The 55,631-nt window shown below is 48.2% G+C and overlaps 2 protein-coding genes and 2 long non-coding RNA genes across 4 annotated transcripts; 2 read left to right on the forward strand and 2 right to left on the reverse strand.

The window, feature by feature from the left end:
* Positions 1–19,307: 19,307 nt before the first annotated feature.
* Serpina12 (serpin family A member 12) lies at positions 19,308–33,825 on the reverse strand. The gene is made up of 5 exons (XM_015495234.2): positions 33,671–33,825; positions 26,985–27,635; positions 24,938–25,208; positions 20,937–21,084; positions 19,308–19,528 (listed from the first exon to the last, which is right to left on the reverse strand). The coding sequence occupies exons 2-5, from the start codon at positions 27,616–27,618 to the stop codon at positions 19,337–19,339; spliced, it is 1,245 nt and encodes a 414-aa protein (XP_015350720.1). The 5' UTR covers positions 27,619–27,635; positions 33,671–33,825; the 3' UTR covers positions 19,308–19,336.
* Positions 33,826–41,861: 8,036 nt separating this feature from the next.
* On the forward strand, positions 41,862–43,841 carry LOC107150256 (holocytochrome c-type synthase-like). The gene has a single exon (XM_048799275.1). The coding sequence runs from the start codon at positions 41,946–41,948 to the stop codon at positions 42,759–42,761; it is 816 nt and encodes a 271-aa protein (XP_048655232.1). The 5' UTR covers positions 41,862–41,945; the 3' UTR covers positions 42,762–43,841.
* Positions 43,842–45,792: 1,951 nt separating this feature from the next.
* Positions 45,793–49,961, forward strand: LOC125615356. The gene is made up of 2 exons (XR_007345962.1): positions 45,793–49,385; positions 49,588–49,961. It is a non-coding gene; the product is annotated as an uncharacterized LOC125615356 (long non-coding RNA).
* Positions 49,962–51,102: 1,141 nt separating this feature from the next.
* Positions 51,103–52,385, reverse strand: LOC125615178. Its single transcript, XR_007345725.1, has 3 exons — positions 52,154–52,385; positions 51,625–51,836; positions 51,103–51,537 (listed from the first exon to the last, which is right to left on the reverse strand). It is a non-coding gene; the product is annotated as an uncharacterized LOC125615178 (long non-coding RNA).
* Between the last annotated feature and the right edge of the window lie 3,246 nt (positions 52,386–55,631).

Here is a 55,631-nt window from a genome sequence, read left to right on the forward strand (position 1 = left end):
AAAGTAAAAACTTTTTTGAAAGACTTAGCTTTATAAAGAGATTTCTGGGGTGACCTGGTCCCACAGAGCTGCCTAAGAAGTTGGTTTCCCACGATTAGTTTCACTGAGCTCAGCCGCCCAGGTACTCAAAGGCCACTGCAACCATGGTCCAAGGGGACATGGCTACTGCTTCTGCTAGTGGCAGTTCTTGGCCTCATCTGCATGGTGATGGTTTTACAGACATAAAGAATGCAAGAGAAGGGGCTGGGGTTGTGGCTCAGTGGAAGAGCATTTGCCTAGCATGTGTGAGGCACTGGGTTTGAGTCTCAGCACTGCATATAAGCAAATAAATAGAGATCCCTCAATAGCTAATACAAATATTAAAAAAAAAGAATGCAAGAGATACAGGGACACTGCCCCCCCCCCCCGCCAAGACTTTTTTCTCAAAAGTCTTTCCTGATTAAGAAGGTAATGTGCCCTAACTCACTCCAGCCATACATCCCTGTACTTAGGAGGAAAACCAAGAAAGACCCTCCTAAGCTCCCTGCCCTGAAAGTTTATTTCCAGAGATGGTCAAACAAGGTGTCCCACCCCCACGCCTTCTTGCAGTGCAACTTATCTTTCCATATCAAAAGTTGGAGTCTCTCTCTTTTCCTCTCAAATCTGGGCTTGGCCCTAAGACTTGTTTTGATGACTAGAATGTCATGAAAGTGACACCGTATAACCTCTGAAGTTAGTCTGAAGGGCATGGGGCTCCTGTTTTTGCCCATTTGGAACACTTCTTGGTGGAAGTCAGCCACCAGGTATGAGACCTGACTGCCTGGCTACCTCATGTCGCTGTGAGGAGCTCATATGAAGAAGTGAATATTAGGAGGAGCAAAGATGTGCCAGACATGGGGGAGCGTGCATCAGACTTTTGACTGCAGCCCACCCTCCACCCAGCTGAAAACAAATCCACATGGCAGCATGTGGACCAAAGAAGCCAACCAGTTGAGCCCTGCCCTGATTCCTGACCCAGTGTTTTGAAGCCACTATGTTTTGGGGGCATTTTAAGGCAACAATGCAGCAATAAATAACCAAAACAGAAATTGCTACCCCAAACTAGCATACTGTCAAAACAAAACCCAGGAGCTAGTAGAGGCCTACAGGAGTCTGATAGGGGTGGCTAGACAGGCAGTGAATGTTCTGTCTGGGTGGTTGGAAAAAAGGCAGTTCATATTATGTAGTTATGGGATTTGGGCAACATTGCCATCTTTGTAACTTGGAAGAAAGAAAATTACTGAGTTAATTTGTGAATCTAACCAATGAAATTCCCTGGTAGATCTCTGAAAGTGTGATTTACCTCTTTCATCTGTATTTGATTAAGTATGATATGAGAATAAAAGATTCCCAATGCAAGAAAGAGCTTGAGATCAAACATCAAACCCCAAACACAGTTTGTGAACTGTGTGCTCAGACTCAAAGTCAAGTTATGAATGTGGTCCCAAGACTTTGTTAAGATCTCACAAATAGGGCTGGGGATGTGGCTCAAGCGGTAGTGCGCTCCCCTGGCATGCATGTGGCCTGGGTTTGATCCTCAGCACCACATACAAATAACGATGTTGTGTCCGCAGAAAACTAAAAAATAAATAAATAAATATTAAAATTCTCTCTCTCTCTCTCTCTCTCTCTCTCTCTCTCTCTCTCTCTCCATCTCCCTCTCCCTCTCTCTTTTTTTAAAAAAAAGATCTCACAAATATTAAAAATGGAGCCTTCTGTATCTTCTCATATAGATAAAAGGACTCCTAATAATGTGATGGGTATTGTCCCATGACACCTTATTCACAACCTGAGAGGAATTTTCACAAAGATATTTGTAGGTATACCTTTTCTCTAATGAAATAGATTATTATTTGATACATAGAAAACACATACGGGTTTTAAAAGAGCTGTATCGGGACTAAAATGGACAGAGAAGTTTTAAAATGCAAAAGAGGTCTTTGGTTCTCCAATTCCCTATTGGCAGAAAGTGGAAAGAAGTATGATAAGCCACCTTAGGTGCAATATGGGCCATTTCTTATGGAGAAGAAAGGATGATATAGAAGGTGGAGCCATGAAGCACCACTTCTAGAGAGCAGAATGGGAGTCTGATCAGGAAGCTTTTCTTGTCCACAGATGAGAGGAAATTGAAGGTCTGTGCCTGGCTGGATTTCAGAATTGTGTGGATCAGGGACTACCAAATGCCTACAGGGTGGTTCGTTCCTTCCTTCCTCCCTTCCTTCCTCCCTCCCTCCCTTCCTTCCTTCCTTCCTTCCTTCCTTCCTTCCTTTCCACCTTGCAATCCAGTAGCTTATTTTTTATTTGTTATTTCTAGATACACATGACAGTAGAGTGTATTTTGACATAGTATACATACATGGAATATAACTTATTCTAATTAGGATCCCATTCCTGCAATTGTCCATGATGTGGAGCTTCACTGGTCAGGTGTTCATTTATGAACTTAGGAAAGTGATGTCCAATATATCCTACTTTCTTGTGTTCATATACGAATACAGTTTCTCTTTTTAAATGAGATATCTCTTGAGATATTCTGTCCCTGAGTCCCCATTGTGTGGGGGGGGTGGAGCAATAACTTATCTTCTTATTTTATAGGTCCTTGTACCCAAGAAAACACATCCAAGTGGCACCAGGTAAGTAATCACATCCAAAGAGCCTCATCTATACCTGGAACCAATTTACGTGTTAAAGTCCTTGACTTTGAGCTGATCCTGATGTTGTGATAGGATGAGACTTCTGGGGGTTGGTGAGCGTGTTTGGACATTTTATATATGAGAAGGATGTAACTGTTGTCAACACTAGTAAGACTAAAGGATGGTTAAAAAAAAGAAAGACTCTCTACTGATGAACTGATGGTGTGCAAGAGGCCTGGATTGGCTAGAAAGACTGTACTCAGGCCTCTGTCTTTGAACAGGCCATGGCCTGGTACCCTGGACTCAGGATTATGAATCCATTTTGTTTGGTTGGTTGGTTGTGTGGATGTTCTTTGAAGATTTTCCACCTGGCTTTAATTAGGTTAACCAAACCTGCCTTTAGAATATTGTCACTCACTTTGAGTGAAACATTCATACCAAGCTGTGATAGTCATTCTCAATATTCTGTCATAGGTTTATTTTGTTTTTCGTCTTGAAATCATGGATCACACTAATGGCCATGCTGTTTTTCCCTCTACACCATCTCTGTTTTCAGGAGCACGAGAGAGTCCTTTTACAAACCCTCCAACCAAAGCCCCAACCTCTGTGCTCCACTTCCTGTCCAACAGGGGACAACCTCACTGAAGTCCTCCCCACCGCTGGGGTTTTCCCTACCTTTTGCCTCCTGACCAAGCCTGCTGCTCCCACCAGCCCAGTGTGGGGTGGTGCGCACCAACCCCTTGGCATCCTACCATGCCTGATTAAAATGAAGTCCAAACCAAACGCAGATACATTTAAAACATGCGAACAACAAGTATCTCAAACAACAGAAAGCCGAGCCCTCCCCCAGCTGACAGAATCCCGGTTGTGACTATTCTAGCATCTTCTGACACACGTCTGGGAGACTTCTGAGAGCTACTAGAAAGGACTCTTTGTAAACAAAAGTGCCATCAGCCAGCTCTTCATAGCAGCCATTCCCTTCGCATGACTGTGGAACATGCTCCCTGCTCTTGGAACAACGGACCTGCACGGAGCCACAGCTGGGGACGCATTCCCCATCGCCTTTATAGAGCACCCAAGGGCAGAGCACCCAAGGGCAGAGCACCCAAGGGCAGAGCACTGGGGGGACAGAAGCTCAGCACAGGCAGCAGTAGGGAGGCCGCAGGGCCAGAGCCTCCAACACCTGGGCTTCGGTCCTGGGCTCCTTCTGCCCGGGAAGACCTCTGGGCCTGGGTCAGTTGTTTTCCCGCCTAGAGCCACTGCCCACCTAGGTGGAAAGCGCAGTGGGAGAATGGGGCGGGGACTCAGTGCCCCGGGAGCTCTGCCAGCTCCCAGCGTAACTCCCGTTCATTTCTTCCCACGAAGGAGAGTGTAGGAGAGCCCGCATGAGGTTCCCCAAGGGCACGTCCAACGTGGGAGACCCTGGAGTCCCCCGGAAGGGATGGGGGGGGGGCTCCTCTGGAGTTGCAGGAGGCACACCCCGCCCCCTGACGAGGGGGAGAGGCTGATGTCTGCAGAGGCCTCCCTGAAGACTTGCGGAGAGGATGGTGGAGACCACCCAGTGGGCTGCCCCTGCCGTGGTGCCACTGTGGCCCACATCATCACGTGTGACTCTGAGATGCAGAGAAAAGGAGCCGACTGACGTCACTTCAAACCAGCAGGGAGGAGGCTGAGCACCCAGAGGGCCGCGCGCACGTGTGCTTGTGCGCATGTGCCCAAGTGTGCACCTGCGCACCACGCCAGGGCAGCAGGGCGCCTGCCCCCGGGGAGGTCTTCGCCAGCCACCCACCAGCCCTGGCCATTCTCTGGCCTGAGGAGCCCAGCTGGCTTTCTGCAACCTGCCCCAGATCGCAGACCTCCTCCCTTGGCCAACGCGCCCCTCCTATACGATCCAACCTGGTTCAGCAGTGTCCTGCTTTCTCCCATTCCATCTGTGACAGACGAAGGCCGCGGGCCTCGCGTCACCCCCGTCTCACTCCTGACTCACAGCATTGCCCTCCTGTTTCTCGAGCTTTCCGGGAACACCTTCAGGCACTCCTCACAGGCTGCTATAATCCTGCTTATGATAGGCTCCATTCTACTGTTTTGGGGTGAACTGTCTCATTTAAGTCCAACCTTGCAGGAACCTTGCCAGTCTGATTGACTCCTAGCACACATTATCAATAATGTTTGCTGGACAAGTGAGGAAGGAATTCGTGCAGCCCCTGAAATGTCCCCAGATGACCACCCAGTGCTCTGAGTCAGCCCATGCATCATGTTTAGATCAGGACCCTGCAGCTCTGGAGCTCTGTTGCCACTGAATTCACATTTTAGGTTTATGGAATTTATTACTGTAATTCTGCAATAAAGGTGCCTGACCTATGTGCTCTCGTTCCCAGGAGCTCAGAGGGATGGAAATGGCAAGCAAGGCAATACTCCTTGGAGCTGGTTTCCAGGAGGACTCGTGGAAAGGGGCACTGTCCAGGGACACTGGGTTTGGTTCATCACCACGATCCGATTGTCAGTTTGATGCTGAGCCTCAGCACCCCTCCATGAACACAGCTCTGCTGGGGTCTGGTGGACCCTCAGAACAGGAGGCAGCAAATCTCAGTGACCCTCTAGGAGCATCAGGAAACATTTCCTGTGCATTCTCAGTGTGCAAGAAATCAACAGGGTATTTCCCACTGGGCTTTAGTGGTACTTTCAACTTTCTCTAGAGAGAGAATAGGGTCTGTGGCTTCGTTCATAATCACCAACAGGAAAGGCCTGTTGCAGGAGAAGACAGGATAAGAAGGGTCATCCCTCCACCAGAGCACAAGGTTGTTGGTGGTGGTTGCTTCTGCCTCTGTACCCTCCTCAATAGGCAGCCTTGTGAATGCCTGCCAAGAGGAAAACAAACTTAAGTGGCTCCCAGGGAGACCTGGTGACATGGCCTGGTATTGCCAAAGGTAGTGCTTTATTGGTCTTCTAGAAAGTTGGCTCTTGACCTGAGGTTCATGTGCTCCTAAGCTTCAGAGAGGCTGAGAATGCCCCCGGGTCATGGTCATGATTTTTCAGAGGTGCACTTAAGTGCTTCCCTTGGGAAAAGGCCTGTTATGCTGATCATATTCCAGAGGGAGCTCTCTGCTTTCCTTCCCTGGATACCAGTGACAAGCAACCCCTTCAGTGGCTCCAGGACCACTTTGGACCATTATAATCTATTCTTTAATTAAAATTTTATGTCAGATATCAGAAGGGCTGGCAGGTACCAAATGGGATGAGATTCCTGCAGGGATGGGGAGTGGTCCACCTGAGGGTGCCAACGGCCAAAGGGTCACACGTGGCTCAACCCCAGCCATGACCACTACATAGGGTTTTGGCTCACTGTTGCCACAGGGGAGTTGAGATAAGCGATTGCTATCAAGAAGTTTAGGAATCTGGGACTTTTATATCCAATACACTAGATCGATCTCTCTCTCTCTCTCTCTCTCTCTCTCTCTCTCTCTCTCTCTCCCCCAAAACTTTAGGCAAAGCACAATATTAAGAGTACAGATGGCTCATGGGCAGCCCCACTGTGACATCTGTGTGGGACCTAAACCACAGGGAGGAAGGAAGTTCAGACACCTGGGAGGCAGGCGCCTGCTCGTTCCAGCCAGTCTTGGGTCAATTTTCAAGGGGCTGGAGTTGAACCTTCTGAACATTCATTTGAAGAGGACAACAGGTGCCTGTGGTGAGGGGAATGGTGACCACATAGTCACAGATGTGGCAGCCATGAGACTTGGCCTTTCTCTGGCCATAGAGAAATCATTTCACATCTCAGCCTTCTGTTTCCCTGTCAGTGAAGAGGGGGCTCCGCTGGCTGGTCTCTGCAGCACTCCCAGCACGGACTTCTTAGAATAACCTCTCCAATCAACTTATTTTAGAAACCTCTCTTTGTAATTCCAGAAAAAAAATCAGTGTTTTTGTCAAGGATATCACAGACACCCATCTTCAGGAGGAGGCAGAAATGGAAAATTGGGGAATGAACACCTTTATCTACCTGTGGAGAAGGGACAGGGAAGGGTGAGGGCACAAGCCCATGCTGTCTCCATCTCTGCCTCTAGGTGGCAGTGCAGGAGACTCTTCTTCCTCCGGGAGCTGTTGGTTGTGGCTAAGGAGCTCCAACCAGCACAACCCCAAAATCACCAGGTTGCTCTGGAAGGAAGCCCCCAGCTAAGCAAGCCCAGCACTGAAGATAAGCAGAAAGATAAATGGACCCCTAATGAGGTAGGGAGCAGAGGTGAGAGGGCCCACAGGAGAGACTGTGGAAGGGACCAGCTAACGGGAGGCACCAGATGGTGATGGACACTCCTCTGCAACCTCTATCCAGAGGCCTCCCCAGGATCCCTGAGACAAGCCCTCCTACTCCCCTAGAGCAGCAAAGTCCAAAGAAATGTTTGGCAATGTGGGGAATATATATCTGTACCTGCACCATCCAATATGACCATGAGCCTCATGCAGCTACAGAGCACCTTGAAATGTGGCTAGTGCAAACGAGGAACTTTTAATTTTACTTGATTTTTATTAATTTAAACTTGAATAAGCACACAGGGCCACTGGCTACTGTATCAAACAGACCCTTAGAGTTTGGTGAGATGTGTTTTTCCCCCCTTTCTTGCACCAGTTACCCTGAATCAAGAGTAAAAAAAAAATCTTCATTTATTGAAGGTTTAGTATTGCCATCTATCCTAGATGGTGACCTAATTCTGGGTTCACAAAACCTGACTATCCCAGGAACTTAAGAAAACGTCAAAGAAAGCACACAAACATACAGAAGTACCTTTTTAATAATCTGGGGACAGCTCTGGAAACTTAGAGGTCTGTGTAAAGAGAGCAAGCCACTGGAATTCTTTATTCTTATATAGGGGACACACAAGGGGCAGTTCTGTGGGACAATCTATCCCTAAAAGGGCAAAAGGGTAGGATTACAATGGAACAGGTGGGTGTAACTCAACCCCAGCGGGTGACACCTACACCTGGAGCCATGCCTTATTATCCGAGCTGGGGTAACGCCCAAGTTACTGCGACCTGGCACTGCTGTGCTAGATGGAAGGCAATAATTGTTTAGAACCTGGTGCATCAGGACTTAAAGGTGTGTTCATCCAGGGCAGCTCCGGACAGTTCAGAATGTGCCAGGCATTGTCCCAGGCACTTTCAGCAATGATTCTCCCAATTTGAGATGGCAAGTCTTTTAAAAATTTTTTCTCAATGATCTTAAAATGCTCTTACTGTGAAATCTCCTTTGGTATTTTCCATATTATTGTTTATGATTTTAGTTTTACCATGAATTCAATCCCCCCAATTTTAGTCATCATCCTTTTTATCTATAGTCAATTCTTATTCAAGTTTACTAAAAACACATCCATTTCTTAATGCTGTATCTTCTGCATTTCAAAGAGGAGCACTTAAAGACTCCTTTAGCTAGTTTGATAGCATTCTGTGTTAGGAGTAATCTTCCCTTAGCATTCTGAAGATATTATTTATGTCTTCCGGGATCTACTGTTACTCAAGCTCTCTGAGGAACCAGTTAGCATTTCCTTGTAAATGTTTTCTATTTTTTTTTAATTTCTTTTAAGATTTTCTTCATAGTTTAGATATCGCATTGTTGTGCTGCAGCTGTAGCTCGGTGTGAATTTGTTTTTTGATTTATTTGGCCACTGCAGTCTGAAGGACTGGTCTAGGGTGTTACAGGTTAAGGGAAGAGAATACACTCAGGTGCATTACAGGTCGATGCTCTAATTAGCCAATGATATGACATTTACAGGAAGCCAGAAACCAGATCCAACCCGTGCCTCCGTAGGTAGGGCCATCGTGGTCCATTTCCGGTCAGGCCAGTGCTGGGGTGATTCCACACTCACTCGACACCCTTCTGATCCCTGGACTTGTTCTCTTCTAGGGTGACAAGGTACTGAAGAGACTGGAGAAAACACAGGCCCAGCCAATGGGAGGCACCAGGTGGTGATGGACACTCATCTGCAACCCCTACCCAGAGGCCCCTGGAGCATGGACCAGAGGCCCACTAACCCTCCAGTAGAGAGGTACGCTATGTCCCGGGAAGAAAGACCAGGACAGCATGGAGTTCTTGGGGCAGCAGTTATTTATCAAAGCTGTAGAATGACACCAACATTTAGGGCCACTTTACTGGCGTTCACTCCCTGAAAGATGGCGAGTCGTAGCTGTAGCATGCTGCCCGAAGGTCATGTGCTTAGTGATACAGAAACAAGCACGTGAGTGTTGGGGGGACACTTTTCAACCCTCAGTGACAAATATCCAGCAACCCCCATCTGGTGGACAGCTCCCTGCCCCTCTTCCCTGTCCCCTGGGCTGGCCTGGCGGTCGCCATCTTCTCTCATTTCCCCCTGCTGCTCTGGGCTCCCCTCCCCCAGCCCCCTGCTGCTCCTCTTCGCCCACCCCACCCTGGTGCCATCTCGGAGGGAGCCTCTGACACAGCCTGCGGCACCTCTCCACCTGTGGCTTCCCATCTTTACCTCTGTTCTTTCCTCCACCTGCGATGCCTTTCCACGTCTCTGTGTGTGCCTGTCTTCACCTGTGGCTCCAAAGCCACCACCTCCTCCTTGAAGCCATCTGCCATCCTAGATGAAGTGATCTCTCTGCTCCTTGGCATGTTACCTGCCCGCCCCTGGGACAGGGATCAGTATCTTTTTTGAAGGCTCTTCTTGCTGTTGTCACCCTTTGGATTGTTGAGAAGCCCCCCCCACCCCCCGCTGGGACATGCAGTCCCCGTGGGCCTGCTTCATGGGGAAGTGCTCTCCAGAGCTCCCCACACCTCTCCCCCTGCACCGTGGCTCATGTCTTAGCCTGCCCCGTGGGGTCACCTGACTTGGACAAACCTGAGCCAGGACCCCAGGGCTGGGGAGTTTTGTCTGTTAATTTGTTGTTGTCTTTTCCCCCCCAGCATCATGGGGCACCTGGGATTCCTGTTCCAGAAAGGACTTTTATCCTGGAGATCCTTCACCTAGCACAGGAGTCTGTGAATCTTTTGTTCCCATCATGGCAGAGAAAACGAGTCAAATCGTCAAGCAGCCCCGGGCAGAACCTTCCCTACACTGGATGGCGATGCTGCTCAGATGAGTGTCCAGCAGGCACTAAAATAGGCACCTGGGAGATCAATAGTATGAGGCCCACTTCACAGAAAGGAAAAGCTAAGGCAGCCATGTGACATGTCTAAAGTCACAAACTAACTAGAGGGCACAGCCGTGAACTCAACTTCTGTCCATCTGACTCTGGGTCCTCCTGTCCACCTTTACTCTGGTCCCTTGAAGCCCCTGTCAAAGTCCTTAAAATGAAGGGTCTCTACATAAAGCGTATCCTGGATTGGATCCTGGGAAGAAAGAATGCTAATGAAACCTTAGTGGGATCTGAGTCCACAGTTCAGCTACAGCAAGGTCCCGGCATCAGCTCCCAGGTTGTGACACGTGCCCCATCGTTATGGGATATGATAAATAAATATGAAATGTGAATATAAAACTGGGAGCTAGCGAAGGGTACGTGGAAACTGTTACCATCTTCACAACTTCCCTGCAAATCTAAAATGATTCCAAAATTCTAAAGGGGATTTAAAAATAAAGAAGAGACAAAAGCTGAAGCAGTCAAGCACATAAACCAGGAACACACCTGAACCTGGTGTAAGACCCGGGGCGGGGGGGGGCAGTGACCTCTCTGAGCTCACAGAGGAGCAATCTCAGGTGGTTTCTGAGCACAGCATGGAATCCCTGAGTGGCAAAGCCCTTCCTTTTCTAGTTTCTTTTGAACTTCCTGCTTTCCTCAAGGAGAAAGTCTCATCTGGGTGCCCGCCCGTCTTGGCCACCACCGCAGACTGGAAGGACAGGCTTCAGGTGTGGAGCCTGCTGCAAGCCGCAGTCTTGGTGGAATTCAACACCTGAATGATTCTGTTAGGTGTATTTTTACTTTGTATTTGTGATGAGTTAGGTTTTCTATGCGTGATTGTGATATTAATTGTTCTGTTTTTATTAAACTTATTAGTGCATATTAATTATACCAGATAATGGGTTTCATTGTGACAATTTCATACATGCATGTAATATAGTTTGATCAAATGCACCTCCCTATTTTCCTCTTTCCCCTCTCCCCCTGGTATCTATTCCCTTCCTTGGTCATCTCTCTTCTACTTTCATGTCATCTTTTGTTCCCCGAAATTCCACATATGAAAGGAAATGTGATACTTGTCTTTCTGTCTTATTTTGCTTAACATGTTGATCTGCAATTCCATCCATTTTCCTGAAAATGACATGATTTTGTTCTTCTTTATGGCTGAATAGTACTCCTGTGTGTGTGTGTGTGTGTGTGTGCGCGCAGATAGATTGAGACAGATGATAAATATTACATTTTCTTTATCCACGCATCGGCTGATGGGCATCAAGGTGGATCCCATAACTCAGCTACTGTGAATAGTGTTGCCATGATATGGCACACAGTATCTCTATAATATTCTGACTTATGATTCCTTTGGATATGTACCCGGGAGTGGCATGGCCACATTATCTGGTGGCTCTGATTTTAGTTTATTGAGGACTTCCCCACTGTTTTCAATAGGGCTTGTCCTTATTAACATTCCCACCAACAATACACAAGTGTGCCTTTTTCTCTGTATCCTCCCTATTTTATTTTATTTTTTGTTTTCTTGATAATAGCCATTCTGACTGCATGAGATGGAATCTCATTGTCGTTTCAATTTGTATTTCCCTGATCTCTAAAGATTATGAGCATTTTATATGTCTATCGCCCCTTTTGCTGCTTCTTTTTGAGAAGTGTCTGTTCTATTCATTTGCCCACTTATCAACTGGATTTCCTGTCTTTTTCCTGGGGTTACATAGTTTGGCTTCTTTATATTTTCTGGACGTTAATCCTTTGTCCGATGAAGAGTGGCAAGACTTTTCCCGTCCTGTAGGTTTCCTCCTCACTTTGGTGCCTATTTCCTTTCTCACACAGAAGCATCTAATTTGATGGAATCCCATTTGTCAATTTTTGCCGCTATTTCCTGCACTACTTGGGACACGCTCAGGACATCAGTTCCTATACCCATATCTTCAAGTGTTTCCCTTATGTTTTCCTTTAATAGTTTCAAATTTTTCCAGTCCTACTGAAGGTCTTCGATCTGTTTTGAGTTGATTTTTGTGCAGGGTGAGGGTTAGGGGCTGAGTTTCCATCTTCTACCAGTAGAAGCCCCATGTTCCCAGCACCGTGTGTTAAAGAGGCTCTCTTTTCTCTAAGACAAGAAGCAGATGGCTGAAGAGGCATGTGTTTATTCCGGGGTCATCTATGCTGCTCCATGGTCTCGTGTCTGTTTTTATGCCGGTGCCATGCTGCTTGTCACAGTGGCTCTGGACGATGTTTTGAAACCAGATACTGTGATGCTCCCAGCAGGGATCTTTTGCTCAGGATTGCTTTAGCAACTCAGGGCCACTCATATTTCCATGTGAATTTTAGGATGGCTTTTTCTAGTTTTGTGAAATAGGTCATTGCTATTTTTTTTTTATAAAGAGAGAGAGGGAGAGAGAGAATTTTTTTAATATTTATTTTTTTTTTAGTTTTCGGCAGACACAACATCTTTGTTTGTATGTGGTGCTGAGGATCGAACCCGGGCTGCACGCATGCCAGGCGAGCGCGCTACCGCTTGAGCCACATCCCCAGCCAGGTCATTGCTATTTTAATGGGAATTGCATTGAATCTGTAGATTGCTTTCAGAAGTATGGCACTTAATAATATTAGTTATCTTAACCCAGGAACATGGAATGTCTTACCATCTTTAAACATCTTCTCTAATTTATTTCTTCAGTGTTATAATTCTCATTGTAGAGGTCTTTCATTCCATATGTGTCTAGAAATCTGTCCGTTTCTTCTAGATCTTCAAACTTATTGGCATATAACTTTTGATAATATTCCTCAATGATCCTCTGGATTCCATATCTTATTTTTCACCTCTAGTTTTATTTATTTGGGTCTTTTCTCGCTCTTTTGATTAATTTGGCTGAGAGGTTGTCAATTTTCTTTATCTTTAAGTGTCAGTGATCCTTTGTATTACTGTTTTATTCTCTATTTCACTTATTTCTATTCTTATCTTTATTATTTCTTTCCTTCTCTTGATTTAGGGTTTAATTTGTTCTTGTTTTTCTAAGGACTTAAGATGCATCATTAAGTTATTTTGTTTGATTTCTCTGCTTTTCTAATGTAGATGTCATAGCTATGAACCTTCCTCTTGAACTGCTTTTGCTGTGTCCCACAGACTCTGTTGTATTTCAACCTTCCTTTAATTATAGAAATGTTTGATATCCCCCAATTTTTTGAATGACCCATTGCTTGTTCAAAAGTGTACTACTGTTCAGTCTACATGTGTTTGTATAAGTTCTGCAATTTTTTTTGCTGTTGATTTCTAATTTCATTCCATTATGTTCTAATAAGATGAAAGAAATTGTTTCAAGGATTTTTTTTATGTATTTGTTAAACTGTACTCTATAGCCTAAAGTGTGATCTATTGTAGAGAAAATTCGGTGTGCTGATGAAAATTATGTACCTTCTGTGTCCATTGGATAAAATATTCTATAGATCTGTTAAATTCATTTGATTTATATTGTAATTTAAATCATATTTCTTTGGTTTTGTTTTGGTTTGTCTGAAAGCTCCATCTATTATTGTATTGGGGTCTATCTCTTCCTTTAAGCCCTGAGTGTTTGTTTCATAAAACTGGTTGCTCCAATGTCCAGTGTATGTATTTTTATAATCATTATATCTTCTTAACATATTGTTCCCTTTATCAATAAAGGACCTTTTTTGTCTGTTCTGACTGATTTTGGCTTGAAATCTATTTTATCAGATATGAGCATGGTTATTCGTGCTTTCTTTTGGGTTTCATTTGACGGAATATCATTCTCTATCTTTTCACTTTCACTTGCATATGTCTGCCAGTGAGGTGAATTTCTTGTAAACAGCAAACAATTAAGTCTTGTTTTTAAGTCTTTTAATTGGAGAATTTGGGCTATTTGTTCAGGATTATCATTGAAAGAAAGGTATAATTCCCATTATTTTTCTGTTTAAACAAATTTATTTTTAACATAAACTAATTTAAAGATGGGTCTTTACTAAATAATATCAACATTATTGATTTAACATTGGTTCAACTGAAAATTTGTGACTTTATGATGGTGCAAAATGATACACATTCAGTAGAAACCATACTCCGAATTCCAACTTTTGATCTTTTCCCAAACTGTACTTTAAATTTTGAGTTTCCATGTTTTCCCAGGTTAGCAATATATGATGTCAATGCTCTCTTACAATGCTGGATTATAGCAAAACCCATAGCCTTTGGTTAGCCATGCATTCCAAAGGAGAAACAACAAACACCTTTCAGGATACAATGCTGCTACACTTTCATATTCAGCTGGTCAGGTAGGAGATATTTTTCATTCATGGTGAACTCATCAGGGCATACCCCCATCATAAATTGAGGAACATTTGTAGTACAAAAGAGATGAGGATTAAGCCACAATCGAGAATGTGGTTCAGGCATGAATAAAATTTGGTGAACTGAGTGATAGTGGGCAATAGATCTCCCAAAGGAAAAGAGAGCCTTGGTTTTCCACTGCTGTTGTATGATGGTTGGTTGGTGAGTCCGTGGGCTGATGGGAGCACTCACACAAGAAAGGCTGTGGTAGTTATCAAAGTCAAACCCACTGATTTATTTGCTTATTCACTTACAAGATCAGCCAGTCCACAAATGTGTGACCTGGGAAGACTTCTAGAAGTAGGAGTTAACCTTTCCTAGAAGGCTGAGTAATACCTGAGTAACTTCCTGGAGAGGCAGTGTGGGAGTGGAAGGAATGTGAGATGTCATGAGCATATTTAGGGAAGTGGATAACGCAGACCCCATGGAGAAGTAGCATGGCCTCATACCCACAGGCAGGCCTGCCATGTCAAGGCACATGACTTATCTCCTGGGGGATAGGGGACATCTGGAGGGACCTGGCTTTGTCCAGGAAAGGGAGGTTAACATGGTTGCTTTTTTCAGCAAATACTTGCTGAGCACACAACTTGTGGCACATACTGGCTGGGGCACTTGGATGCAAGGACACCTGCTCTACACCTGAGCTTGCCTGAGTCATTCTTCAACTAAACATCCACACAATAGCTCACAGTAGTTCTTCAGCCATAAACCAGTGTCCCCTTTGGGGCCCATGAGGCCCCACCTACCTCTCCAGCCACAACACCCACCTCTCCTGTCTTATTTGGTTGCTCTAGCAAGAGGAATCTCATTTCACTTCCTCATCCATGCCAACTCTCCACCGAAGGGACTTTTCACATGCTGTTCCTGTTGCTTGACAGACTCCTTCTTCTCCCACCCCAACTACTTTCTCTTTTTTGTTTCTTTTTAAAAATAGAATCAACTTTTCAACTTTTTCTACTGAAGAATGAAAATATGGCTCTGAAGGTAGAAAATCAAATTGAAAAATACTTAGGACATGCAACAGTCATTTTTAAACAGTAATTAAAAGGAAGATGTGTAAAACAATAGAACTTATACCCAATTTTTTTCTTTTTTATTTTTATAGGTGCATTATGATTATACAGATTCATGGAATTTGTTGTTACTTGTGTGTACACACACAGTATAAAACAACATAATTTGGTCAATTTTATTCCCAAGTACCTCCCCTTTCCATTCCTCCCTCCTCCCCCGGCCCTCTTCCTTTATTCTATTTATCTCCCTTCTATTTTCATGAGATCTCCCAACACACACACACACACACACACACACACACACACACACCTTTATTCCCCTTTTTTCCTCTGTCATTTCCACATATGAGAGAAAACAAACATACCAACATTGACTTTATGAATTTGGTTTATTTCACTGAACATAATGCTCTCAAGTTACATCAATTTTCCTATAAATGGTACAATTCGATTCTTCCTTATGGCTAAATAAAACTCCATGGTGTGTATGTACCACATTTTCATGATCCATTCACCCATTGACTGACACCTAAGTTGGTTCCATGATTTGGCTATTGTGAATGGTGTTGCTGTAAACATGGGCATGTAGGTATCACTGCAATACGCTGACTTTAATTCTGTATTCTAAATACACAAGGAGTAGTGTAGCTGGTTCATATGGTGGTTCCATTTCTAGCTTTTTGAGGAACCTCCATACTGATTTCCATGGTGGTCGTACTAATTCACAGTTTCAGCAACAATGTGAAACTCTTCCTTTTTCTCTACATCCTCTCCAGCATTTATTATTCTTTGTATTGTTGATGGCTGTCATTCTGATTGGAATAAGATGACCTCTTGATTTGCATTTCCCTAATTATTAATGATATTTGTTAGCCATTTGTGTTTCTTCTTTTACAACATATCTGTTTAATTTACTCCCCATTTATTGATTAGGGAGATGGTGTTAAGTTTTTTGAGTACTTTATATATTCTGGATACTAATACTGTGTCAGAACAATAGCTAGAATAGATTGTCTCCTATTCTGTAGGTTCTTTCTTCACACTCTCAATTATTTTCTTTACTGTGTAGAAGCTCTTTATACAATGCCACCCTGTTCGTTGATTGCCTGAGCTTTGGGGATTCTACTGAGGAAATTGTGCCTACACTTAGATGTTGGAGTATCGACCCCATGTTTTCTCTAGCAGTTGCAAAGCTTCTTGTCTAATTCCTAGATCTTTGATCCATTGGGGTTGACTTTCATGCACTTGAGAGACAAGGATCTAGTCTCATTCTTGTACTTAGGTAATAACCAGTTTCCCAGCATGGTTTGTTTAAAAGGGTGGTCCCCCCCACACACACTCCAAATGTATGTTTTTTGGCACTTTTTACAAGGATTAGATGACTGTAGACGTGTGGGTTTGCCTCTGTGTCTTCTGTTTTGTGCCACTGTGTCTGTTTCTGTGCCAGCACTATGTGTTTTATTACTGTAGCTCTGTAGTATAATTTGAAGTCAGATATTATGATCCCCCAGCCTTGCTTTTTTGGCTTAGAATTGCTTAGGCTGTTCCAGGTCTTTTATTCTTCCAAATGAATATCAGGACTTTTTTTTTCCTAGTTCTATGAAGAACATCATTGGTATTTTTATGGGATTGAATTGAATGTGTGTATTCAGTGTAATGGAAGGAATGTGTTGAATATACAACGTATATTCCTTTGGGGAATATGGCTGTTTTAACAATATTAATTCTGCCTGTCCATGAACATGGGCAATCTTTCCATCTTTAAGTGTCTTCTTCAACTTTCTTCAGGGTGCTCTAACTTTCATTGTAGAAGTCTTTCACCTACATAGTTAGATTTATTACTGGAGTTGTTATTTTCTTTTTAGACTATTGTGAGTGGGACTGTTTTCCTGATTCTTTTCCAGTGAATTCCTTATTGGTGTTTAGGAAAGCTGTTGATTTTTATATGCAGATTTTGTATTCTGCTGCTTTATTGAAACTGTGTATCAGCTCTGGCAGTCAGGTGGAGCATTCTGGACCTTCTAAGCATAGGATCATATCATCGGCATTGATAACTTTGCTTCTTCCTTTCCTATTTGTATTCCTGTCATTTCTTCTCTTGCCGAGTTGCTCTGGCCAGAATTTCAAGTGCTGTATTAAATATGAGTGGTGAGAGTGGACATCCTTTCTGGTTCTTGATTTTAGAGGAAATGACTTCAGCTTTTCCTCACTCACTCTATGATTATGGCTTTAGGTTTGTGGTCCATAACCTTTATGACATTGAGGTAGGTTCCTTCTATCCTTAGTTTCTTCAGTGTTTTTATTATGAATGGATGCTGAATTTTGTTGAAAGCTTTCTCTGTATCTATTGAGATAATAATGCAATTTTTGTCCTTGATATGATTTATATGGTGAATCACATCTATTGATTTTCATATGTCAAACTATGCACAATTTCTATTTGAAAAATGAATTGGTATTTTATATACCACTGATCACCCTGGAAAACACACCTATATGCAGTTGTAATTAATCGTACAGCATAAAAACACATGAGATCTCAGCATTTGGAACTCTCTCCAAATGTCACATCCCTGTGAAAGCCTTTCTTCAATCCCCAGACGTAATGAGATCCTGCTGTCCCATTCTCTCAAGGACCCCGTCAGCCTTTATTATGCTCCCTGGAACTGTGATCACAAATTTACAGTTGTAGTCATAGTCAAGTAACCACACACAAAAGATTTCTGAGTGCTTCTGTTTCTCCCACTGGATATGAACACCAGGAAGACAGGAACCAAGTCTGCTTGTATCAGCAGCGAGCCCAGAGATCGCAGACCATGAATCCTGGCTCGCTGCAGGATGGACTGCAGCCTAGGTAGGTGGAAGGGACATGCAGAGCCACTAGGCATCCTCATACATGGAGGTGAGGGATGATGCTTGGAAGGTGGAGGAAGGTTCATGAAGAGGGAATTAAAGGATGAGTGGGAGCTTGTAAGGCAGGAGGAGGGGATTCCCATGGATTGGGCAGATGCAAATGTCTGCAGGGTAGCTTTTAGAAAACAGTGGGTCACCTTAGGGGCTCGAGGGAGGTTTGGCTGAAGACTATGACTGCTCTCCACGGGAACGACTGTGTGCCAGGAACTCTCAGTGCAGTCTCACATGATTCTCAGAGCTCCTCAGCCTTGGGAGGTCCCTATTGTGTGTTCTCTTCCAACAAATGAAGAAACTGAGGCTCAGAGCAGTTAAGTAACCTACCAAGGCCACCGGTCACTAGATGACTTTCCTGGTAGTACTATGTCCCCAGTTACATGCCTGAGATGAACCCTGATGGTTTCTGTGGCCCTCTAGTGTCTTCTCACACCCACCCTTGGCTGGGTCAGGGGAAATGTGACGATGTGAAGAGCTCATATAGAGTCCTGGCCTGGGCTCCAGGGCCCGTGGGTGCCCAGGACAGAGCTGCTTTCTGGCTCCACGGGTGCTGGAACAAACTCTGGGAGGAGCTGCTCTGTTAGGGTGGGCTCCTCCCCTTCCGGCCCATACACACACACTGGCACACCTGACAGACAAAGCTGCACTGAGTCCTGGCTGCTTCGCCGGGTCACTCTCCTCATGCTGCCCAAGAGCTGGGCCACTCCCGACGTTTTGCTGTCCACCTGGAAGCCTGGTCCCCCGTGACTGCTCTGGATGTACAGTCATGTAGCAGATATAACAATGACTCACATTCACGACTCTCCGAGGGGAACTGACGCAGGGTGCTGTCCTTCTTAGAGCCCCATGGGGGAAGGTCATGATGCTTCTCTCAGAAAAGGGAAAGGGAAAGACAACTTATCCAGGATGTGAACTCGGGTCACTCTCATGCCAACCCCTAGGCACTTGCTGTGGCTCACACCTTCCCCCAAATACCCACCTCAACCCACAGACTTGGCATAGGGAGGATCGTTTGTTGATTGAAAAACAAAGGCCCTTTGCCTGCCAGGGAGGGGACACTGGCAAGTGGGTGCAGTGTGGTGCAGGGTCCCCAAGTCTGAGAGGGCGAGGAGGGATCTCCAGGACGTGATGGAGCACAGGAGTCCCAAAAGCCCACAGTGGCGCTCACTGGGCACCCTTGGGACATAGTGACCATAGGGACTGAGTTAGAATGTGCCTGGGGCCTCCAGCCCAAGGAGGTTCAGCCTCAGGCCATGGTTGAGTGCTGCAGGCAGCAGGAAGACCCTTTATTTACCAGAAGGGTTAACAATCTTTGCCAAGAAGATCATGGAAGGTGTGAGTTTCTCATAGACCATCAACATGAAGGGTCTGTTCAACTTGACATTTTGTGGAGTCTCCATGGGCAGTGTCTGCGCTCCAGAGCCTGCAGCCCCTTCTGTCCCCTTCTCGTCCATCTTCAGCTCAGCCTTGTGCACAGCCTGTGGGAATCAAAAACAAGGTCAGTGCCTGCCAAGACACTCAGAGGCCATGATGGGCAAGAGACCAGAGAGGGAGACAACTTAGCCAAAGTTACTCAGCACAGCTGTAATGTGCCAAGGTTCCCGGCTTTTCTGCTGTCATTGTGGAATTATATTTGACAAACAGATGCAGCCTGAAGATGGTGTATATGTGTGTCGGGGTGGGGGTGGGGGGTCGGGGGGGTCAGTGATAACAGGGAGACAAGGGGCTAATTACCCTTCCCATAAATTTCAGGGGACCTTCAATCATGATGGTGGCAGAAAGGGTCTATGGAGTCTTAGCTCAACCTGATGGATGATTGAGAGGGAGCCATATTCCAGATTAGCCTCTGGAGATGTCTCAGCCCCAGATCTACCCCAGTGGCCTCAGCATCTAAGACCAGGTGACAGGTTCTGGAGAATGGATGGTCCCTTGTGAGACACTGACAAACTTCTTTCTTGTCTACAAAATTCCAACAGTTTTCCTTGCAGGAAACTGGCCAGTATCCTCTGCTAGCGTCAGGGGTACCTGGATACCTCACTAGAGAAGAGAAAGGAGCCGTGGAACTCAGTGAAGGCCCGTGGGAAGGGGAAGCCGGCGGCCTTCAACATTTGGGAACTCTCCAAACTAAAGTAGAAAAACTAACAGCTAGAAAATTCTATCGGCTACGTGTTTCTTTCTTTTTGCTAGCTGGAAGAGAAAGCTGAATCTGTCTTCGGATTCAAAACGGTCGGCTCAGCTTGGTCACCCATATTGCTCCGGCAGTGGCTGGAGCCTCCCTTCACCCACAGGTACCAGCCCTCACCTGCTGCCTTTGGCCACGCCCCTCCCTCCCATGGACCATCCCCCACACTCTTCTCCCACTCTGAAATCCTTCCCCTTGCCGTGCCCTTTTCACCCCAAAGTAGGTCTGCTGGACAATACACAGGACATTCAGTCAATTTTGAATTCAAGATAAGTCATGAATACATTTAACCAAAAATATGTCTCATGCAATAATTTTTATGCTAAAAAAAACCCCATTATTTATCTGAATATCGAATTTAACTGAGCGTCTCCTATTGTCCCTGCTAAATCTGGTGCCCCACCTGCCCCGTGCTCTAGGCCTGGTAAATATTCCAGGACCTCATCAGTTTGTGGCATTGAATCAGCTTTCAACATAGCACCAAGAGAGTGGCAGTTCCAGTGCTAAAAGACTGGAATCAAAGGCTTGAGGAGGCCTTAGGGGTTTCCCTGGACCACAGAGCTGGTCGCGGGAGAGCCAGACTCCAGCCCGGCCGGTGTGGCAGGTGGCAAGGCTGCTTCCTCCCTGGCCTGGCCCCTGTGCGGTGCCTCTGCCAGGCAGTGTGGCGCGCCCTCTGCTGGAGGGCAGCGGCAGGGCAGCCTTACCTCGCTCACTTTGAGGCTGCGGTAGGGGGAGATTCGGGTGAGGTCACCGTTCTCCTCAAAGATTTTACTGATGCCCAGTTGGGAGAGAGTGTTCTTCAGGTTATAGGTACCAGAGATGTGGAGCCTGGGCACGAACACATTGACAACCCTGGGGAGGTAAAAGTGACAGGCGTGAGCAGGAAAGTCCTACTTGGGCAAAAAGAAAGATGACAGTCATCGCACACAGGACCAGGTCCTCTCTTCTTCTCTGCCTGCCCTCTGTCCCTCCCCCTGGAATCTCATTCAGTCCTAGGACCTGGAATACCAAGAGCTGGCCAGACGACTCCCAAGTCTACCTTTCCACTCATTCATTCATTCAATCATCCAGCAAATACTTATTAAGTGCCTGCTGAATACCAGATGCTGTTCTAGGTGCTTGAGATGAACCTGTGAACAGAACAGGCAAAGATCCCTGCCCCTGACCCGTGTTCCAGCAGGGAGGACAGATCATGGAATGGACACAGCGAAAAGCACTGAGGGCATATTCGCAAATGGGGGAGGCGGCAAGTGCTACAGGAAAAAAATGAAATATAAACCAAATTTCAGGGATGCTGGGCAAATCTTGAAGGAGGCAGGGACCCAGGCGAATGGGCCTTTTTGCTGAAGGGAACCTGGAAACCCAGTAGAGTTTCCACTGGAGGAGTGACGTGGTCCCTTCAGGGTTTAGAGGGACCCTCCGTCCACTCCATTAAGAGCACCCTCGTGGTATTGGGGTGGGGGTGAGTGAGGAGGTGATGCGAGGTGACCCCCCTCCATGGCAGTCAGGTGTTGGGGTCACAGTGGTGGAGGGGAGAGGCCAGGTTCCAGAGTCAGTTTACAGCAGGGCCAGCCGAGATTCCTGACAGGCTGATGGAAGGGCTCAGGGGAAGCCATAGATGGAGGACGACTCCCGGGTTTTAAATTGGGCGGGTCATCCTGGGAAGACCCTGCAGCGGGGCTCAGTATGGCAGTCTAGACAGGGCAGGCTAAGATCCTATTAGACTCCCCCGGAAAGTGGGGGGATGTTGGGGAAACAGGCAGAGTCAGGACCCTGGAGTCAGGCAGCCTGGGCCTGGGGGTGGCGGGATGGTGCTGAAGCCCAGGGCGCTGCTCGCTGAGGGGAAAATCCCAACAGGAATGGGCGGAGGCCGGAGGCCATGGCACTGAGTCCAGCACAGGAGAGGAGGAGGAGGAGCCCACGGGAGACAGAGCTGGTGCCGTGGGAGGAGCCCGCGGGAGACAGAGGTAGTGCTGTGGTAGTGCTGTGGCGTTTTTGGCAAGTGGGGAAGGAGGAGCCCCAAACTGACCCTGGACCCCCCAACATGGGCACCCTGAGTAATGATGAGAAGGAGCTGTGAGGATGAAAGGATAGGAGATGGGGACAGTGACTCAAGGGGACAGTGACTCGAGGCAAAGCTTCAGGTTTTACCTGCAGAGGGGAGATCAGAGTGGAGTGATACCTAACAGGGAAACAACAGCATTTGGGGCTCCCTGCAGGCCAGCGCCAGGGTGACAGGCCCGCCTCACACCTGCTCTGTGTTTCCTGCACAGAAGCCACTCTGTGAGCTGTGAGCCATCCCTGGGCCCCTGATCCAAAAACTAATGGCATCTGGACCTCTGATGGAGATAACTCAGTAGGGATCAGAAGCCTTGGCTGCTGCAGAGAAGCAAGGAGAGAATTTCCAGGGCGACATCACTGAGCAGTCAGAGGACACAGGATCCCAGGTGCTAGTGGGGAGATCAGCTTTAGTGACTTCCAAGTGAAGCCAGAAAACGTGAACCAATGCTGGAAGGTGAAATGAGATTTTTAGTCTGGGGTGAGACTCTCAAATTTTATTATAAGTAAAAAGGGCAAATTCAAAGCCCCAGCAGCTCTGTGCCTAGTGAAGTTGAAGCTTTGTTTCCCCTGGGAAAACAAAAACTGAGTTTTTGCTCTGGGGAGTCAGAGCAGCAGGATTTGTAGGCTAAACTCCAACCTGTAATTTGTGGGTGTATTTTAGTTGTGCATCTGTTGATGTGGTTACTTCTCTTTTGGAGAAAGGGGTGTTTTTTTTTCCTTTGGCCTCTCTTAGGCTGTCCAGTCTGGAGGGGACTTCAGACAAAACTCACTGGAATAGCCCACCTGCTCTCTGCTCCCATAGAGGACAACCAGAGGTCTGGGCTGCTCCTGCCTGCACTTTAAGATAACCCGACAACCTGACAGCCAGACTGAAAGAGTTCAGAAGGTAGGAACACTGCCTGTCGGGTTCTGATGACATGCAATCCCCCCTGGGGACCTCAGGCAAGTCCCCTAGCCGGTAAGAAGCTCTGGGGTTTCCTATGGAGGAGGGGGCATTACTGCCACTGGTCATTCCAGGCCACAGAGCTTAGGAGGCAGGATGTATCTGGTTAAAGGGATCCTCCTCTCATGGCCTTCTGCCAGGGAGATCCCATCTCAAGTCATGGGGATGCTGGGAACAGTCTCATGGGGTGGGGGAGGCAGACCAGGTCCTAGGATATGGAGGGGGGCCCTGGAAGAGACCCTGAGGGCAGGGTGCACATGGATTTCATGAGAAGTTATTTAAGTTATTCCTGTCCTGTGAGGAGCTTTGTTTCCCCTGTCCCCAGGCCTCTGAGAAGGCTGGTGCCAACCTGCAGGAAATCTCAAAACATCTTTCCCACACCTGGGCAGGAATCAAAGGGAGGGCTGTGGGCCTCATTCTGAAGGCAGAGACATGGCAACAGTTTCCAGGAGCCTCTGTGTGCAGTTAGGGGTGGCTCAATGGTCACAGTACACAAGCTGCAGAGGGCCAGGGAGAGGGAACTTGCAGTCCCAGTGCTAGCACCAGAATGGCAGCCCTGTGAGAAATTGTCACAAATAACTTGCAGATGCTCTGGGGCATCAGCAAAACTGTAGTGGACCCAGCCACTGTGCTTTCAACACCGATTGCAATAGGACCACAGTCTCTGTCACAAAGCCAGAAAGTACGGGTGAACTGAGGGCCAAGGGCCTGACATTCTTCCCATATCTCACCTCCTTTCACTTTCCACACCTCTCAGGCCCCTAGAGAGGCCCCCAAGACACCCCTGTGAACTCTACAACTCTGTGGGGCACAGGCTGGAAGCTGCCCATCCCTTTGGGGCACCCCGTGTTAACAGAAGCCTGCATTTTACGTCAGGGGGTGAGCTGCCATGCGGGGTTCCCCCTGAGGATGGAGACCACGCTGCAGGACACCTGTCATTCAATAATCCTGGGGTTCCAAGGATCTGCTGAGAGTTTTAGAGCCCTCCTCTTCAACCAATCAGAAGGAAGGGGAAAGAAGTCACATTGGTGCCCGGCCTCTTCGAAGGTCCTACAAGGCTGGCACTGCTAAGGCCAAATCACAGAAGAGAACCCAGGCCTCACCCAGACCCCTATTTTTTCTCCAGCTCCCACAGCAGGGAGGAAAGGCAGGGGTGGCAGAGCCCTCCTGGGGTGACCTGCCACTCAGCTCCACCTCCCCCAACACTGGTGTGATCAGAAGCATCTGGAGCCAGAATTTCCCTGTCAGGAGCTTTCAGGTAACTAGATAGCAAAGCTGTGTTCTGCAGTTCCTTAAGGGCACCTTGCCCCATGGATGCCCAGTCCACCCTAGCATCGTCTCTTTCTCTCTTGGTGCCTCCTCCTGGTGCCCAGGTCCCACAATCATCATAGCAGAGGCTCAGTAAAGACATCCATTGCTTCTCTCCCTTCCACACACAGCCTTAAAGTCTTAGCTCAAATTTCACCTCCCCTGGGAAGCCCTCCCTGACCTCTACCACACTCCCAGTTTTACTGCCTCTCCAAGGTCAAGTGTTTTTATGTTCTTACACTTCTCCAGTCTACCTCCTACCCTAATAGAAGTGTCTCAAAGAGGCCAGAAGAGGGCTTGGCTGTGTGGTAAGAGCTTCATAAATTTGGGATGAAAGAAATAAAGAGTGGGGGGGGGGAGCAAGACACTCCTTACACCAGGCTCCCTCTTTACCTTTTTGACATTAATCTTTTCCATCTGCCAAAAATATTCGCCTGCAAGCCCTCCTCCAATTGCTTCATTTTGCCCTCCTCGGGAAGAACGAAGGTGGCCGTGATGTTCCCACGGTAGGGGATCTCCAGGAGCGTGCAGGACAGCTGGTCGTCATAGCCCACGTCATACATGCCTCCGTGGAACATCATGGGCACCTTCACTGTTTTGCTTTTGTCCACAAAGAAATTTTCCTCTTTAGTTTCTTTTGGATCAAATCTATGTTGCCACCTGGCTTAGGATTGAAAGGCAAAGTGAGATGAGTGTCCAGAGAGAAAGGAGGCGTCCAGATCCAAATAATCACCAACCTCTGTCCACGAAGATTCAGAGAAAGAGGTCTGGGTATTCTAGGGCACCAGGGAAGAACTCCAGGAGGCTGCCCTCTTCCTGTGCCCCGGATACTTCCTGTGAGATGGACTCAGGTCCAGTGACATGTTCTCAAAGAAATGAGGATTAGGGATGAGGAGGTGATGAGAGCAGTAAACTGTCCTGAGCAAAGGTTCTCCTGAGGCTGAGAAAGCCTGGAGATCATGTCCCAATGTTGGGGACTGGATTGAATTAGTGGGGCTCTTTGGGAGTGACTTGAGTGAAGATTCCTGGCTCTATTTCAAGTCATCCCTGAAAAAGCCACTCTCACCTGGGGCCAAGAAAACTAATGGGACACGCTGCCCTTGGGAGCTGGCTGAAGAGGAATGAACACTCAATTCTGGGTGTTTGATCTCTCTTTCTTGATCCTGAGGATGCTTTGACCCCATCACACGTAAACTCAGATCTGTGTCTTTTCTAACCTGCTACCCTCACAGATCTCAGAATAGGTCCCTGGGAGCCAATCCCTGGGTTCAAATCCTGGCCTCACTGCTCTAAAAGCATAACCTTGATAAGTGTCTCAATCTCCCTGGGCTTCAGTGTCCTTAATTTGAAGAATAAGGATATTGACAGATACCTCATAGATTCACTTGGAGACTTGGTGGGATAAAGCAGCCAAGCTCAATAGCTGGATATAGTGATCATTGAGTGGATGGTGGTCACCATCAGCATTATTGGTGTCACTGTTGTTCCTGAGGTGATGTAGGGGATGTAAGCCCTTTGAGAAATCCCAAATTCATTTTTCTTTCCCTCTGGCTTGGACAGACTGTGATTTTGGATTTTCCCCCCTCAGTAACCATCAATTTCCTTGTAAAATTTTGGAGAACTGAACCATGGTATTGACAGCCCTGTAGAGATCTTGTCTAAACTGAGGGGTGTTGGCCTCTGTGATTTTCACCTATTTTGGCCAACCTCTGCGTGTGCACATGGTATGTGAGTGGTCGTGTGCAGAGGGGGGAACGAAGGTCTATTTCAGGTTTTCTCTTAGACACGGGGAAGTTAGGCAATCTGATGAGGAGAATAAGGTACCCCCCAAACTCATCATCTCCACCACCAAAACACAATCACCATCCTGGGCGAATACTTGGTGTAGTGGAAAAATACCCAGCCCAAGGCCAAGAGAGAGGGGTTCCAATCCTGACTGTCACTGACTGGCTCTGAAACATGGATGAGTAATTAATCTGTCCCTGATTTTCATTTTTTTTCCTCATCTAAGAAATGAAGATGAGAATGTCACTCCAACCACATCAACTAGTGTCATGTTAGGATAATCAGTGATAATGAAAATGGACATATAGAGAACAATTTAGACTTCATGAAGCACTTTTCACAAACATTTTCACCTCGATTCCCAAACACAACCAGATGGGTTATATGTAAATGGTATTCAATTTAAAGACAAAGAAAATGACTACAATGTTTATGATGACTAGCATCCACTCGATATTCACTATACCACTGAAACTTATCTAACTGCGTCTTTAAAAAGCCCTATATGGTATCTATCAATATCCTCATTCTATGAAGTGAGAGATTCATTACGTAGAAATTCAAGGTCAAGAGCAAGCAAGAGGCCAACCCAGGTTTTTAATCCATGCCTCTTGGCCATCCCCTCCTCTCTACACCAGCATGTCTCAAACCTTACCTTGAAAGTAAATGAAGTTTGCCAGAATCAGCACAGTGCCAGGGTCTATACTCCTGATCAGGTTGTTGATCAATCCCTGGGTTTTCTGACTGACATAGTTGTTGATCTGCTTCTGAGTATATTCCAAGTCCTGGAAGTTGGTGGGCACGGTTTCTGCTTCATACATATTCTTGGTCTCTCTCAGGAAGTTCCGTTGTAGCTTCAGCTTCTGATCCAGGAACAGAACGTTTCCGACCGCCAGCTTGGTGCCCTGCTTCTCCTGGTTCAGCTTGCGGATGAGGTAATAGAACCCCCGGTGAAGGTCTCTGGCGGGCATCTCCCTGAAGCTGAAACCCTGCTTAATCTCTTCCAGGGTGGAGTCCTGGGCGCCCAGGGACAGCATGGAGAAGGCAGTGGAGATGCTCAGTGGGGAGAAGAAGATGTTCTGCCTGGAGCCTCTGGAGGCCAGCTTCTTGAGCAGCTTGAAGCCAAACTCCATGTTGCGCTTTGCCAGCTCATGGGCGATCCTCTTTGCTTTCAACCCTTGGGTCTGGCTCAGCTCTCCATAGCTGAGTCGAGAGACATTGGGCGAGAGAAGCCCTTCTGTGGCGAGGAGGCCAGCCAGAAACAGGGCCAGGCCCAGTGGGAGGTTCATTGTCCTTGGGGATTGTCCTGTTGAGTAGTAGATCTCAGGTTAGCAGAGAAAATCAAAGGAGATCCACTGTCCCACCTTATCCACGTGGAAGACCAGGTGGAAGAAGAAACGCAGTGACTAACAGGGGCTGTATGTAGAGGCTGCTGAGTGCTTTGACATCCAGGATGACATTTATAGCCTCCCTATATCTCCATTTTATAAGTGAGAGACCTGGGTGTTCCCTGGCACTGCACCCTTGCTCTGTCCCTTGTCTTCCTGGTCCTGGGCCCCTCAAGAGTGATAGCTCTTGTTCACTTCCCTCCCCATCTTATGGTAGCAGCGAATCCATTCCTTTGAGGAACATCTACTCTCCACCTCATCATAAGAATGCCCCACAGTGTGGGCATGGGACCCAGAACACGCCATCAAAATTCATCCTTTATGTCACACTGATTAAGAAATCAGAGTGTGACCAAAATCAAATTAATGGGTGTCTTTCCTGGAGAATGCAAAGTTCTCTTAATTATGGGGTGATTGGCTTAATGATAAAGCCCCCAAAACTGAATGTGGTCCTGACTTCTACATGGAGAGAAGACAGGGAGAGATGGAAAGAGAGAAATAGACAGTGGCACATCATGACATCTTTGGAGTCCTTGGATCAACCTTTACCGGATGCCCACCCACCTTCATTTTTCTAAGTTATAAGAGCCAATGGATTTTGATTTTAGGGTTGGATGATTTGAGTTGGACTTTTTTTTTTTCCTTATAACCAAAAGGAGTGTGACTAATTTGCAGAATTGGTGCTCTTTGTGTAAGATCACGTGACCTCTAGGTGATGGACATCCTCTACAGGAGAAAGAACTCTGCCTCCAGTAAACCTCCTCCCAAGGAAGGGAAGGGGTGGTGGCATGGAGAGGAAAAGCCACATCTTCCTGGCTGCAGGAGGGCTCTCTCATCAAAAGCCTCTCAGCTCTGATACCTCCCAATGGCACTGTGAGCTTTCTGGGGACAAGAATTTTGTTGGATGTTTTCCTTCCATCTCTCTCTCTCCTAAGGCTACGGAGAGCCACCAAAGCCTGATGTCTACAACGTGTGTTGATTTTTCTGGTCGAGTACACTGCTTCCATTGGCTTTTACTAATTTACATGGAAAGCGAAGGCAGATCTCTTTGCTGGGTCCTCTGTTACATCACTTACTGTGTAACCCTAACTGACATCTCCAGGAGTCTGTAATCCCCAGGAAAGGATGAGCTCCTCAGCAGGGAAGCTGTCCCTGGTAGCTTCAGACTGGTTTCCCTGGAAGCAGGTGCATGTCAGGGATTGACAGCTGTCTTAGGAGGAGGCTGCAGGAAGTGAGGGGACCAGGACCAGAAAGAGAAGGAGTAGACCCAGGATGCAGACCTGGTAACATCCTGCTCTGCTCCAATCCTCGGGTCAGGATTCTGGAGAGCTCCCTTTTGGAGTGCATCAGACAGCTGGTGACTGTGATCAGTCCCCAGGGTGCAGGACATGGCATATATAATTTCCTGGGACATTAACCACTATCAACTCCTACTTCAGGCCGCCCAGGTGCCTCTACTTTTAGCTCCAAGGCAGGACCTGATTGGTGGAGGGCAATCTCCTTATGCTGCTACTGATTGGTCCAGGCGATCGGCCTAATCCAATGAGGGCAAGTTCAGGGAGGGGCATGTGACTCGAGTGGTCCAATGAGGGTGAGCTTTAGAATTGTTTAGTGGTTTGCTGGGAGTGCGCCCTCAGTCTTCCCTGGATGTCCTGGGCTGCAGACTGTGGAAGCTAGGGAGGGGAATCTACACTGCCTCAGGGGGAAGGGAAAACAAGCCAGAGCACAAAGAGGACGTACGGCAGGGCTTTGCAGAGAAACTGGGGCCAGCACCCACCCTCCCTGCACGCTGGCAGTGAGGTTGAGTTACGTGGTCAAGGTCCTGAAGCCAGAAGCATCTTGACAAGTATTATGCGCATATATTTCAATGCCAGAACCATCAAGTCGGGGCTCCATGCTCTGGCCTAACGTCCTCTGGAGTTTGTGGCATTCTGGAAAGAATCTCCTGAGCCCAGGAGTTCTCTAAGCACCTTCCACTCTCCAGGACGATGTTTTTTGTAAAAATTAAAAATAATTGGTGATGAGCCCAGACTCCATGGGTGATCTGAAAATAGATTATAGGCGAGAAATGGGTAGAATCCTTAATTATGCTTCAGATAAACAAAAGAAAATAGATAATGGAAAGGAGCCAATCTCAGGAGTTCCCGGGCTGAACTGTGTTTTCCAAAGGCTGCCTGGATTAAAAATAGAAATTTCTGTTTATTCCCAGTGGATTGCCAGCCATGCCGTGTGCTGTTTCCCAATGCCTACGAGTAGAGAGGCTTGGACATGTCACTCAGTAGCTGGAAGGAGGGTTGCCAGCCACCTGAGGGGCAAAGCCTGGCAGCAACAGGGTAGGAGCTGGGCGTGTAAGGCAGGATGGGGCGGGCAGAAAGGCTCGGCGTGACATGAGCTGACTGGCTGTGCAGTGGAACTTCCGTGCTGACCCCCATCGAGTTGTACCTACTACAGTTTCAGAAGTGAGAACTGATCCGAGAATTAAAGTCCAGGCATTGGTCTTCTCCCACATACACATTGGGGCACCAGGCAAATCTCTTTACCCTCTAGGGTGTCTGTAAGTATCTTTGCCTATTAACTGGAGGGTACTATGGAGTTTGGCCTCTTCCCACTAGACGCTGCTGCTCAGCTGGTTGCTCTACCCCAGGGGACGCAGTGCACTTGCTGGCTGGGTCTCAGCCTCCCCTTACCTCTACAAGCCTGTATCCCAGCGGTCTCTGGGCATCCCTTCCAGCAACCCCCAAGTGTGAAGGGCCTGGCCTTGCTCCCCACCAGCCCACACTAGTCCCACTGTGGGCCTTTCCATGTCATCACAGATGCTAAAGTGACCCACATTTGCCAGATGCCTGAGCAGGCTCAATTTTTTTGTTCCATCAATTAAAATAGCTGAGCAACTGGTTATTACCCAATGAATTGATAGGTTACTCTCCTACGTTGAGCAATTCTTGGTTGGGTTTTAATTTGGAATGTGTGTGTGTGTGTGTGTGTGTGTGTGTTTGGTTGTCACCTGAACTAAATAAAATCAAGAGGAAAAAGAACAAGATAGAAACAGAACCCTGTGGGACACCAAGGGGCACAGAGGGCTACTAAAGTAAGTGTCTCCATTCCCTGACTATTCTACCCCATGTTCCCTATTCATTTAGAAAAATAATTTCCTTCTCCTGTGACTAGATGAAACAGTGTCTCACTGACCCACAAGACAGACCCCACCCAAGTGAGAAGCCATCTGCTCTGGCAGCACAGGTGCTGCAAATCCCCACCCTGCAGAAAGGGGTCCCCATAGGAGGGATGGGGACACTACCCCCACTTCCCTCTGCCCCTGTAAATTCCCCTCTAAATGAGGTATGATAGTGGGCTTAATAATCCATCCCTCAGTGTCCATGGGGGGGTGAGTTTCAGGATCCCCCAAGGACACCAAAATCCTTGGATGTTTAAGTCCTTCCATAAAACAGCACAGTCCTTCCACGTAGCCTACATGCACCCTCCCAAGTGCTTTAAATCACCTCTACATTTCTGATAATGCCTAATGTGACATGTTACATAAGTAGTTGTCATACTCTATCGATTAGGGAATAGGCAAGGAAAAAAAAACTGAACATTTCAGACTTGCCCCAAATATTTTTGATCTGAGATTGGCTGGATCCCTGGGTGTGGCTACAGAGGGGTCACTGGTGAGATTTGTGATTTTACAAAGTGCTTCCTCATTTATCGCCAGCAGGTTGGGGAAACAAGATTGGGGAGCCACCAGGGGACATATTGGCTGCTAAGGTCTGCTCCTGCACAGAGGTGGGACCCCTCACTTCAGGGGAAAGGCCTCCCCTGCCTCCCCCCACCCTTGCTAATGTCTAGTCTCCTACCTCTCTCCTCTGTGATGAAGCTGGCTGGCCAGGAAAAGTTGTGTGACATCCTTCCTCAAGCCAATGGGACAATGTACAGAAAGCTCAGACAAGTTCCCATCCCCAAAGTCTTCAGCCCAACAGAGCGAGCATCAAGCAACCAGAATGTTCCCTTGGACACATCAGTCATTCCTTCCTACACTGAGGAAGGAACCCCAAGCCCTCCGAGACCCCAGCTTATCTCAGACTCTTTCTGGAGTCCCTGATAAAGTGCGTAGAACTTGGATACACTCATTGTCCTCCCTGGGGCTCAAAGAAGTGAATGGACTTTCCTAGAGGTGTGCCTTGGCCTCTCAAAATAAGACTGATCAATAGACGAATGGATTAAAAAAATGTGGCATTTATACACAACGGAGTATTACTCTGCATTAAAAAATGACAAAATCATAGAATTTACAGGGAAATGGATGGCACTAGAGCAGATTATGCTAAGTGAAGCTAGCCAATCCCTAAAAAACAAATGCCAAATGTCTTCTTTGATATAAGGAGAGTAACTAAGAACAGAGTAGGGACGAAGAGCATGAGAAGAAGATTAACATTAAACAGAGATGAGAGGTGGGAGGGAAAGGGAGAGAAAAGGGAAATTGCATGGAAATGGAAGGAGACCCTCAGGGTTATACAAAAGAACATACAAGAGGAAATGAGGGGAAAGGGAAAAATAATACAAGGGGGAGAAATGAAGGTCAGTAGAGGGGGTAGAGAGAGAAGAGGGGTGGGGAGGGGAGGGGAGGGGGGATAGTAGAGGATAGGAAAGGTAGCAGAACATGACAGTCACTAGTATGGCAATATGTAAATCAATGGATGTGTAATTGATGTGATTCTGCAATCTGTATATGGGCTAAAAATGGGAGTTCATAACCCACTTGAAGCAAAGTGTGAAAGATGATATATCAAGAACTATGTAATGTTTTGAACAACCAACAATAAAAAAATATATATATATAAAAAAAAAAATAAGACTGAACCAAAGCCCTGAACTTGAAGAGACATCCCAGGTATGGTCTGTGGTCTACCCATTTTAAAAGATTGAAATTGTTTTAAGATAAAAATTGTTCTACACATTTTAGAGATTAAATAATTATTTTTCAAAGCAAGTTTAGAGCTAAGTAGTGCTACGGTCCCTCCTCTTCCCTCTGTGGGAAGTGGGAGAAGCCCCATAAAAGAATTCTACTGACCATCGCCATATCTTTTATATTCCTTCCTGGGAAACATAGGATGGAGCCTCCCCACTTATTAATTTGCCCCGAGGATTTCTGTCTTTTTAGGAAATACTTTATGTGTTGTCACTGGAGCCAGGTAGTGGGACCCTGTGACAATGCCCAAGGAATGGCCCACATAGATGCTGCAGAATAAGCAAACAGGGAGCTCTCACACCTGAGAAGAGAAGCCCAGACCAGCCCCACAGACTCCTCCAAACCCTCAAGAACTTTCCACCTCTTTGCCTGGCTGGTCCTCCTCCCCTGCAGTGACTTCATTCTAAAATGAGGGAATACAGGGGCTGAAAAGTCTGAGTGGCCATTAACTTCAGGCCCACTTGTGCTATAAAGGGGCAGCCCAGGCCCAGCGTGCACAGAGACTAACGTCACAGTGTGTTGCAGCCGCGGGTCAGCATGGAATCCAGTTAGTGGAGGCAATTCCTCAAAAAACGCTCTAAACAGGCAGCTTAGCCTCACTTTCCATGATCTGGTGGGTTGATGGATACAGTCTGTGTCCTGGAAAGAGCTGAAGGTACACAGACAGCTCACGTACAAGGCTGACCATGGCCAGAGCCAGAGGTCAGAGGTGGACTCCAGTTGGAAGGGCCACCTCACCTCTCAAGACCACCTCCATCCTCATACCCCTCAGGCTGTCCCTAGAAGCCCATGGGAATGCATCTGGGCCTCCATGGAGGCTGCCCTGCAAACTCCCCCAGGGGAGTTCCCCAACTGTGGGAACTCCCCTAGAATTTTCTTCAAGACACCCTCCTTGGACAGTACTATCCATCCCCTCAATCTGAGCCAACTTCCTGAGGAATACACAGGAATCCCTGGCTTTTTCCACAGGGAAGGTTTCATACTCACAGCCTCCAGGAGGAATCTGCTGGGCCAGCCAAATGGATCTGCCCTTCTTGCTTTATTATTTATACTTCCATGGCCTCCTGGAAAGATCAAGTGCAGGCCAATAGAATTAGCTGGCCTGAGTGGGCAGGCGATGGGGTTCCAGGAGCAATGGCCACACCACTTCCCCGGGGGCTTCTCCTCGCACAGGAGGCTGCGACCACGCCCGCTGGGCTGGGGCTTTCTGAAGGAGTCCATTCAGGTCTTTTGCAACCACTCTGTTTCCCAACCGCCGTCTGGGTCTGGAGACTGGAGTATTCTACAGGTGGAGCAGGCTGTCGTCCTGACAGTGACTCTACAACCCCCAGATCACCTTTGTCATCCAGGGAAGTGTGATACCTGGGGGTCCTTCTCCCTCATCCCTTGTTGCTGCTTGTGTGATTTCTCTTGGGCTTCAAACTCTCAGCTCTGTCACTGTAGCTCATGGGGAGTCATTCTGGGAAGAAGACTGAGGAGCGACGAACAGAGGGTTAGGGGCATGGTTTCCCTCAGGGGCAACAGGAATCCAGGTGCATGTCAATGCTAGTGATCATTCCAGAAATCCAGGAAGTCTCTGCCTATTGTGTTTTTTGTTGTGCTGAAGTGATGAGGCCACAGTTGGGTTTTGTTTCCTTCCCTGGCTTCTCTGCATTTTCCAACTTGTCCTTAAGGAGCAGGTACTACATAGAGCTAACTTTCAAGCATTTAAAATGAAATGAAATTCTTCTGTTTAGTTGTATCGCCTACAGAGGCACATGTGGACGGTGCTAGAACCTCCCAGGCCCACTGATCCTGCGGTGGAATCATAGTGCCTCCGTGGGCCGATTTTCAGTTGTTTTCATAATGAACTCCAGGGAGCAGAGAAACCACTCAGGTTCTCCTGTCCCGGAGCTGTCACAGGACCCAGCACCACGAGGCCCCAGAAGAGGTGTACGTGTGGTTTTCCTCTCTTTGGAATGCTGCTTTTAGCCAACACCTAACTCTCACCCCAAAAGCCATATAGAAAAGGTGATCCAGTGAGGACTTCTTGGAAGGAGGTGGCCCTGGCTCAGGCCATACCTGGTTCAGCTTTGAACCGAAGAACCTGTGACCCAGACCAAAGAGGTTGTGTGCATGAGGGGCTCCAGAGCCCCCAGGATCTGAGAGAGACTGGAGGCCCCTGAGCACCCCTTCCTCACTCAGAGAGCAAGGCTCGCCTGTCACAGTGTGTAGGGGTCACATGTGACCAGACTAGCTGAGCAACCTCAGTGCCCAGGCTGCAGATGGGCCCCAGGTGGAAGGATGGGCTGAAGCCAGGGCAGGTGGTCCCATCGCGGCAGAGGCTGCCAAGGTAGAGGACAAGGGCCAGCCAGGTGGATGCTGACCCAGAATCTGGGCTGCACTCTTGGCTTGGGAGGAAGAGTCCTGCCTGCTAATGACAGGGTGAGGCCTGTGTGAGTCCTGTGGTCCCCGCCCGCCAGCCTGTCTCAAACCCTCTCACAGCTCCAGGACAACTCATACAGGAGGCATGCAGCGGCTGTCCCAGGCAAGGATGCCACTGGGTGACACAGGTGGCACTGACGATGGCTGAATCCAGACAATGCTCAAAGGCCAGTAGGCTGCAGGCAGAGGGCAGCCCCAGGTGGACTGCAGGCCACACAGGAGCTAAGTCTTGGTGAGGAACTGCCCACCCAGGCAGCCAGAGGAGCTTTGCAGGATGGGAGGGGTGGAGAGATGGCCATGGGAGGCCCAGCCCCCTCCCAGGGCCCATCAGGGGACCTTGGCCTAGACTTGAGGCCAATACCTGTAGATGGGAAGATCAGAGCCCCATGGGTGTGGGCCTGGTGTCTGTGGGGGCTAGGAGGGTGCAGGTGACTGTCCAGCCTGGGGTTCTGCTATAAATTGTGGATCAGAGACACTGGCCTGAGGCCCAGGAGGGGCCTGATGTTTCTCTTACATCACTGCCTTGTGTGGGGTGAGAGGAGAGCTAGGAATCTTCAGTCTCACCCTTCCTCCTCGTTTCTCCCAGGTACAGAACCTATGCGTAAACTAGGGACATGTTCATATGCCCCAGATTGGCTCCGAGAGCCTGGATCTGGTGGAACACAGGAGAACAGGATAGAAGCCGTACCTGGTAAAAGAAAACCGCTGATCTCACCTGGGAAGCCTTCGTAGATGCGGCTCTGCTGAGGGAGCTCTCGCCCTCGGTTCTGACCCGCAGAACTCCTCGCTGCACAGACCAGCGAGTCCGAGAACCGCAGCCCAGAGGAAGCCAGAGAATGGTGCCTGCTGAAACCTGGTGAGGGAGCTCTAATGAGCTTCTCTGGAGGATTCTGGTGAACATCAGAGTTGGGAATCTCTGCTCTAAAGCAAGGAAGTCCCACAGATGCTTATGGAACCACCCAGTACCTCTATAAAGCACTGAGCTTCTCCCCCCTCCAGGTAGCAAGACAGGCTGGAGAGCCGTGGTGATGGAGACCATGAGGTGCTGGCGGGAGTGGACCAGGGAACACTCTGAGAATCCAGGACAGACCACCCCGGAGGAGCCCCCTCATGCTGGCCACAGCACCACTGCAGCTCAGCGGGGAGAGGCTGGTCCTCTCAACGAACAGTGCTGGAACCCCTGGATGTCCACTGGGGGGAACTCACCGTGACCTTTTCACTCTCTATATAGAAATCAATGTAAGAAAGTACAAGCCTGAGTGTGAATGGCCTTGGATTGGCCTATGCAAAACCAATGACATTCATCGTTTTTTTTTTTTTTTTAACCGAAAGCCCCAAGATTATCAAAACAGTCAACTTCTAGGAGAAAATATAGTAGACTATTTTCTTGACCTTGATATGGGCAAAAACTTCCTAAATAGCACAAAAGAAGTACTAACCATAAAAAAAAAATGTATCAGTTGAACTTTATTAAGAATTTTCTTCATCAGAGTGCCCCCAAGAGCCAGGCACACACTTATAATCCCAGCTACTTGGGAGGTTGAGGCAGGAGGATTGCAAGTTTGAAGTTAGTCTCAGCAACTTAGCAAGACCCTGTCTCAAAATTTAAAAAATAAAAAGGACTGGGCATGTAGCTCAGTGGTACAGCACCCCTGGATTCAGTCCCCAGTGGGAAAAAGAAAGGAAAGAAAAGAAACTCACCTAAGAGAGGTCAAAGGTAAGTCAGAGACTGCGGATGGTACTTACACCTTGTGATAAAGGACTCAGGCCTGATTTTAGATCAATAAGAAAAAGACAATGTTAAAAACAGGCAAAGATTTGAATAGCTCCTTCACAAAAGAAGGGATCCCAGTGACCGTGAAAATGTGCTTGACATCGTCAGTCATCGGGAACATGCAAAATAAAACCACAACAAGATACCATGACACACCTAGGAAAATAGCTGAAATTAAAAGGGCTGACGGGGCGGGGTGGAGCAAGCGTGCCCTGTTCTTGTACAGCAGGTGGGGGCGTGGTCCGGCACAAATGCTTTGGAAAATTGCTTGGCAGGAACCACAAACACAGTTGCTTGCCCTTTAACCCATTCCTCACACCCCAGGGCCCATCCCAATTAAAATTGTGCTTGTGGGTTCATGGAGACCCTTCCTTTGTTGAATTAAGCTCCAACTGGGGAGCTTAACCGATACATAATGCTAATGAACAAATGATTGATTTTAAGAGAAAATTAACATCAGCAACAAGTTCCTGGTGACCTGCAAGAAATTTTAGTACAAAAATAATGAAAACCTTTCCAAACAAAAATCTAAGCTAATAAGAAAAAAGGAAGAGAAATATAATAATAGATCATGACAATTTAGGAAGCATTTTGTAAACAGAAAAAGCAAAATCAAAAAGGAACTCACAGGGCTGGGGTTGTGGCTCATGGTAGAACGCTTGCCTGGCATGTGTGAGGCATGGGGTTCGATCCCCAGCAGCACATAAAAATAGAAAACAAATAAAATAAAGGTATTGCATCCATCTGCAACTAAAAATAAAATCATATATTAAAAAAAGGAACTCACACCCAAGCCAGCCTTTCAAAAGGTGAACAATATTATAAATGTTATGGGAAACAAATGGCTCCAAAAATAAAATTGGGAAATAAAACTTAATAGAATTGGAGGAAATCTGCTTATAATGTTAAATGAGAAAGAACTTCATAAATACAAACACACAAGCCAGAAATCAAAGAAAACATGCACATATTGTTCTTACAGAATGTCTTAAACTCTACAGCGTGCACAAGATCAAAACGCATGGGAAACTGGAGCACATGTGCAAGATAAGGCACTAATGTTCTCAGCAATGCAAATGCTTACACACAGTGATGCTACCGCATTCTCAGAGCAAAGGGGAAGAGTGTGGGAAATACACTTCAATTTTCTTCCTCCTCCTCCTCCTCCTCCTTCTCCACCTCCTCCTCCTGCTCCTCCTCCTCTTCTTCTTTTTCATTCCCTTTATCTTGTTTTCTCCTTCCTTTTGGAAGTCATGTTGCAGTGCACTTTCCTACATAGTTAGTAGATACATTTACTGATGGATTTTATGTGTTTTTCACAGTGACTCTTCTTCTGATTCTGCGCTTCTAGATCCATTTTGCATATGAGAAAACTGAGGTTCTGACAACCATATTTATTAGCAGACCTAGGACTTGGAAAGCAGGTCTCCTGGCTCTGGAATGCTCGTTCAAGCATGGCTCTCCAAGGCCATAAAGCAAGCTGTGGCCGTGGCATTTTGACAGTCAACACTGACTCATACAACTGCTGCCCAGATTGGCGCTCCAGGCCCTGGGCCAGGCATGGAAGGGACACAGGCTGTCTGTCTGTCTGAGTGATCTCCTGGGCCCTTGGTTGTCTCTCCTAAGACAGAACACTCCCTCCACCCTCTCTCAACTTGGGCTGACCCCACAGACCCTCTTTTCTCCTCGGGTTGCTTCCTTGACCTCCCCAGATCCCGGAGCTCCCTTCTCCTGGTCCTCTTTCTGCCCCAGTCCTGCAGCCTCCGGGTTCTGCTGTGTTCCCCTTGACTCCCAGCCCCACATGCCTCCTCCACAAACTGGGTGGGCTTCTGCCACACCTGCTGATCCTGCCTCTGCGGTCTCCTTCCACCCTCACCCCCACTGGCTCAGTAGAGGCCTTGTGGACTCCACACCCAGATGGCCACACCCTGGACTTCACTTCCTCACCCTTGGAAGGCTCAGCCCTGCTTTTTTCTTCCCATCCCACCCAAGTGCCTGGGCACCGTGCTAGATACAGGTGGGTGCTGTGTAAAACCTTTGAAGGGGGCTTGGCTTGTAGAACCCCAAGTGCTTGGCACCCAGTATACCTCTTGGAGTTAGATGAAGTGCACTGCTCAGGAAACAGGTGACACCCTCTAGTCCACCCCCGATTCCGTGGACTGATCCCTGTGATGTCTTTGGGTGGAATCATACCTCCCGCATTCCTTCCTGGGGGCAAGGGAGGAGTAGGTATGAGTCCCTGGCACTGCTGTGTTATACCAGCTGCCTGGCACAGATGTTCACATGGCACCAGCCCCTCCTCCCAGGAGCAGGCTGACAGCAGGCAGTTGTCCCCCAACCCCAAGCTCTGACAGGTCCCCGCACAGGGGGCCTGGGTTAGGATTCAGAAGACCTATAATGTACCAAGTGACTGGGGAAACCATTCTTTGCTCTAGTTCTCAGTTTATCCATCTGCATAATGGGCAACAGGAAATTGCATTGGCTCTATGGCTTTCTGAGAGGGCCGACCTTTTGGAAGTCATGCTGTCAATCAATTTCACTTAAACTAATACAGACCCAAGTCTGGGCTAAATGTCATTCTAGCCAGGGCTAGATTCTGGGATAATAACAGAATATGTAAGAATAACAGAATATGTAAGAATAAAACACTCCAGGAAAATAATATGGGAGGAAATTTAAATTGAAAATTTAATTAATTGAAATTGCAAAATAAAAAGTCCTTGTTTGACTACAGTTTTGAGTTAAGACCATCAATTTGATTTTAGCAGTGTGCATGGTTATGTGTGCACACATACACAGACACAAACTCATACACACACGCACACGCACACACACACACACACACATACACATACCTGTGCAGGCACTGTGCAAAAATCTAATTTTTAGTCAAAGCAGATTGCACAACTGAAGTCTGGGATAGTGAGTGGGATGTTGACTAGCACATGGCTATCCAGTGGAGGCACATCCTCTTGAGAATATCTTAATGTAAAAAAATTAAATGTGGATACCTCTAGTGGAAAAAACTTGGGAGAAGTTAGAGGGAAAACTGGGGTTGTCCCCACAAGCCCACCTAAAGCCATCACCTAGCTTCGGGAGGGCTCAGCCTGATCCGAGGGTTCGTGCAGCTTGGCAGGGAGCAGGGCTGGCCCCATCTCTGAGCCACTTGGCTGCCCGGAAACCACACCCATCTCCCTCACGTGCCCTCCCCTTCCGCCTCTTCTGCTTCCTTCCAAGTTGGCAAAACTAGAGTTGAAACATGGATCAAGTGTCTAGAACATGCCAGAAGTCAGCCACATGTGGGGCAGAGAAAAAGAGCCCCAGGTCCCCTCCCTCATGAGCTCATGGACCAGGAAGGGACAGACTGCTGCTGGTTCTGGGCACCAGTTCCCCGTCAGACGCCCAGAAGTCCCTGGGGAGCGATGCTCCTTAGTGACCCAGGAGGGAAGGAGGACTTCCTGGAGCAGGCCAGGTCAGTCTGTCTGAAGGGAAGGCTGAGCTTCCCTGCTCGGTTCCAGCAGCCCAGCATGCTGGAGAGGTGGCCTTGGCAAAGCCACAGAGGCTACAGGAAGTCGCGGGCAGGGTCAGCCTTCGGTGTCCTCCCTCTCTAAGACCCTGAGCGAACCTAGGAATGTTCCAGCACAGATACAGCCAGCGCAGGCTGGTTCCCTCCAGTCTTCCTCCCGGAGCCTCGGCAGCCCCCTGCCAAATGCCACATGCACATTCCACCTGCCTGGAAACTGGGCCAGCAGCAAGGTGGAGCCCTCCGGTGTCACAGACAGAGGAACAGACATTCCACGGCGTTCCTGGCCACGTCCCTCACTTCTTGGCAGACTCTCCTATCACACTGGCCCAGGGCCAGAGAGGGGAGAAGAGGAGCAGGTCAGAGACGAGGCGGGGGAGAGGACTGGACAGGGAGGGGCATGGCTCACGACGGACCCCGATGCAGGGACACGCGGAGTTCAGCAAGGCCCTCCAAACTGGCCCAGGCAGCCGCCTCAGAGGGACTGAGCGGGGAGGGAGGTCCCACCGTCACAGCAGGCTTACTGCTGCATCAGTGCATCTGCTGAGCCACCCCACCCAGGCGATGTCACCTCTCTGTGCCCCACTGTTCCCCTCTGTCTGATGGGATTACTGAGGTGCTCATGTCACCCCCTTTCCCAGGTGCTAACGATGCTATCAAGCACAGTGGCTGATTCGAAGGAAGCAAATTAAAAATAATTAGTAATAATCCTCGTAATAGTGATATTGGTGAGTGATTAATAGTGGTAGTCATGATGATGCGGGCAGTGAGCTGTATGGAGCTGTATGTCCCCTCCTGTACGTAGTCCATGTGTGTTATGAATCCTGCCACAGGCCCTGGAGAAGGCCATCAAAAAGATGTGCGCTTTAAACACATAACCAGACTGCAGGAGGAGAAGCTAAGAGAGCTGAGATTGGCAGAGGAAAAGAGGTTCCTATTTCCTGCACGTCAGTTAAGGGCGGGGAAAGCTCATTTCTGAGTTTTCAGGAAAACAGAAGGGCCCATCCCAGGGCTGGGAAGCCAAGCAGCCTGGGGAGAAGGGTAAAGAAACATGCAGACGGATGTGTCTGTTCCCCAGGATGCTCCATGCACTCTCAGAGGGGCTCAAGACCAGCCACCAGCCAGTAGCACAAGAGTAAGGAACGGCACCCAGGGCACTCGGGATGCAGTCATCAAATAGCTCACCCTGCAGGTAGGAGGGAAGATTCCCTTCACCCGTCCTTGTTTCCAAGACTGTCCAGGATGCGAGGAAGCAGGCTGGCGAAACCAAGCAGCGCAGCTAAGTAGGTCACATTTATTGCAAAGCTCTTCTCTGAGCTGCCAAAGCTCACTGATACCAGACGGCCCTTTCAGAGAGGTCTGCCTCTGTGACCTGGGACTAAACAAAGATGAGTGCTTTGGAGAAAGAATATACGGATTGAAAATTATTCTTGCTAAAATGTAAATGACTGGGCGGCGACAGCGGTGACCCAGTGAGAGGAAGGCGGGGACGGTAGCAGCTGGAAATTTAAAATTGTTTGGAGTCAACACTGATTCCAACCATGGGTTTGTCAGCCTCTACCCCTGCTGTTCCAGTTCAGACCTCAAATGCTTCAGATCATCAGACAGCATCACCGCCTTCAGGATGCCCAATGCATGAAGGGAAAATGAAAGGCTGTCCAATCAATGCAGAACCCTCTGGTCCAACCTGTGAGAGCAAAACATACTCTGTGCCTGCCCACCAAGATCGTGCATATGAGTATGTGGAGTGTCCTGTTACAGGCGCTGCTGCTAATAAGGAGAACCTGGATCCTTCAAATCTGATGCCACCACCTAATCAAACACCAGCTCCAGATCAGCCCTTTGCATTGTCTACCGTCAGAGAGGAGTCATCCATTCCACGAGCAGATTCAGAGAAAAAGTGGGTTTATCCTTCCGAACAGATGTTCTGGAATGCAATGTTAAGGAAAGGGTGGAAGTGGAAGGATGAGGATATTAGTCAGAAAGATATGTATAATATCATTAAAATTCACAATCAGAACAATGAACAGGCCTGGAAGGAGATTTTGAAGTGGAAAGCTCTTCATGCTGCGGAGTGCCCTTGTGGTCCATCCTTGATCCGATTTGGAGGGAAAGCAAAACAGTATTCACCAAGAGCAAGAATTCGTTCCTGGATGGGGTATGAGCTGCCTTTTGACAGGCACGATTGGATCATCAACCGCTGTGGCACAGAAGTTAGATATGTTATAGATTATTATGATGGTGGTGAAGTCAACAAGGACTACCAGTTCACCATCTTGGACGTCCGCCCTGCCTTGGATTCGCTTTCAGCAGTATGGGACAGAATGAAAGTTGCTTGGTGGCGCTGGACATCATAACCACTGTTTTGTTTGTGATGCAAAGTATAAACTATTTTTTTTCTGAGAGATACATTAAACTATTTTCCCCAAACTGAACTGCACTCATGATGTAACGGGAACTTCAAGTGGGTCATACACTTCATCCTCCACTTAGCAAAGGGCCCCTGCTCCATTCAGTTTTGAGCTGCATTTTGCCTTGCTGTTTATAGCAAATAGTTCTAAGTTTTCTTCCCGTTTGGTTTAAGTGGGAAGCAGTCCCTCAGTTTGTCCGTTAGCTGCAATATTGCCTATGTATTTCATCTAGAAAAGTCTGAAAAACCTCTGAAAAAGTTTTTTTAGAAAGTGAGGAAAGCTGCTTTTTTCTTACCATTTTCTCAGGAATATTTGAGAGGTAAAACCTGAAAGCCAGTGTACTGCTAATGAGCTTTTACCTGGTCAAATCTTTTAACTAAAATCATTTATTATAAATAAGCAATATCTTTTTAAAAAGAGACTATTATTTCTGAAGTCCCTACAATTTAGTAGAGACCCTGAACAAAATGCAAAGCCATACCCTAGCACTCCAACAAGACTAAGGCGTGTCTTGGCTCTCAATTCTTATTTATATGCATTTTTCAGACTGGGCCTTATTAAAGAAGTTTCAACTCACCATGAGGTGCTGATGCATATGCTTTGAAACATATATTTTAATTTTTAAAATATTTTCCTGTTGTTCTGATATGTAACTCTGCTTCCCCAAACAGGTCTCTTCATTGTCCCTGGAATTTAAAGTTATCCCAACTTTGAGTCCCATTCCTTCCTCCATTGGAAGCCTTCCTTCTGGTTGGCTTAATCCGGATTTAAAAGTCTGGCTCAAGTCACAGTGCCAGTGATTATATTTAGCTGAGTATTAACATTCACAAGAAGAGTATTTTTCTCAGATGTAGTTATGTTTGCATTAATTCACTGTCTCAATTTTTATGTTTTAAAGAAGCTTTAAGCTTGGTGTTGAAATTCCTTGTATCAGTAACCCCAAAACTGATTGTTCTAATTATAACAGCATGTTACAAATGACTGTTTTTTAAAGTGTTGATAATATTAAATCCTTTAATTTATCCTGAAAAAAAAATGTAAATGACTGATATCAGGAAAGCAATGGGAGATACCAGAAATCGGAGGGAAAGATTACGGAGCAGACAAATGGAGAGGTGCAGACCAGAGAATTCTATCTGGAATCAGAAAACCAGATGTGCTACTTCCCAGCCTCCTTCGTCTCCCAGGATCTTGATCTCCTCACCTGTGGAGCTGGGGAAATGCTTGTAAACTGAGTGATGGAACTGATGACAATAAAGGAACAATATAAACCACCACCATTCACGCACAGGCTGCTCTGTGATTTGGGGATTTCACCAGGTCCCCAACAACTGGACCAGGGCTTTCATTTATTTCCCTTTTAAAAAAAAGTAATGGATGCTCAGATGGAAATCTGTGATGTAGGATTGAAGTCGCGTCCTCCAGTGAGGTTTTCGGGGGTCGGGTGAGCTGGCTGGTGGGGACTGCAGCCGTGCACCAAGTTTCTGATGTGCCTTGAGTCCAGGGGTGATTCTCCCCCTTGAGGGAGCAGCCCACAGGCCATTTGGTGGCTCCCAGGTCCTGGCTGCTGAACGGTGGTGTGGCTTGAGAAGGGTAGCCTGGTGCAGAGCCGTCATGTCTCGGTGCCCAGCCTGCTCACCTGCAAGAAGGGCTGGGTGACATAATCACCCCACGGCTGGGTGACATAATCCCCGTCAAGCCCGGGGGCTGTGCTGGGCACACAGTGCTCCACGGCGGTTGATTTTGTTATTATTGTCATTATCATTTTATTATCATCACACATAATTTGAATTATTGCTCTGAGATGACACGGATGATGGAATGGGTTGTTTGGGGCAGTGGCTCTGGAGCTCTGGAAAGCAGAGTGTCTCCACAGATGGGGCCACATCACCGCCCCATACCTCCCCGCTCCCGGCCCCACACCTCCCTGCTCCCAGCCCCAGCTGGCTCCGCCCGGCAGGCTCTGGCAGCCTGGAACACGCGGGCTCAGGTGACAGGCATGTGCCGCAGGAGTGTGGGCAGAGCTGGACGCCAGAACCCCAGGCGGGCACCTCCAGCCCAGCCCTTGACCTCAGTGACTCACATGCCAGGCATGATGGCGGAGGTGGCATGAGGTTCAGAGCTCCACAGGAGGGGCACAGTGGACAGGCAGGGTGGCCGGGGACCCCGTGGGGGCTTACAGGTAGCTAGCTCTCAAGGGCTTGATTTGGACATCAGGACTTGGGTGGGGTCCTCACAATTTGAGTCCGTACAGCGTCCAGGATCGGGGTCTGCAGGTGGGACCAGATGTTCTCTGAGCCCTCAGGTCTATTTCCAGGAACTCGATCTTGACCAACATAGATGTCTAGAGGGCCGGCAGGAAGTACAGGGCAGGGTGAGTCCTGGGTGGTAGCAGTTGGTGATGGAGACATGCCTAAGTGGTGAAGTGTTGTTTTTTTTTTTAACTTTATAAAAAATTTTATTTGTTCTTTTTAGTTATACATGGCAGTAGAGTGCGTTTTGACATATCATACATGCACATGTATAACTTCCCATTCTTGTGGATGTGCATGAGGTGGAGTTACACTGGTCATGTATTCATATATGAACACAGGAAAGTGACGTCCAATTCATTCTACTATCTTTCCCATTCCCTTCCCCCTACTCCCCCCTCTCTAATCTGGTGAACCTGCACTCCTCCCTCCCTCACCCCAACACCTCCTGCCTGTTGTGGGTCATTATCTGCATATGAGAGAGAACACTGGCCTTTGATTTGGGGGGACTGCCTATTTCACTTAGCATAATAGTCCCCAGGTCCATCCATTTACTGGCAAATGACATAATTTCATTCTTCTTTATGGATGAATAACATTCCATTGTGTCTATATGCTACATTTTCTTTATCCATTCATCTGTTGAAGGGCACTAGGTTGGTTCCACAGTTTAGCTCTTGCGAATTGAGCTGCTGTAAACATTGATGTGGCTGTGTCCCTGTAGTAGGCTGATTTTAAGTTCTGTGAGTATAGACCAAGGAATGGGATAACTGGGTTAAATGGTGGTTCAATTCAAGTTTTCTGAGGAATCTCCATACTGCTTTCCAGAGTGGTTGCACCAACTTGAAGTTCCACCAACAATAGATGGTGAAGTTTTGAATCCACATTCATTGGGGTCAGGGCTTTTGTGGCCGCTGGATGGACCTCAGCCCACAGAGTAGGGCGAGACAAGGGCGTGGAGAAGAGTTTGACTGAATGTCAGGACCAGGATGTGACCCCAGAGAGGCAGAGGCCAGGTTGAATGGGTGTAGGGTACTCTCTGTGGCCAAGGAAATGGGACTTAGGTTGGCAGCCACCTTGGCCACCTGAGTTGGGTTCAGGTCAGATTGGAGTGATCTGTAACGCAGAGCAGGCTGAGGGTGACCCCCTGGTGGATACGCGAAGTGTGTGCGTGTTCCTGCAGGAGAAGCAGAGGACCAAGTGGAGGTGACAGCCACAAGCAGAAGGAGAGCCCAAAGCCACCTGGGTGGCCCCAGGACGGCTTCCCAGAAGAGGCTACCAGTTCCACCTGTGTGCCCCAACCCTACCCCTGCCCTGAGGTCCAGAGGGGCACCCAGGGAGGGCCTCCACAGGTCCTGTTCTTCCTTTCTGAGTGACTGCCTTAAAATAACATTCTCATGGCCATTTGTCCACCCCCAGTTCCTTCCTTCTCTGGTTTCCACTTTTACACCACACCAGGAGTTTTTCTGTGAACACAACTCCTATTTGATTATTCTCCAGCTCAGAAGCCTTCCATGGCTCCCTACTGCTCATGGAAGGAATCTTCTTAACTTTTCATCTAAGGTTCCCTGCAATATGACCTCTGCTTGAAGACCCTCTTCAAGCTTCTACCCATGCTGAAAATAGTGGAGAATTGGCCATTTATCCTAAATTCTACAAAGATCCTGCCCTGTGCTTTGGATTAGGCTCTGCCAGGAAGCTTTGGTGTCTTTGCCTTCCTTCTGAAGCCAGGCCTGGCCTCCCAGGGCCTGCTCACATGCCCTTCACCCGCCAATCGAGGGCTTCCTGCCTGCAGGGGGTTCTTCCTCCCCCTCACCGGGCTATTGCCTTGTCCTGGGTGCTACATTAGTATGTATTCTTAACATTTTTGTTCATTATTCTCTCTCCCTAAACAGAATGCAAGGGAGCTAAATCTAAGATGGAGAGTGTCCTGCCCCGCCTTGCTCTTCCCCCACACGAGGACCTTGTCCTCCTCCCTTCGTGTTCTCGTTCTGGCTGGGGGACTTGTCCAGCTATTCTCTGCCCGGTGAACCCCAGAGAAGCTCCCCCAGGGTTTCAAGAGGCACCCAAGCTCTCTCGATGGCGCTGTCTCACCCACAGCTCTCTGCGCGTCTGAATTGGCCCTCTCCTGGCTGCTGGTCTTCCTGCCGGGCCCTTGGCTCCCATGTGCAGAGCCTGGGGCTTCCAGCTGCTGTAGCCCTGCTGCCCAGGAAGGACCATGCAGGAGGCCCCAGATGTGTTGGCTGAAGGCAAACCCAGAGCTTGGGAGATGGGGGCAAAGCTGCATACACCTCCATCCACAGCCACTGGGCGCTGGTGGGCGGAGGGCAGTGTGTGGGAAGGTGCATGGTGCAAGGTCGGGCAGCCATGGCTGAACACCAGCTCTGCTCCCAGCCAGTTAGCTCAGCCCTGGAAAATCACCACAGTGTCCTCATTCTGCAGAGTTTGGATAAGACTCCAGGGATCAGGGGGAAGAGGAGAAGAGGGGCGTGCAGGCCAGCTCCATCCCATCTCCCAGTGGGGAATCCATCAGCTCACAGCCACCGAGTCGGAGGCCCGCCGCAGCAGGTCACAGCTGGAGATGGCAGTGCCTCAGAAAGACCTTGGCTGTGGGTGCCAGGATGCGATGCTTCCAGAACTCTCCATGTTCCCTCATCTCTGCCAATTCACAGCCCGGCTTTACTGTCCCCTGCACACTGACTTTCTCCATGGCAGCAAGACCACAATGTGAGGTTCCTGCAGGGAGGAGGCCCCCGGGGTGGAAGCGGGTGAGGAGTTTGTGGAAGGCTGCCAGCCCAGGTCTGGTGGTCAGCCCCAGCCACTGCTGGTCAGCAGGGCATTTGAAGGGGCAGGGGCTGGGTCTCCCTGCAGTCCTATGATGCAACAACCCCTGGAAGGTGCAGCAGCTCTTCCCCTGGCTTGGGAAGTGGAAAATCCCAGGGAGGGGCCACGGAGGCACGGATGCTGCTTGGTGAACACAGGTGTGCCGGCAGGGGCAGAAACAGCCCCCAGGCCCCGGCGCCAGCAGAGAGCGCCAGGCTGTGCCTTGCAGTCCCGTTGCCCACTTCCCTGGTGGCCGGTCTTGATCTGGAGCTGTGCAAGGGATGAGAATCCTGAGGAGCGTCAGCCCTTCCTGGCTAAGTCGACACCTCCTGGAGCTGCCACTTGAGCTCTTCCAAGGTCCACACCTTACAGTCTCTGCCTGACCCGTGTCCCTACTCCCACAGCCCGCGTGGTCTCTGTCTGGGTCAGGTGTCCCTCCCTGGACCACATGCCTCTGGACCCAGAGTCAGGCAGGAAGGTGATAAAAGAGCAGCTTCTGCAAGCACCTGAGCCGAGGTGGTTTCTTGGGACAGGAAGGCTACGACGGTGTCACCTCAATCATCATTCACACGTTATCCATTAAAGTGATAAAGTGGGGGAAACGTGGGCGAGGAGCTTGTATCAAAGAGAAGAACGCCAAACCTGTGGGTCACGAGCAACCATGAACTTGTCCTTCTGGGGCACGGCACATGGCTCTCTGGGTCCCAAGGACCACAGCCAGTCCTATATCCTCAGTGTGAACGTGAGCGCCTGCCACCCCCACCCTCTGCCACAGGCTTCAGGTAGGGGACCATGTCCAGTACAACCCTGCCCCCAGGTGTGCCTGTCACAGCAAGAGTGCCCACGCACACTGGGGCTGTGTGTGAGCAGCACCCCTCCTGGGTCCCCCCTCCGTCTCCTCCGGGCAATCAGGGCAGCTGTCCCCGTCCCTACGGCAGACATCTTCCACGCTTCTGGCTACGGCGCTCTTTAAATCCACTCACAAACCTCTCTCTGGCACCAGCCGTGTGCCAGCACCGTGCCTGCCCCTGCGGAGCTGAGTCTGGAGTGAGGGAGAATAGAAAGTCACCACATGGTCCCTGTGAGGCTAAGTATTTGGATGCTGGATGCTGGGAGGTGCCTACATCCCTCTGAGGGCTTTTCCTTGGCCTTCCCATACATTGGATGGCTCTTCTTTTCCAGTCTCCCACATCCCCTGTCCCAGTGTTGGAGTGTGTGCCTTCCCCCCAGGGCTGAATTCTTTCCAGACTTTGGGAGAACCTGGGCATCCTGGCTTGGGCCTTCTGCTCTGACCTGGAGCTGCTCCGTTTTGGACGAAGGAACTGGTTCCCAGAGCTGCCAGCTGGCTATTCCTCACACCTGCCCGCCCCCTGCCCCCTCCCATACCAGAGGACACCAGGCAGGAGTCTGGCAAGAACGACCCGCCCAGACACCCCAGGGCCTCTGTGATCACCCAGAGAGCTCCGCCCGTGACTCCCGAGTCCTCCAGAGGCAGGTCAGGCTGCAAAGCTGCTTGGAAATGTGTGGGTGGGGAGGGGCCCGCTTGGGTCTCCCAAGCCTCCATGGCCCTGCTTGGGAGAGGAGGGGGGAGTCTAAATAAATGGTGTCCCCAGAGCAAATCGAGTTAAATGTTAGAAACATCCCCAAGTCCTGAAACACCCCAGGCCTGGCTGCAGCTGCAGCTGTGTTTCTCTTAGACGGTGCCAGGAAAGCAAAGATCCTGAGGCTTGATGCCACACCAACCCGGCTGTGAGTCCTGGCTGCAGTCCTGATTGGCTGGATGTGTCTGAACAGCATGTTTAGCTTCTCCTCAACCGTCAGCCTTCCTGAAAATGGACACCATGTACCCTACAGGGCTGCCGGGAAGAGTGATTATGTAAATATTGAGTTGAAGGCTCCAAGGCTATTTTTACCAATAATAGCCAAGTGGATTCTCACCGCCTCTTAGGCTTGTTGTGGAGATCAATGAGGCCATTTGAATGTATTCGGTGGTTTTGTTCTTGGCTTGTATCCCTTGAATCTTGTACATGATGGTAAATAATTATCTGTTGAATAAATGAATGAGTAAGTATCATTTCCTTTGCTAAAATCACTTGCCTATGACAGAAAAGCCAAGTTTGTTAAATAGCAACAGTCAGAAGGGCTATAATTGCAAGGTCAATACCTGCCACTCCCGATTCTCCAACTACCAACCTGTTCAGTTTCTTCTCCCCTGTTCACACTCGGAAAGAGCCAGAATCCTTAGCCTTCACCCTAACAATCCTGTCCTTTCTTTATACACTCTGGGACTTATAACACCTGCTTCTTACCCACCTGGCCAGTTGTTATCCAGCTTCAAAATCCAGTTTAGATATCACTTTTTCCAAGTGGTATAATGGTGGTGATGGTGTCAAAGTAATGGTGGTTAGGGTGATAATGGCTGGCGATGGTGATGGTGGAGATAACGGGTATGGTGGGCGGTGATGGTGATGATGGAGATGGTGGTAGTGGTGGTGGTGGTGGCAGTATTGATGGTGATGATGGTGATGGTGGTGATGGAGATGGTGGTTGTGGTGGTGGCGGTCATGGTGGTATAGTGGTGATAGTGGTGGTATGTTGATAATAATGGTTGTGGTGATGGTGTCAATGATGCAGACACTAAATGAATCCTGACCCTAATAATTATTTAATTGTGATCAAAAAGATAAAGTACTATATTATATTCCCTTTCTTTCTTCTAAAATGCAACACATTTTAATCTCTATGCATTTCATCTTTGACCTGTTCCCAATCCTCTCTCTGAGCGAGAATAAAGGCATTGAAGGTCCCTTTGATAGTTGGATAAGAGGAAACAGCAGAGCATCCCAGACAGGAACAGAGCTTTAAAAAATGGGGCTCAGGTACTGGAGAAGGAATTTCCTCCTTTATGCTGTCCTTCAAACCAGCCATCTGTTCACTCATTTATCCATTTCTAAATTTTCATGACCACCTTCTTTATGCCTGGCTCTGTGGGGAGCGCTGGGAATCAGTGCTAAGCAAAACTCCCCTGGGGTCACCCCACATGCAGGATTCCCTTGGGGAAGTACAACCGCTCTCCATCCTTCTATCTGGAATCCAGTGATGGAAATGTCTGCAATCCAACACTGGCTTGCATGTCTGACAGTCTGATGACCTAGATGATGAGTGCCCCAAAATAGATATTTAATAAAAGGGAAAAAAAACAGAACACACAATTCCTCAACTGAACTCTGTTTTGTTTTAAGAGACAAGGTTTTGTTCTATCACCCAGGTTGGCCTCAGACTCCTGCCTCAGCCCCCTGAGCAGCTGGGACTACAGGCATGTGCCACCAGGCTGGCTTTTCAGCTGCTGTCTTAAGTGGTAGGAATCGTGGTGACAATCCAGGATGCAGAAATCTGGGGGTCTTTGAGATTTTAGACTTGGCCCTTGAAGGAGGTGAAAGGGCAAGGAGAAGCAGGCAGGGGCAGCTGGGGGTCCTGGAGGACAGAAGCCCCTCTGGAATGAGACGGAGGCCCAATGCTCAGCATAGGCAGGCCAGTGGGGACAGGAGGTGCTAGTGTGGCATGTGCACTTCAAGTTGGTATGTGCCATCGCGTGGCTCCATCTCTGATCCTGGGGACACAATGTGCCAGCAGCTCCATCGTCCACCCTGGAGGATGACAGCAGAAGTCAGCAAGGGTTTCTTTGGCTCACTTACCTCTGGGGGACTAGGGTAGAAAACAGATGTTTTTGTCACCTCTTGAGTGACTGATCCTTTCCATCCTTCCCAGTGGTTTCTAAACAGACTCCCCAGGTCCACATTCTCTTGAACTCTGCTTTCCTTTCCTGTAAGTGGGATTTTAGTTTGGGGACACTTGGGTAAGATGGCTTTCTGCCAAAGCCCGGCCTCCTGGCTCCCCAGTCCGGTTCCAGTTTCCCAGGCAGCCCCTGCCTCGCTCTGGTTCCCTGCTGGATCCAAAAAGAGAACAAAAAGGCCTTGATCCTTGCTTGCAAGAGCCTTTGGGAAAGAGCCTGTTTTCTCAGCAGAGCAGATCAGCAAGTAGCCGCCCTTGGCCACTCACCAGGGCCCACCCCCTGCCTTCCCAGAAGCACCTGGGGCTGCCCTTGTTCTACAGCTCCCTCCAGCCCAGCTGGAGAAGGGCACAGAAAGAAACTCCTCAACCCAGTTCCACCCCCCACAGCCTCCCCAACTTCCACCCGTCAGAAGAGGCTGCACCCTTCTCTCCCGCACGCTGCCTGTGACAGGGACCCCAGATGGCACTCACCAGCTGCCCGCCTTCCTGGTTTCCATCAGCACTGCCACAGCCCCATGGCCCTGGTGTCCAGCCTGGAGCTGGTGGGGTGTGGGGGTCACCGTGTCTTGGGGACAGGGCTCAACAGACAGCCTCCAGCTCTCGGCTTCTCAGAGGTTGCCCTTCCCAGGACAGGTGGCATCTAGGGAATGAACAAGACGGACATTTAAAGGTCTGGCCATTTTAGGCCAACAGGGGACTCAACTCGGCGATGGTCCCTCCGCAGCTCAGGGGGTGGCAGGACTTGGTGAGGTGGGATTGCAGACCCTTTTCGTGAGACTCCATCTCTAATGATGTCTCTAATGGTGTCTTCCTCTTCTGCGGCTGTAGCCACAGACCAGGGCTGTGCAGTTTAGAAGCAATAGAAGTTCATTTGGCTCTCAGTCCTGGGAGCTGGGAAGTGCAAGAACACGGTGCCCCATCTGGGGAGGGGCTCGTGCTGCTGTGACCTGACACGGCATGTGACACAGAGGGAGTGGGAGGGTGTGACGCCTGACAGACCAGCCCACCCTGTGATGACCACCCACTCCTGTGGACGGCCTGTTACCTTCATGGCAGGTTAGTCCACATGTTTGTGCACGGAAAGGACAAAGTCGCGAGTTTAAGTGACGAGACAGACGCGGACACACAGCTTTTGTAAACAGAACGTGTCTGCTTTTATTTTAAGAGAACATTACACTAAGAAGTGGAGTCATTTGTGTATGTTGACACCTTAAGAAGTGACATGAAATGTTGTCATTGAACAAAACATTGCAAATTCATCAAATATAAAAAAAATTAAGCAGGTACCGGAGACACCCTTGTTTTCATTAGCTAGAAACCCTTCATCTGGAAACTCCCCACTTCCCATCCGCTGGCTCTTTATCATCAACGTGGCAACTGCCACACAGTAGTGTCCCCAACCTGTATGCAGTTGGTTCAGGGTGAGTTCTAGACCAGGTGAGTTCTAGTTCAGAATAAACTATTTAAGAAAGAGTCTCATGTATGAGAATTTGTAATGAATCAAATATAAGGAAACCCTAACTTCCCCGGTTGCAAGGAAGAGCATCCTGTGTCCCTAGAGGGTCGGATCCAGGACCCCTGCAGGTGCCAACCCATGGATGCTCGTGACCCTTACGCAAAACGGCGTATGATTGCACAGAACCCCACAATTCTTCTGTACCCTTTAAATCTTTCCAGATGACTGACAATATGATATGTGAATATCGCAGTTGTTTTGCTGTATTATTTTTATTTGTGTTTTTAAGAGTTTTGTTTCCACTAATCACTTGAGATAATCACTTTTGAGGCAAAAAAAAAAAAAATAGGAATTTGGAAAACGTATTTCTGTCCTTATTGTAGATTGAATAGGGGGGAAGGTACACGGGCAACTAAAAAATAAATAAATAAATAATTTTTTTCAAGTATTTTTGATCCATAGTTGGTTGAGCCCCCGATGTGGAGACTGTGGATACCGAGAACTTCCCCAGGAGCCAGTGGCAGATAAGGTACATGCAGTTACCTCGATCCCTTCTCACCCCCTCCAGGATGTGACCAGGTTGTGGGTCACTCTGCCCATTTTAGAGAGAAGGGCACTGAGGCTCAGAGGTTAAGTGACTTGCCCAAGGTCATGAGCTGATTAAGCAAAAAGCCTGGACCCCCTCAGGCCCCTTGGACTCCACCCCTCGGCCCTCTCCTGCCCTTTGGGGGTCACAGAGAGCAGATTTCATGCACACCAGGGTCTTACAGAGCTTGCAGCCTTGGCCACACTGGGGGACTGAATTCTCTCCCATGTTGGTGTGAAAGATCGTGTTAGGTGCTGACTTTTGAACCACAGGCCCTGCTCCTCATCTTGGATCAGCCTCTGGAACCAAGAGGGCTGGCCTTGCAGAGAGGACCTGGGAGAGCAAAGCCTTATAGAAAAAGCCTGTGGAAACCCCTCCTCATCTGGCACAGCTGAGTTCCCCAGGGACACAGCACGTCTCACAGGCACCAGGTAACTCTACCCAGAAAACTAAAGAGACAGGGCTTCGTGGAAGGGTAGCTGGGGGGAGGCCACACCCTCATTAATGACAGTGCTTGGCTGAACTGAAATCTAGGTGGGGGCTCGTTCCATTTATTTGATCATGATACAACCACCTATCCCAGTTCTTGATCTTCGTTCCAGAGACCACAGAACTGACCAGTGTCAATAAAAGAGACAGATTCAAAGTGTCCAAGATGCTCTTGAAAGTGCTTTGGAGATAATAAAATTATAACAGCCCTTTGATAATGTCATCTGATGCAGTTTTCTCAATAACCCCAAGAGGTGGCTATTCACCCATCTTATAGTAGGGATCATGAGTCACCTTGGAGCACAAATCAGAGATTATACAGATATAAGGAATAAATGTTCATGTCAGCCACTAATCCAGATGCCCCGACTCCAGACCAACCTCTGCACCACTGTTTGGTACAAAGGCTCTGCAAATGCCCATTCAAATACATAGAGTCATGAAGGATGAAGACAGCTGATCAAAGATGAAGTAGTCTGCACATATTCGTTCATTCTCCAAACATGAATCTAGCAATGTGTTTTTTGGCTATCTGTGTGTTAAACTCTAGAACAGCAAAGATGAGTTAGATATCTCTAAGCTCTGGATGATCCCCCTAAGAGACTGGGAAACACACCTGCCAATAATAAGATAAGAGACTGGTTGGTTTTGTTGATAATCTAGAATTGATGTCAGCTGTATTTGAAAACAAATGAGCGATTGGTGAATTTTTATATTTTTAACAAATGAGTCAGGATGGATGAGGGTATGCTGCAATAACAAATGAACCCAGCATTTCAGGGGCCTTCAATAACAATGGTTGGTTTGTTACAGGGCTCCTTTCAAATTAAAAGCCCTGAATTGTTTTCTTTCCCTCTCCATTTCCTGGTCACCTGTATTTTCTCCATCCCAGCTTCCACATTCTGAGAATGGAAACAGAAGCTGTCCCCACTGGTCCAGGCAGGTGTCAAGGAAGGAGGAATCGTAATGTACCCCTAGGCTAGCACAGCCTAGCTAAATCAATATATGTGTATTTCTTAACCCTTGTTCCTATAAACTGTAACCTTTCTGTAGAAGGGGAGAAGACAGATTAGCTATCTTCCCATTTTAGGCCAAACTGTGACTAAATTAATTTTCCTTTTTATGTCATTTCCTCTTATTTCAGATGAGGGTGGGTGACCAAATCCAGTTATCTGGGACCCCAGCAGCCTCTGGCCTGGGCCAGGGTAAGAGGTTCTTGATGAGGCCACAGGTCGGTCATAGACAGACTGCTGGCCTGCATCTTCACTCTGGATTCAATGCTTTCCTAAGTCAGCAGTATCTGCTCAGTGGTGAGAAAATTGTCACAGGCTATGGGTGGCACATGACGTCTACTCCCAGAGGTGACATGTGTCACTCTGTGTGCATTTCATTGTCCAGCGTCAGAGCCTGATCTTTTC

Source organism: Marmota marmota, unplaced genomic scaffold (genome assembly GCF_001458135.2).
Source record: "Marmota marmota marmota unplaced genomic scaffold, marMar, whole genome shotgun sequence".
Lineage (NCBI taxonomy): Eukaryota > Metazoa > Chordata > Mammalia > Rodentia > Sciuridae > Marmota > Marmota marmota.

What these genes read in the sequence shown, in the direction of transcription:
- Serpina12 (XM_015495234.2), bottom strand. Translation starts at nt 27,618, where the DNA reads ATGAACCTCCCACTGGGCCTGGCCCTGTTTCTGGCTGGCCTCCTCGCC. An exon ending in AAACTTCATTTACTTTCAAG is followed by an intron (nt 25,209 to 26,984) that starts GTAAGGTTTGAG and finishes TTCAATCCTAAG; the next exon opens with CCAGGTGGCAACATAGATTT. An exon ending in AAAAGATTAATGTCAAAAAG is followed by an intron (nt 21,085 to 24,937) that starts GTAAAGAGGGAG and finishes TTACCTCCCCAG; the next exon opens with GGTTGTCAATGTGTTCGTGC.
- LOC107150256 (XM_048799275.1), top strand. Translation starts at nt 41,946, where the DNA reads ATGGGTTTGTCAGCCTCTACCCCTGCTGTTCCAGTTCAGACCTCAAAT.